The sequence below is a fragment of the Bombina bombina genome, chromosome 1 (assembly GCF_027579735.1).
Source record: "Bombina bombina isolate aBomBom1 chromosome 1, aBomBom1.pri, whole genome shotgun sequence".
In the NCBI taxonomy this organism is placed as follows: Eukaryota; Metazoa; Chordata; class Amphibia; order Anura; family Bombinatoridae; genus Bombina; species Bombina bombina.
Window position 1 is genome coordinate 917,343,179 of NC_069499.1, and position 72,089 is coordinate 917,415,267.

The 72,089-nt window shown below is 37.8% G+C and overlaps 1 long non-coding RNA gene across 1 annotated transcript; it reads left to right on the forward strand.

Annotated features, from left to right (window-relative positions):
• The first annotated feature begins 13,991 nt into the window (after positions 1 to 13,991).
• LOC128640445 (uncharacterized) lies at positions 13,992 to 32,626 on the forward strand. Its single transcript, XR_008399352.1, has 3 exons — positions 13,992 to 14,029; positions 26,770 to 26,902; positions 32,550 to 32,626. It is a non-coding gene; the product is annotated as an uncharacterized LOC128640445 (long non-coding RNA).
• The last annotated feature ends 39,463 nt before the right edge of the window (positions 32,627 to 72,089 follow it).

The following is a 72,089-nucleotide window of genomic DNA, read 5'->3' on the forward strand; positions in this document are numbered from 1 at the left end:
TTGCACAGAACTGGGTGACAATGAGCTGCTGCTAGTGAAGGGTTAATACACTGTACAGATCTGGGTGACATTGAGCTGCTGCTAGTGAATGGTTAATACACTGTACAGATCTGGGTGATATTGAGCTGCTGCTAGTGAATGATTAATAGTACACATTGCACAGAACTGGGTGACAATGAGCTGCTGCTAGTGAAGGGTTAATACACACTACAGATCTGGGTGACAATGAGCTGCTGCTAGTGAAGGGTTAATACACTGTACAGAACTGGGTGACAATGAGCTGCTGCTAGTGAAGGGTTAATACACACTACAGATCTGGGTGACAATGAGCTGCTGCTAGTGAATGGTTAATACACACTACAGATCTGGGTGACAATGAGCTGCTGCTAGTGAAGGGTTAATACACACTGTACAGATCTGGGTGATAATGAGCTGCTGCTAGTGAAGGGTTAATACACACTCTACAGATCTAAGTTACAATGAGCTGCTACTAGTGAAGGGTTAATACACACTGTACACATCTGGGTGATAATGAGCTGCTGCTAGTGAAGGGTTAATACACACTGTACAGATCTAAGTGACAATGAGCTACTGCTAGTGAAGGGTTAATACACACTGTACAGATCTGGGTGATAATGATCTGCTGCTAGTGAAGGGTTAATGCACACTGTACACATCTGGGTGATAATGATCTGCTGCTAGTGAAGGGTTAATACACACTGTACGGATCTAAGTGACAATGAGCTGCTGCTAGTGAAGGGTTAATACACACTGTACAGATCTGGGTGATAATGATCTGCTGCTAGTGAAGGGTTAATACACACTGTACAGATCTGGGTGATAATGATCTGCTGCTAGTGAAGGGTTAATACACACTGTACGGATCTAAGTGACAATGAGCTGCTGCTAGTGAAGGGTTAATACACACTGTACAGATCTGGGTGATAATGAGCTGCTGCTAGCGAGGGGTTAATACACACTGTACAGATCTAAGTGACAATGATCTGCTGCTAGTGAAGGGTTAATACACTGTACATATCTGGGTGACAATGATCTGCTGCTAGTGAAGGGTTAATACACACTGTACAGATCTGGGTGACACTGAGCTGCTGCTAGTGAAGGGTTAATACACTGTACATATCTGGGTGATAATGAGCTGCTGCTAGTGAAGGGTTAATACACACTGTACGGATCTAAGTGACAATGAGCTGCTGCTAGTGAAGGGTTAATACACACTGTACAGATTTGGGTGATAATGAGCTGCTGCTAGTGAAGGGTTAATACACTGTACAGATCTGGGTGATATTGAGCTGCTGCTAGTGAATGATTAATAGTACACATTGCACAGAACTGGGTGACAATGAGCTGCTGCTAGTGAAGGGTTAATACACTGTGCAGATCTGGGTGACAATGATCTGCTGCTAGTGAAGGGTTAATACACACTGTACAGATCTGGGTGACACTGAGCTGCTGCTAGTGAAGGGTTAATACACTGTACATATCTGGGTGATAATGAGCTGCTGCTAGTGAAGGGTTAATACACACTGTACGGATCTAAGTGACAATGAGCTGCTGCTAGTGAAGGGTTAATACACACTGTACAGATTTGGGTGATAATGAGCTGCTGCTAGTGAAGGGTTAATACACTGTACAGATCTGGGTGATATTGAGCTGCTGCTAGTGAATGATTAATAGTACACATTGCACAGAACTGGGTGACAATGAGCTGCTGCTAGTGAAGGGTTAATACACTGTACAGATCTGGGTGACATTGAGCTGCTGCTAGTGAATGGTTAATACACTGTACGGATCTGGGTGATATTGAGCTGCTGCTAGTGAATGATTAATAGTACACATTGCACAGAACTGGGTGACAATGAGCTGCTGCTAGTGAAGGGTTAATACACACTACAGATCTGGGTGACAATGAGCTGCTGCTAGTGAAGGGTTAATACACTGTACAGAACTGGGTGACAATGAGCTGCTGCTAGTGAAGGGTTAATACACACTACAGATCTGGGTGACAATGAGCTGCTGCTAGTGAATGGTTAATACACACTACAGATCTGGGTGACAATGAACTGCTGCTAGTGAAGGGGTAATACACACTGTACAGATCTGGGTGATAATGAGCTGCTGCTAGTGAAGGGTTAATACACACTCTACAGATCTAAGTTACAATGAGCTGCTACTAGTGAAGGGTTAATACACAATGTACACATCTGGGTGATAATGAGCTGCTGCTAGTGAAGGGTTAATACACACTGTACAGATCTAAGTGATAATGAGCTACTGCTAGTGAAGGGTTAATACACACTGTACAGATCTGGGTGATAATGATCTGCTGCTAGTGAAGGGTTAATGCACACTACAGATCTGGGTGATAATGATCTGCTGCTAGTGAAGGGTTAATACACACTGTACGGATCTAAGTGACAATGAGCTGCTGCTAGTGAAGGGTTAATACACACTGTACAGATCTGGGTGATAATGATCTGCTGCTAGTGAAGGGTTAATGCACACTGTACAGATCTGGGTGATAATGATCTGCTGCTAGTGAAGGGTTAATACACACTGTACGGATCTAAGTGACAATGAGCTGCTGCTAGTGAAGGGTTAATACACACTGTACAGATCTGGGTGATAATGAGCTGCTGCTAGTGAGGGGTTAATACACACTGTACAGATCTAAGTGACAATGATCTGCTGCTAGTGAAGGGTTAATACACTGTACATATCTGGGTGACAATGATCTGCTGCTAGTGATTGGTTAATACACACTGTACAGATCTGGGTGACACTGAGCTGCTGCTAGTGAAGGGTTAATACACTGTACATATCTGGGTGATAATGATCTGCTGCTAGTGAAGGGTTAATACACACTGTACGGATCTAAGTGACAATGAGCTGCTGCTAGTGAAGGGTTAATACACACTGTACAGATCTGGGTGATAATGAGCTGCTGCTAGTGAAGGGTTAATACACACTGTACAGATCTAAGTGACAATGATCTGCTGCTAGTGAAGGGTTAATACACACTATACAGATCTGGGTGACAATGAGCTGCTGCTAGTGAAGGGTTAATACACACTGTACAGATTTGGGTGATAATGATCTTTTGCAAAAGAATAAATCAGGTGTGAAGATAATGGTCAAAATGTAAGCTACTTTCTGTTAATAGAGAAATTAATCTTTTGATCAGCAACAGCTATAATAGTGATCTACTAAAAAAAGCACTAAAAATATGTCTATAGTGCATATTCCCTCATTTGTTCTATGCCTTTTAGTTTCATATATATATATATATATATATATATATATATATATATATATATATATATATATCTGCACTATAATAAATAGGCGGGGCTAAACTATGCTAATTATGTGGGTTTGGCAAAGTGGGCAGAACTTTAGGACAGGGGGTGTGGTAAAAAATTTCATACAGGTAATTAATAGCTGGAAAGTGTCCCTGGAATTTTTTTTTTCAAATGTTGGCAACTATGACATTCTCTGCAGTAGGTATATCACCTTGTTAAGGTCACAGGGGTCCAAACAAACCCTCAAATCGCTATTCTTCTTTTCTGTAACAAATAGGCTGTTCACCCAGTCAGTGGGAGTGTGTACTTTAGCAATGATCCTATCCTTTTCTAACTACATGATAGTCTATTAAGTTTTTCAGCATTGCAAATGGGATTTTCCTGCAGCCATGTAGGCCTGGAGCCAGAGGTGTAACTAGAAACCGCAGGGCCCGGTGCAAGAATCCATGAAGGGCCCCCCCCCCCTCCCCCCCCCCCCCCCCCCCCAAAAAAAAAAGTGTGATTTTGCTACATTTAATTTTTCTCTTTTTTTTTTTTTGCAACATGTAACACTGTAAAAAAATTCTGTTAATCATGTCAACTTACACTTAAAATGAGAAAAGGACAAACACACCTGCACTGATAGCCTGATAGTGATAGCTGTAGAGGGGGGGTAGGGACTGTAGTGGGGTATAGGGGCTGTAGGAGGATAGGGGCTGTAGTGATGGGATAGGGGCTGTAGTGAGGGGATAAGGGCTGTAGTGAGGGGATAAGGGCTGTAGTGAGGGGATAGGGGCTTTAGTGAGGGGATAGGGGCTGTAGTTGTGAGAATCCTCAGTGGCATATTTAGGTTTTGTGCTGCCCTAGGCACTCAAAATTCTTCTGCCCTCCCAGGTTTTATGCTTTTTTTAGTTATAATATTTTTGGTCATAGTGTAAATTTTTTTTTTTTACATTATTTATAATAAATACACACACACACACACACACACATATATATATATATATATATATATATATATATATATATATATATATATATATATATATATATATATATATATATATAAAATGTAGAAATGACTGCAGCATTCCTGATATAATTAAATAATTTTAATAACAAGCAGTGACATACAGGCGACGTTTCGGGCGTGTGCCCTTTCTCAAGCCCGAAACGTCGCCTGTATGTTCACTACTTGTTATTAAAATTATTTAATTATATCAGGAGTCATTTCTACATTTTCTATCAATATCTGTTTGAGGTGAGACAGAGACTGCTTTCACCCATTAACACAAGTGAATTGGTGCTGGACTTTCTACTATTTATATATATATATATATATATATATATATATATATATATATATATATATATACACACACAGTGTAGTAGGAGGATAGGGACTGTAGCGTATCCATGATAAAGTCAATCTACTACACATGAGTTGCAAGTACATGATGTAGTTTGTACACTTTATTTTTAGTGCTTGGGCACTAATTTATATATAATATATACACACATAATATATATATATATATATATATATATATATATCTTACTAGTTGGGGAGAAAATGTACTAGTCCACTCAGATATATACTGTATATAGGGGCATATACAGTATACTGCTGTCACTACCCCAGTCCCCTGCTCACACAGTGTCTTATTCTCCCCATTTGTTTTTATTATCTGTCACCCCCAGCTTACCCCATATAACCCGTGCCAAGCAGATTTTCTCCCAGCCAGATGAGAGCCGACACAACATGACACAGTGTCAAGTTGTGTAGACATTATTATAAATAACTGCAAACATTAAAGTCCCATCCAAAATTTAGCCCATATGACTCCACTCTTTAAATGACTAAAAGTTCTATACTTTATTCATCCATATTACAGGGATGTTCCAGATAAAATAGAAGCACTTTAGTGCATTTCAAATTTGTGTAGGAACATTTTTTTTCAGTGAGATGTTGATTGTGCACATGCACATTAAGCATATATAATCTAAATATGCTTCATATCAGCATTTTAAATAGTTTTTGTGGTCAGAGAGCTGTCAGTGACTTACATCATGCAACCCAATGCATGACTCATATAATCCACTGTGTATTAGTGTGTGCAGGCATTATATATATTATATAGCTGATTGCATGCATTATGTTGTATGATGATTGCAGGCATTGTGACTGTATTATTAGTGTGTGCAGGCATTATGTTGTATAGCTGATTGCATGCATTATGTTGTATGATGATTGCAGGCATTGTGACTGTATTATTAGTGTGTGCAGGCATTATGTTGTATAGCTGATTGCAGGCATTGTGCACATATCACTGTGTGAACGCGTTGTTGGTACAACGTGCACAATATATAAGTGTGCATATAAACTATTGAGTATTGCTCTGTGCATGTGTTGTTATACACACGTTTATTGTGTTTGAGGGATAAAAACGTGCAGAGAGAGATGAAGAAGATGCAGTACTAACTTTTTGTTGTTTCCGGGGTCTGTAGGGGATTCTGTAGGGGTCTAGGGGATACTGCTGGCTGCTCCACTGATGAGGACTGACGGGCTCCCTCCCGAGAACTCATGCCATGTAGACTGTAGTACAGTGTCTCTCAATGAATGAAAAGCAAAAGGTGGGTTCTCCCTTCCGTAAAAAGACAGTGTCCTGCTCCTTGTTACCAAATACCATGCAGCCTTTAGAACACAGTTACAATGTGCCTGCTTGCTCCATTAAATAAATAACAAGTACATTGGACTCACTTGTCACAGGTGTCCGGTGCTCGGTCCTGGGGGAGAAATGAGCCCTTCTCGCCTCCTGTAGGTCTCCGGATCCTTCCGTCCGCTCCCCTCCTCAAGCCACCGCTGCCTGTGATTCAATCCGTGTGAGCATGTCTGTGCTCCATTCCACTGAGCGTGTGACGTCACTTCCCCTGCACCGCTCGTGTCCGTCCGGCTGGCTGTCCGGCTGGCTGCAATGGGTCAAGTACAGATAGTAACTGAGTATACCGGAATCCTTTTGCTGGTTGATTTAACAATTGTAGATAAAGAAAGAAGGATCCGGAATCTTGTAAATCTTTATCCGAGTTTATTAGGTTAAAACAGCAATAACTCTTGTTACAGCATACTGAGGTACAGCACTGGGTGGTGGTCACTACTGCTGACGCGTTTCGGCTTTCCCCGCCGTAGTCATAGCATGGTAGGTGACCATCATCCTGTGTTTTAAAAAGGCTGAAGAGCCTTCCCATTGGTTAAGAAAAAACACACCCTCCAATATGTGCTGCTTTAGATCTACTAACACTATTGCTAAACTAGGTTAGTGAAACTTGTTTATTTAAAAACAATAATTCCCTTGGCTAGGTTTTTGACAGAATTTTGACAATATTATAAATATTATAAATTATAACCCTTGTTGTTTTGGCTTATGACCTGGGTTGTGTATATATCATTTTATTTGTCTTCTTATTAACCCATTCTGGTCAATCTATTTTGATAATGTTAACGTAATAATGTCAATGGTAAGCTAGTTCCTAAATATAATGACATTATTCTGTTTCATATGTTTGTTAGTATTATTGTCCCTACTTCTAACTTCAACTTATTTACAACATTGCTAGATGTAAACAAATTAATTAGAACTCTAACTTTAAAAAAGTATTTCAAACAAGATACACAAATCAGTGAAGTTAATACTACAAATAACTCAAAACACAATCTCATGTTTAGTGAAGGATGTGATGTAGTGGCGCTGGAAGAACTGCATGCTCAGGGAGCAGTGGGACCATCTGATGCTCCAACAATACCCAAGTTTAAGGGTAACTCCACATTTTACCCCATACACAGTCGGGGGAACATTTTGGAAATTTTCCAAAACAGAGTAGAGGATGATCTCACTGCACTCGAACATAAAAACAGTTCTCAAAAGAACAAAGCAAATCTGACTCTGAAAGAAAGAGAGTCCTTGACAGGGTTACAGAATAATGAAAACTTGATCATTAGAGCCGCCGATAAGGGCGGCTCTATAGTGGTAATGAATAAAAGTCAATTCATTACCGAAGCCAAAAGACAACTCCTGGATGAAAAGCAATAGATCCGTTTAAAAAAAGATCCAACAGACGAATTCAGACATGAACTTGAACATCTTTTGGATGAAGGCAGAGAGATAGGCATATTAGATGATGACACATATAATTACCTACAAGTCAAGTTTCCGATTAGACCAACATTTAATCACTTACCCAAAATACACAAACCAGGGCCAGAGATTCATGGTAGACCAATAATTAGTGGCATTGGTTCATTGAATGAGAAACTATCACAATGGCTGGACGCAGTACTCCAACCTTTTGTGGAGGAGCTACAGAGCTATCTAATAGACACCAAACACTTGCTAGGCCTATTGAAAGATGAGGGTTGGAACAAAGACAGTGCCTGGGTCACAATAGATGTCAAGTCACTTTATTCTTCAATACCGCATAAAGAAGGTTTGAAGGCTGTCAGATTTTTTCTGACCAGATCAGACAAATTTGGAGAGGAACATTGTAGCTTTATACTACAGGTCACGAACTACCTACTCACACACAACTATTTTTGCTTTGATGATGTCTTCTATCTCCAGAGATGTGGGACTGCGATGGGGGCCAAGTTTGCCCCCTCCTACGCCAACCTCTATATGGGGTAGTGGGAGCGGTCCCACATCTATGGAGATAGAAATCAATTCAGGACAAACATTGCTTTTTACAAGAGGTTTATTGATGACCTCTTGATAATATGGCAAGGAGACGAGACTAAAATCCATCAGTTTATTGATGAGCTTAATAACAACAACTTAGGCCTAGGCTTTACTTTTGAGTTTAATGCTGAGACCATCAACTATCTAGATGTAACCCTTACAGGGGTACAGGGAGGACAGAAAGGTAATATAACCACAAGTGTCTACCGAAAGCCATCAGCTAGAAATACTATCTTGCACGCAAAAAGCAATCACCCTAACAGGGTATTCAAAGCCATAGCGAAGGGACAGTTTGTTAGGACACTTAGAAACTGTTCAACCAAATCCTCATATGAAACTCAAGCTAAAGAGCTTACTGACAGGCTTGTCTCTAGAGAATACTCAAAACCTATGGTTAAAGCCATTGAAAAAGATGTAAGCAAAAGAGACAGGGACTCCCTCCTAAAACAAGGAGGGAGATCAACAAAGGAGGGAAATACACAAAAAAACACTTTTCTTACAACATACAGTGACCAATTTGGAGAAGTTTGCAATGTCATATCAAAACACTTTCCTTTACTGACGGCTGATGATGGCTTGGCAGACATAGCGAGTAAAGGTTGTTGCTTTGCATTTAGAAAGGGCAAAATGATAGGAAACAGAGTAGCCCCCACTATGATGAAAAGCTCCAAGAATACTCATGACAGGGTAATCAGCTCATGGCTGAGTACCAAGGGAGTCTATAGATGTCACTACAAAGAATGCATAGCCTGCAAACATCTTTCACAAGGAGATTAATTTGCTAGCACCGCAACAGGTGAGCGCTTCTTACATGATAGATGCTATACCTGTAGAACCAACCATGTGGTCTATATACTAACTTGCTCAGAATGCAACCTACAGTACGTAGGTATGACCACAAGAGAGGTTAGGTCAAGGATTCGGGAACATGTCAATGACATCAAGCATGGGGAACTCACCACACCACTGATTACACACTTTCGATCAATCCATGACAGAAAGAGCACTACACTGAATTGGACTATTGCAAAACATGTCCTGCCACCAGTGAGGGGGGGAGATAGATCGCTTCTCTTAGCAAGAGAAGAACTATATTGGATACTCAAATTGAGAACTAGATGGCCCTCCGGTTTAAACAGCGAATTTGACTTAATCAATTTCTGGAGGTAGTCCAACTTTTATATAGTGATAGAGAAATAATCACTCAAAAGTTAAGATTGAATAAAAGCAATGGTATCTAACGCCTAAATCAATTTATAATAGATTGAATAATATAAGGTAGGAACTACTCTAACACTCTAACACTGTCAGTATCTAATAAAACTAACTAATAAATTTACACATCACACAAAACAAACATATGAAACATAGAATAATGTCATTATATTTAGGAACTAGCTTACCATTGACATTATTACGTTAACATTATCAAAATAGATTGACCAGAATGGGTTAATAAGAAGACAAATGAAATGATATATACACAACCCAGGTCATAAGCCAAAACAACAAGGGTTATAATTTATAATATTTATAATATTGTCAAAATTCTGTCAAAAACCTAGCCAAGGGAATTATTGTTTTTAAATAAACAAGTTTCACTAACCTAGTTTAGCAATAGTGTTAGTAGATCTAAAGCAGCACATATTGGAGGGTGTGTTTTTTCTTAACCAATGGGAAGGCTCTTCAGCCTTTTTAAAACACAGGATGATGGTCACCTACCATGCTATGACTACGGCGGGGAAAGCCGAAACGCGTCAGCAGTAGTGACCACCACCCAGTGCTGTACCTCAGTATGCTGTAACAAGAGTTATTGCTGTTTTAACCTAATAAACTCGGATAAAGATTTACAAGATTCCGGATCCTTCTTTCTTTCTCTACAATTGTACAGTGTCTCTCACTCTCACAGTACTTAACAGCAACGCTGGGCAATGTGGTGACTGTTTGGTGTTCTGCAGCACTGCACTGCATCATGCATGTCTCTCCTTCTTTCCCGCTAAGCAGGAAATGATTCTGAGCGTTGCCATGGTAACCCGCGGCAACGCTCTGATTTAAAAGTGTCAGGAGCCAGGCTGAAGGAGTAGCAGTAGACAGCAGATGAAGGAGGGGGAGGCCGTGGTGGAAGGGGGGGGGCATGGTGGGGGGGGGGGCGGGGGAGCTGACAAGAAATGTAAAAAAAAAAAAAAAAGAAGTTTAAAAAAAAAAAAAAAAAGTGCTGATGCTGGGTCCCCCTTATGGGGGACCTCCCGGGGCCCGGTCGCGACCGCGACTGCTGCATCACTGATAGTTCCTCCCCTGCCTGGAGCAACACTTGGGTCCAAGTAGAAGTGGTAAGTTCCTTTAAATTGCCCAGTTCCCTGAAATGCATCAGAGTAACACTTTACAAGATCATCTTTTGTGCAGATGAACTTTGCAAAGAAAATCAATTTCCTGACATGCGGCTTTCCCCAAGAATGGAAGTGGCTGCTGTTAGATAACCCATGCCTTCTGTGCAGATCCTGGATTCCACATAAGCAACTAAAGTAGTTTTTGTATTTCTGATGCATAACTGTCCAGGAATCCTTTTTTAAAGAGTCAGGGGTAACACGTTTGCCTCAGCACCAGTATCGAATTTAAAGGATTAGAAGTCATTTTATAGAAAACTGTTGAAAACACTGTCATGATATAATCTATATTTAATAAACATATTCCACTTACCTTTTTATAAAAATGAAGCCGGTATTATATTTAAACAATAATTATTTTGTCGATATGATAAACAACAGCCCAGATTTAAGGGCTATCTGAAACTACGCATATCACTTCCACGATAAGCATCAAATTAGAATATTATGCATGCCCCCGGGCTCATGTGCAATTGTTATATACCCTTATCTATATACATAGTCATAGATCTCTTCATTTACATATAAAAAAGGAAGCAGCATATCAAATTGTATATGAAAATAAAAATTAAATATATACAATTTCATATTTAATATTCATATAAGGTATAATACAATTTTGTATTAGAACGTTTTCAGATTAAAATAACCAATGTTTTATTAGTTCACTTAAAGGGCCAGTAAACCTAAAAAATAATGTTATATAATTCTTCACATAGTGCAGAATTATATAACATTATATGAGTGCTAGCTTTATAAAACCTAATATATCCAGTAAACTTTTCTAAACAAACAGGGTTTTCCAGACCCGCCCTCTGTGCTCTACTGAGCGGGTCTGGTTTTCCCTCAGGAGCGAGTTGCATTGAGTGTAATAACGCGGTCGGGCCGGGCTGTTACTAGACAGCTGGCCAGATGTGCTCTGAGGGAAAACCAGACCTGCTCAGTAGAGCACAGAGGGCGGGTCTGGAAAACCCTGTTTGTGCAGAATTATCTAACATTATTTTTTAGGTTTACTGGCACTTTAATGTTCGTTTGTCTAGGGGAGCGAGGTCAATAGTTTTCGTACAAGTTTCCAAAATAACATATATTTAATAATTATGCTTGTTTCTCTAGGGGTGATCCAAACATACCCAAATATACAGTATCGCTTGCTCTTTTGTCTGCCTGCACTGCTACTGATGCTGATACTGCATCCCCTGCCCCAGCTCTGTCTCTGTAGAAACAGCGGTCATGTGACTGCAAGATCAGTGACGTTGACGAGGATTCCCAGTGTAGCGTTCTTTTTAAAACTTGAATGCGCGGTAGATATGGGGAATAAGGGAGCATGGGCGGCTACAAGCACGCAAGGAGCTTATGTGATAGGAGCACTCAGGTTGCCCACCGTGATTGGCTAATGCAAATTAGCCTCACAGTGGGTTTGGAAAGAAACTACATTTTCAGTCAGGATATCGGTGAAACTGGAGAAAAAAAAGACAGCGCAAGGTATTTGGACATTTAATGCTTATAGATTTGGCTACCTAATGCTTTTATAGTTAAAATTTGCCTTTACTATCCCTTTAAAATTTGCCTTTACTATCCCTTTAATGGGTGCACCATTGATCTGCCATACCATGCCGGTGTTTCGGTTCTTGCCTTTTTCCACAGTCAGAAGTCTTATCTTATGCTCCAATAAATAAAGTCTCTATTGTTTTCACTTTTTCACACTCCTGGCCCTGTGATTTACAGCATTTTGCAAAGTGATTCATTTTGTTGCTGCAAGTGTAACAGATACACCATAACGTTTTGGGTTAAGGGGTTAAGTCTCACAGGAGTATATTAGTGAGTGTACTAAATGTTAGACAACCAAAACTACAAATATTTTAAAAGATAGTCCAATTCAGTTATAAAACATAATGCCTCTGTTGGGCAGAAGTGTTGCACAGCAGGTTTCAATACTCTGTTAACCTGCTTTCATGCTCTGCTGCAAAGTGTCCCTGGAATTTATTTATTTTTTTAATGTTGGCAACTATGGATAAACTGCAGATAAAGGGGCTCATTTATCAAGCTCCGAACGGAGCTTGTGGGCCCCTGTTTCTGGCGAGTCTTCAGACTCGCCAGAAACACGAGTTATGAAGCAGCGGTTTAAAGACCGCTGCTCCATAACCCTGTCCGCCTACTCTGAGCAGACGGACAGGAATCGCTGGAAATCAACCCGATCGAGTACGATCGGGTTGATTGACACCCCCCATGCTGGCGGCTGATTGGCCGCAAGTCAGCAGGGGGCGGCGTTGCACCAGCAGCTCTTGTGAGCTGCTGGTGCAATGTTAAATGCGGAGAGTGTATTGCTCTCCGCATTTAGCGAGGTGTTGCGGACCTGAGCCGCACTGTCGGATCAGGTCCGCAACACCTTTGATAAATAGGGGCCAAAGTCCTTGTTACAATATTATTATTCAGACAAGTGACTGGTTCAGCACTTCTAACACCATGTCGTATTTTCTGTGTGTATATTTAACATGGAGAGCAGGAGCAAGCACTCTGTGTAATAAATACACAGAGCAGGTCTTTATTTTGCTCAGATGCAATCAAAACAACAGGTCGAGAAACTGAAACTAAACTTAATGGCTACTGACCATAAAGTTCCCCACACACAGTTACAGGTTGTCCTTTCTTAAAGTAACAGCATACCGCAGTGTCTCTTGTTCTATTTAGTCTGTATTTAGTTAAAGGGGCAATAACTAACATTTTCCTTTCATGATTCAGATAGAGCATGTGATTTTAAACAACTTTCCAATTCATTTCTATTATCTAATTTGTTTTGTTCTATTGCTATCCTTTGTTGAAAATGATACCTAGGTAGACTCAGGAGCTGCTTATAGGTTACTACACATAAATTCCTCATGTTATTGGCTCACCCAATGCATTAAATAGCTCCCAGTAGTGTATTGCTGCTTCTTAAACAAAATATTCTAAGAGAATGAAGTAAATATGATCGTAGTAAATTGGAAAGTTGTTTAAAATTATATTTTTTAAAGGGACAGTTAATTTCAAAATAAACTTTCCAATTTACTTTTATCACCAATTTTGCTTTGTTCTCTAGGTAGTGTCATATGCTAATTTCTTGGACTTGAAGGCCGCCTCTAATATGAATGCATTTTGACAGTTTTTCACAGCTAGACATTGCTAGTTCATGTGCCATATAGATAACATTGTGCTCACTCCTGTGCAGTTGATTATGAGTCATTACTGATTGGCTAAAATGCAAGTCTGTTAAAAGAACTAAAATAAGGGGGCAGTTTGCAGAGTCCTAGATACAAGGTAATTACAGAGGTAAAACATGTATTATTATAACTGTGTTGGTTATGCAAAACTTGGGAATGGGTAATAAAGGAATTATCTGTCTTTTTAAACAACAAAAATTCTGGTGTTGACTGTCCCTTTAACTAAAACATGAAAGAAAATGTTTTGGTTTCATGTCCCTTTAATATTATGTTCAGTTTTGTACTCCCACCACAGAGGGCACTGTGGCTTATTATTTAACTTCATTTTCACTAGTCTCTAAGTTACTGTATGCAAGGTTTTTTTTTTCTTTACGCTGAATGCTCATCTGTTATACTGAAGTTTAGCAATGTGTAATCAGGTAAGGGTAAGGTGACCAGGTTTTTTAAATGAAATCCAAGGACATTTTTTTTTATTGGCAAATGGTAAAAAACTATTTTATTAGCATATTTTTCCTCACATTATATATGCAGTGTATTTGGTATGGGTTTATGGAGTAAATGTACAAACATACATATACACACACACACACACACATACAAGCATACATATATACTGTACACACAAACACACATACATACAAACATACATATACACACACACGCATACATATATACACACAAACACACATACAAGCATACATATATACACACAAACACACATACAAGCATACATATATACACACAAACACACATACAAGCATACATATATACACACAAACACACATACAAACAAACATACATATATACACACACACACACACACATACAAGCATACATATTTACACACACACACATACAAGCATACATATATACACACACACATACAAGCATACATATATACACACACACATACAAGCATACATATATACACACACACATACATACAAGCATACATATATACACACACACATACATACAAGCATACATATATACACATACATACAAGCATACATATATACACACACATACAAGCATACATATATATACACACACACACAAGCATACATATATATACAGACACACATACAAGCATACATATATATATACACACACATACACATACAAGCATACCTATATACACATGCACACACATAAAAGCATACATATATACACATGCATACATATATACAGATACACACTACAAGCATACATATATACACATACACACACTACAAGCATACATATATACACATACACACACTACAAGCATACACATATACACATACACACACTACAAGCATACATATATATACACACACAAGCATACAAATACACACACACAAGCATACATATATACACATACTCATATACATACATACAAGCATACATATACACACACATAAAATTATACATATATGCACATACACACACACACACACAAGTATATGTGTATATATATATATATATATATATATATATATATATATATATATATATATACACAAGCATACATATATATATATATATATATATATATATATATCACATATATATACACAAGCATACATATATATATATATATATATCACATATATATACACAAGCATACATATATATATATATATATATATATATATATATATATATATATATATATATCACACACACATATTCACACATGCACAGACACAAGCATCCATACACACACACAAGCACACACATACATACATATATATATATATATACACACATACAAACATGCATATATACACATGCACACACACATAAACAGGGATAGGCATTCACCAAGACTATGGTGGACATTTTCCAAATTACAGACCTTAGTAAAGGAAACTTAAGGTATATTTCAAATGAAAAACATCTCTTTATCGAGAGGATAGTGGATGCATTGTGGAAAAGCCATCCAGCAGAAGTGATAGGGACAGTGAAGGAGTTTAAACATGCGATAGGTATAGGCAATGCTAGATCAGTCTCGCACACTCGGTATCACACACACCATCACAGTCTCACACCCGCTTACACACTATCACACACATACCTTCTAGTCTCTCTCTCTCTCTCTCTCTCTCACACACACACACGTTCGATTGCACACTATCACCCACACACACACCCTCACAGTCTCATACACACACCCACACTCTTACACATACCTTTAGTCACACACATGCACTTTTGCAGTCTCACACTGTCACACACACACTCTCACAGTCTCACACTCTGTCTCACTCTTTTGCACACTGACACAAACACACACACTGTCTCACAGCCTCAGCCTTTCACAAACACTCTTGCACACTGTCACACACACTCACAGTCTAACACTGTGTCCTCCCTCCACGCCGCAAAATGGTTGGCGGACACTGCAAGGGACAGCTTGCCTATCCCTGCACATAAATATACACACATACACAAGCATACATATACACACATACACAAGCTCTTCCCTCCTGACCTGCGTGCTGCCTGCCTTATGCTGGGACAAAGTGACATTATCAGGTCGATCACTTCCTCCTAGCACTTGGCTGCAGTACAACAGGAGCCTGGGAGAGTTCAGCAGAAGCCGGGGACATTTCTGGGGACATCATTTTTCTGGGGACAGTCTCCTCAATCCGTGGACTGTCCCCTAAAATTGGGGAAGTCTGTTCACCCTAGATAAGGGGGAGCCATGAGAAGTGTAATACCAGGGTGATTAGACTACAATGTGTGTGGAAGTAAAGCATAAAATAGCATTGCAGAATTTGGAACATGCGTAATTGCCTTCGATTAGCAGAAGCTTAAAGGGACACTGAACCCAAATTTTTTCTTTTGTGATTCAGATAGAGCATGCAATTTAAGCAACTTTCTAATTTACTCCTATTATCAATTTTTCTTTGTTCTCTTGCTATCTTTATTTGAAAAAGAAGGCATCTAAGCTTTTTTTTTTTTGGTTCAGAATTCTGGACAGCAGTTTTTTATTGGTGGATGAATTTATCCACCAATTAGCAAGGACAACCCAGGTTGTTCACCAAAAATGGGCCGGCATCTAAACTAACATTCTTGCATTTCAAATAAAGATATCAAGAGAATGAAGAAAATTTGATAATGGGAGTAAATTAGAAAGTTGCTTAAAATTTCATGCTCTATCTGAATCACAAAAGAAAAAAATTGGGTTCAGTGTCCCTTTAAAGTGAGTCAATCCTAGCGTTTTACAGACGCTAGGATTGACTATTAAAACAAATAAAGGGGACTTTCATTCATGAAGTGTAAGATACTTAAAGGGACAGTTTACTCAAAAAATTTCTCCCCTTTAATTTGTTCCCAATGATCCACTTTACCTGCTGGAGTGTATTAAATTGTTTACAAGTAGCTCCTTTACCCTTGTATTGGCATTTGAAATTGTTGATTTAGCATGTGGTATCCCCACCTATTCTGAAAGTTTGTGGCTGCGCGTTCCAGCTATAGATAAGCTTTGTAATAGAGGTAATAAAATGTTGATTTTCCATTGTTCTCTCAAAGTACTGGTGATTGTTTTAAGGACAGATATAAGATAAAGAAGCAGGTATATGTACACAATGTGATACAGTAATGAAATCTGATTATACCTACAAGCTCAACCCATTTTATTAGGTTGTGGCTTCAAAACACAAAATCAGAGCTTAAATATACACAAATAACCCTTAAAATGCTAATTTTCATACATTTTTTTGCTCTGCAGTTGGTAAAAAAAGTAATTGTAAACACATTAAGGGAAAAACTATTTTACAGTATACTGTCCCTTTAATGTAGAAAGCTCCTTTATTTGTTTTAGCTAAGAATGGAGATCGATTGAAACAAATAAAGGAGCTTGGTCCCCTTTATTTGTTTCAATAGTCAATCCTAGCGTTTGTAAGAACATTGGAATATAAAATATGCATAAAAACCTTCGGGTTTAGCGCAGTAGGTCTAATGCAGAGTTAGGTTAGTGCGTGAGCGATAAGTGTTATTTATTTTTGAACAGCATGCTCCATTGAGGTCTAAGGGGTGAAGAAGTTAACATGGTCGTGATATCTGAAGTTAACACGCATTGAGTTTTGCTTGCAAGCAAACTATTTACTTTCAAGTTGTAATATGCAAGCTATTGCACCTGCATTAAAGGGATAGTAAAGTCCAAATTAAACTTTCATGATTCCGATAGGGCATGCCATTTTAAACAACTTTCCAATTTACTTTTATAATGAAATTTGCTTTGTTCTCTTGGTATTCTTAGTTGAAAGCTAAATCTAGGTAGACTCATATGCTAATTTCTAAGCCCTTGAAGGCTGCCTCTTATCTGAATGCATTTGACAGTTTTCCACAGCTAGAGGGCGTTAGTTCATGTGTTTAATATAGATAAAACAGTGCACGTGAAGTTATTTAAGAGTCAGCACTAATTGCCTGAAATGCAAGTCTGTCAAAAATCTGAGCTAAGGAGGCAGTCTACAGAGGCTTAGATATAAGGTAATTACAGAGGTAAAAAGTATATTTTTATAACAGTGTTGGTTATGAAAAACTGAGGAATGGTAAATAAAGAGAATTTATATCTTTTTAAACAATAACATTTTTGGTGTTTACTATCCCTTTAAAATCTTGCTTCTAGCGAAGTTTGCTCACTAGTCAAAGTAGTAAATAGCGTGCCTCCTGTTATCTGGCCCTGTATTTTGCAAGTAGCAGCCATTCCTTCAGCAAATAATGAGTATTTATATTTGTAGGGTAACACAGACAACACTTTTGTTTATTGGGTCTAACCTAGGGTCGCCACTCAACCCATGTGTTCCTGGAGATTTATGAGATAAACATGCAAGGGTTGCTACCTCAGCCATGTTTTCCTGGACACCTATGAGTTACACATGCTGCAGGGTGTGCAGGAAGAAAAATGCATTGTGCCTTTGGACAGCACATAGTCCTACTGGACAACACTATTCATTATTTCCCTATGTGCACACCCTGCAGCATGTGGAACTCTGAAGTGGCAACCGAAGTCTAGCCCTAGAAAATATCTAAATGTATTTATTAAAGGGTTAGAAAACTTTACTCTTTTAAACTTATAAAAAATGCATAATCACTTAGTTTATGTTTCAAAGGGTTAAACCTACTTACTCTGACCTTTCAACAAAGCTTGAATCTTTAATACAATTTTATTTTATGCCCCCATCTAAACGGCCTCAACGACCGCCCATAAATTTAGGCTAGAGTTAGACAATGAATGCTATCCCTTCATCTAATGGGGCTGCAGCACGGACCTCTAATTAGAATATTTAAATAAAGGGTTCTCCTTATTATCCTCATGCACATTTTAATCTGTGAGCATGCGCAGTTGGCAGTGAGAGTCTGGTCATCCATTTTGCTGTATCTAAGCAAACACGTGCATCTCATTTAAGAATTGCTCATTAGACTAGGGGGATCTACGAACATTAAAATATTGCTCGTCAGTCTAGGGGTTCCAAATATACTTACTTAGCTGTTGCCACTCTTTGCACTCCTTCAGACCTTACTGTATACAGTGTGTGCCTCTATCTTCTGTGCTTTGGTGCGCCCCTCCCACTGAAACGTCACTGTTCTTATCAGAATCTGGCACAGAGTTGATGACACGCCGGCTGACAGTGAATGAAAGAGGACAGTAGAACTCTGTAATTTTCCATGTATAATGAGGTGAAAAGATGGTTTGGCAGAATAAAGATGTCGAAATGCAAATGACCCAGGTAATCTATAAAAAAAATCTCTAATGCGTGCTATTTGCTTAATTTAAGAACAGAATTTGATGTTTTGAAATGTATAAAAAAAAAATTGAGTTTACTATCCCTTTAAAGGGACAGTCTACTCCAGAATTGTTATTGTTTAAAAAGATAGATAATCCCCTTATTACTTATTCCCCAGTTTTGCATAACCAACACAGTTTTGCATAACCCCAACAGTAATAATCCCTCTATAAAAACATTTTCAAGACTGCTATGGCAGACGAGTGAGGAGAACTGTAAGACTCATATGATACACAGGTATAATTCGACGATCAAAGAAAGAAAAGCGCTCAGGGACCTGCAAAGTGACCCCAAAATTGTACTAAGAGAGGCGGACAAAGGTGGTGCCATGGTCATACAAGACTACACTGACTACAAAAAAGAGGTGATGAGACAGCTGGATGATAAAGACACCTACAATACTCTTAGGTGGGATCCCACTAAGAAGTTCAAGAGTCTATTAGATGAACTTATTCAACAACTATACAACAACAATTTAATTGATAAGGGCACAAGCGAATACATGACAACAGCATTCCCTAGGATACTGGTACTCTACATGTTACCTAAAGTACACAAGAGCCTCATGGACCCCCCAGGGAGACCAATCGTTTCTGCGATTGGATCCCTACTACAACCGATCTCAACATATATCGACTATATACTCCAACCCATGGTCCGGAACACACCTTTTTTCCTACTGGACTCAGCTGCCATGATTAGACTACTACTAGAGTTACCCCCATTGACTGATGAAGTTCTGCTGGTCACATTGGATGTGACCAGCTTATACACAGTCATACCACATCAGGAGGGAATATCAGCGACCAGGAGACAACTAGCCAGATACCCCTACCTTGGCCCTCCAGCAGAGGCTGTTTGCGAAATGTTAAGAATGTGCTTGGAACTGAACTACTTTCGTTTCAAATGCACATTCTACTTACAAATAGCTGGAACGGCAATGGGGTCAAATATGGCCCCATCGTATGCCAATTTATTCATGGCTGAATTAGAGAACGGTAGTACTGAACTATTCCTTGACCCTAGGATCCATCTATTTAAGAGGTATATAGACGACCTGTTTTTGCTATGGCAGGGCACTGAGGATGAACTACTGCAGTGTTTTGAGGAACTGAACGGAGTCCACCCCACTGTGAAATTCAAAATGACATGATCGAGAATCAGTGGATTTCCTAGATATAAGAATCATCCAACAGGGGGAAACTCTGATTACCACCCTCTTCAGTAAGCCCACGGACAAGAATTTGCTTCTATGCGCCTCTAGTTGCCACCCTCCTAGTTTGAAGAGAGCACTTCCCATCTCCCAATTTAAAAGGGTGACTAGGAATAACACCAGCATGGAACGAAGGGACATCCAAATGGCGGAAATGGAGAAAAAATTCATACAGAGGGCTTACTGCAATAGGATCTTGAAAAGTAGCAGAAAAGCAACTATGGGGGATACGCAAAGAGAACATCTTTATGATACCAAAAACAAAGAAAAAGAGAACAAGTTGACCTTTACCACAATGTATACGATAGGGAAAGAGGTCATTGCAGAGACTCTGTGTAACAACTGGAACCTCCTTACTACAGATAGGGATCTACCTTTAAGACCATGCCGCCACCCAGGGTTGGATACTGTAGGGCCTACTCACTTAGGATCCGTTTTGATGAGTTGATCTCTATTAAGTGCTACAACAGCGGAACCTGGCTGAAAACAAAACCAGGATGTTTCCGGTGTTTGGGCTGCACCACATGTGGTGGACTCACCACAGGCAACTACTTCAGTCACCCATATTCAACAAAGAGATACAAGATCAGGCACAGAGTAACTTGCACCACACAATTCATAGTTTACCTGCTCCTCTATGTTTGTGGGATGTTTTATGTGGGCAAAACTGTGGATGACCTTCGTACCAGGATGGCCAACCACCGTTCAGCCATACGGGCTGCCCTGGACAAGGGAACCTCTGACCAGCCGGTGGCCAGACATTTTGTTGAAGCAGGCCATAAAGTCACCAACCTCAAGTACATTATCATCGACCACATCCCTCCCCCCACCAGAGGTGGTGATAGGGCTAAAACCCTTTTGCAAAGGGAGATGAGGTGGATCTTTGATTTGGGAACAATGACCCCTAGGGGTCTTAATGTATACCTGGACTGGCATTGCTGCTTATAGTGTGCTCTGTATTAGCATTGTAATATAACATAATGTGCTTTGGTTACTTAGCCACTTTCTATACTAGCCATGTTCTGAGGCACTTAATTAATTATCCATGTTTTTCCTAATTTGATACTTTGTGTCTAATATTAACCCGTCTATCCTATCTTGCAATAATGTGTATGAGTCTAGACTCATCCATGCTATACTGTTTCTAGTAACTGACAATTTGAAGCTTATCTTCTTAGATCAGTAACCTTTCTCTATATTGTCTATTATAGTGACTGGTGACGCTAATATGCATATATTTTCCTAGACGTTTATTCCGATTTTGGTGTATGGCAGGTCTGTTCATTGTTACTAGATCTTTGTGTGCTTTTTTAGTTTCCTTGTAGCCCACTATTGCTGTTTTTCTAAATACAGTTACATTGCTATGTTTTTCTAAATACAGTTACATTGCTATGTATAATGTTGCATAATATGACTCTACCCCCAGCGCTATAGTACATATCTGATCCTGATGTTATTACTAACAGCTGGTATTGTTTTTAATTTCACATTGGTTCTTCGCGGCGTAGTGTCCGGTTGCCATGGTAACGCATGTGACGTTGAAGTCGTGTGACGCTGTGTAACTTTGGGTTGCGGCCGTGATTACCGATGAGTGGTGTTTTGATTAGTAGGGGTATATAGGAGGGTAAGTGCTTGTTTGTTTTGTATGCTTATTTTGAAAACGGGGACGACCCCAAAACGTCAAATACATTGGTATTTTGGATTTAAGACCCTGTGAGTGACTACCTTTTTTCAGCTATCCTGTATTTATCTTGGAGTGCACCCAGGTCACTACGGGCCAGTTTGGGCCTGACAGCTTCACCAGGAGTGCTTCAACCATTTCTCTTTATTTATTTATTTATTTATTTATTTATTTATTTATATATATATATATATATATATATATATATATATATATATATATATATATATATATATATATATATATATATTTACATAAAGTCAAAGAAGGGGGGTAAGCCCATAGCTGTCACTTAGCTGTGTTCAAAGGCTAGATACAGTTACTATTGATTAGTGCTTAACTATATAACTCCGACTACTTTAAGTATTTTATACTCAGTACCAAATGTAGTATCATTATGGTATTTATAAGTTATTAGATTGGAAGTCACTGACCCTATGTGTATTTTTGTTTCTTAAAGGTGTACTATATTTCAGGGAAATGGACCCATGTCTATGCATATTATTATGGACATCTTGTATTCTACTTGGATTAATTACGTGCCCCAGTTATTACATTTACCAAAAGTTTATAATGTCATAAATAGAGTTGTAACCCTTAGGGACCCTAGTGTCCAGGGTAAAAATCCAAAAGGCCTCCCGTTTAAGTAATTGTTTGTTCAAATCTCCCCCTCTTTTGGGTTTCTTTAATCGTTCAATGACCATCCATCTGAATGTCAAATTGGAACTCTAATGTTCATGTATGAAATATTTGGCTAATTCTGACCTGGCATCAGATCTCTTGATGTCCGACAGATGCTGTTGTATTCTCTCTCTTGCCTCCCTGGGAGTACAACCTATATATTGTTTCTTTGTGCATGTACACCATGCCATGTATATGACAAATTTGGACCTGCAGTTTACACAACTTTCTATCCTGTTCTCTTAATTGTTTACCTCTAACCTGAATTTGTCGCTTTTTTTGTATAAAACTGCAGGGGATACAAGGGCCATAGCCACATCTAAACATTCCTTTTGACGTGAACCAAGCACTGTTTGTCATAGTTTGTGGTAAATTACTAGGGGACAAGATGTTTCCTAAAGTTACCCCTTTCCTATAGGAAAACTTACAACCTTTACTAAGTGTCTCAATTAATCCCTCATCTGCAGTTAGCATCGGTAAATGTTTTTTAATTACCTTGCAGACTTCCTGATAGTCAGAAAAATATTGGGTGACAAACGTCACTCTCTCTGAGTCACTGTCAGTCCTAGATTGGGCAACTTTAGGAATGTCTTTGAGCAACTCCTTCCTATCTAGCATGTCCACCTGTTTTTTCATTTTCTTAACGGTGTGTTTGTTGTATCCTCTCTCATATAGTCGCCTAGTGAGACCATCACTGTGTATCTTATACTCCCTCTTACTTGAACAATTTTTTTTTAATCTAGCAAATTGTCCTTTAGTTATTGATTTTTGCACACTAGCTGGATGATTGCTTTTGCCATGTAAAAGTGTGTTCCTCGAAATTGGTTTCCTATAATTCGAGGTTTCAAATTTGCCAGTTATGTTGTTAGAAGAAAGTTTTAAATCAAGGTAACAAACGGTGGAGTCATTGTACTCTAACGTGAATTTGAGGCCCCAAATGTTGTGATTAAGGGAATCTACAAATTCTAATGCCTCCCTCCTGTCTCCCTTACATATGAAAATCAAATAGTCTATAAACCTGTGGTAAGTTTTGATCTTGCCTGAAAAAATATTACCTTCACCATAAATATGGGTAAGTTCCCACCAACCCATTGTGAGGTTTGCAAATGAAGGGGCAAAATTCGCCTCCATTGAGTGTACCCTTAAGCTGAAGGTAGTAATTACCATCAAATTTAAAGTAATTGTGTTTAAGGAGGAAATTCATTACCTCAAGTGTATAATTAATGAAGGCAGGCGTGTAAGTTGTATCTCTTTCCAGAAAGAATCTAACTGCTCTCAACCCCATATCATGGGGTATAGAGGAATACAGACACACCACGTCCACTGTCAAACAACTAAACCGTGGTTCCCAAGTGCATTTTTCCAAAATTTGTAGAAAATGCTTAGTATCTCTTAAATAACTGCTTAGATTCAGAACAAGTGGTTGTAATAGACTGTCTAGCCACTCTGAAAAGGGTTCACATAGTGATCCAATCCCTGATACTATAGGGTGCTCCTTAACTTCGGTTACCTCTGTGATTACCTTGTATCTAAGCCTCTGTAGACTGCCCCCTTATATCAGTTCTTTTGACAGCCTTGCATTTTAGCCAATCAGTGCCCTCTTATAAGTAACTCCAGGTGCGTGAACAAAATGCAATGTATATGGCACACATGAACTAACACCCTCTAGCTATGAAAAACTGTCAAATGCATTCAGATGAGAGGCAGCCTTCAAGGGCTTAGAAATTAGCATATGAGCCTACCTAGGTTTAGCTTTCAACAAAGAATACCAAGAGAACAAAGCAAATGTCATTATAAAAGTAAATTGGAAAGTTGTTTAAAATGACATGCCCTATCTGAATAATGGAAATGTAATTATGACTAGACTCTCCCTTTAAGGAAGATTTTTTTTGCAAAGTATTTCATATATTTTATTCAAAAAAGGAGGAAAACAATGGGAGAAAATAATTACAATCATCCTATGGTCATATTTACATGACTCAACAATAGAAGATGTTAGTTATCCTGTAAATCTTTATTATTTCACTGTATACAGGGAGTGCAGAATTATTAGGCAAGTTGTATTTTTGAGGGTTAATTTTATTATTGAACAACCATGTTCTCAATGAACCCAAAAAACTCATTAATATCAAAGCTGAATAGTTTTGGAAGTAGTTTTTAGTTTGTTTTTAGTTATAGCTATTTTAGGGGCATATCTGTGTGTGCAGGTGACTATTACTGTGCATAATTATTAGGCAACTTAACAAAAAACAAATATATACCCATTTCAATTATTTATTTTTACCAGTGAAACCAATATAACATCTCAACATTCACAAATATACATTTCTGACATACAAAAACAAATCAGTGACCAATATAGCCACCTTTCTTTGCAAGGACACTCAAAAGCCTGCCATCCATGGATTCTGTCAGTGTTTTGATCTGTTCACCATCAACATTGCGTGCAGCAGCAACCACAGCCTCCCAGACACTGTTCAGAGAGGTGTACTGTTTTCCCTCCTTGTAAATCTCATATTTGATGATGGACCACAGGTTCTCAATGGGGTTCAGATCAGGTGAACAAGGAGGCCATGTCATTAGATTTTCTTCTTTTATACCCTTTCTTGCCAGCCACGCTGTGGAGTACTTGGACGCGTGTGATGGAGCATTGTCCTGCATGAAAATCATGTTTTTCTTTAAGGATGCAGACTTCTTCCTGTACCACTGCTTGAAGAAGGTGTCTTCCAGAAACTGGCAGTAGGGCTGGGAGTTAAACTTGACTCCATCCTCAACCCGAAAAGGCCCCACAAGCTCATCTTTGATGATACCAGCCCAAACCAGTACTCCACCTCCACCTTGCTGGCGTCTGAGTCGGACTGGAGCTCTCTGCCCTTTACCAATCCAGCCACGGGCCCATCCATCTGGCCCATCAAAACTCACTCTCATTTCATCAGTCCATAAAACCTTAGAAAAATCAGTCTTGAGATATTTCTTGGCCCAGTCTTGACGTTTCAGCTTGTGTGTCTTGTTCAGTGGTGGTCGTCTATCAGCCTTTCTTACCTTGGCCATGTCTCTGAGTATTGCACACCTTGTGCTTTTGGGCACTCCAGTGATGTTGCAGCTTTGAAATATGGCCAAACTGGTGGCAAGTGGCATCTTGGCAGCTGCACGCTTGACTTTTCTCAGTTCATGGGCAGTTATTTTGCGCCTTTGTTTTTCCACACGCTTCTTGCAACCCTGTTGACTATTTTGAATGAAACGCTTGATTGTTCGATGATCACGCTTCAGAAGCTTTGCAATTTTAAGAGTGCTGCATCCCTCTGCAAGATATCTCACTATTTTTTTACTTTTCTGAGCCTGTCAAGTCCTTCTTTTGACCCATTTTGCCAAAGGAAAGGAAGTTGCCTAATAATTATGCACACCTGATATAGGGTGTTGATGTCATTAGACCACACCTCTCTTTCGAGCCTATACAGCTTGGAGTAAGACAACATGCATAAAGAGGATGATGTGGTCAAAATACTCATTTGCCTAATAATTCTGCACTCCCTGTATATCACTATAAAACAAAAGTAGTCATGTCTAAACTGGTACAACTGTGTATGGTAAACTGTTGGAAATGTACCTTAAACTACAATATGGAAAATGTCATTTCAAACTGCAAAGACTGGCCAGAAACGTATTCATGTAAAGCAGAATCAGATTTAGATCTCTCAGCAGATTACTTGTAGACTCTAGAAACTGACTCATTCACTTGGTCACTCTAAAGAATATTGTGAGTCAGTGTTCTGATGATAATATAACTGTATTATTACTTTCCCTCAGCTGTCTACAAATATAGAGATTTACTGGAACCCAAGAATTTGGAAGAATGCCGCTGCCACACTCATCTGGCAAGATCCCACCTTGGGCCGCTGTGCAAGAATTGATCTATCAAATGCCATCATTGACTCACCAGGTATTGTCTTCTAACACGTTTATAAATAATGTTGTCTTTTTATTATAAATTGTAATGTAAGCTCACTGATCCGTTAGGTGATGTGGATCTTTATTTCATGTTAAGCTGCTGGAGCACTTCATTTATTACACTTGGGTAGACCTCCTGGCTCTGACTTACAGACAGCAGAAACTTCCTGAAGCCAAACCTATTTATTCTTCTTTCCTTCCTCTGTACATACTCCCCACTTCCTTATCGACTTATGTTTTAGTTTCTTCATAGTAAGAAGCAAAGTGATTAATCTCCTCAATCTTTTAAAGATTGGAGATATTTTTTTTCCTCTCTCTATTTCGTGGAGATAAAAAAAAAAGGCAAATTCTGATTTTCCTTATTGTAATTTATAGTTAAACATAGTTACCCACCTCTAATATAAATTATCTTGTGGTCTTATTGCTCTGTTTATTTTATTAAAGTGCCTTAGCATGACAAGTTCCTTACCTGAACACAGGTGAGTCAATCATGATTGATCAACTCATTAGTGTAAAAAGGGAATTATTATATTTTATTATTGAGGATAAAAAAACACAAGAAAGTACTATTCTTGCTGAGAATATGAGTGTGTGTCAAGGAGGTTTCCAATAAATACTTTGTAAAATGAGAGGTAGAATTGAGAAAAGAGTGAATACAGCTGTAAGCTCCACTGCATACGGTTTTCTTGTGCTTATTCAATATGACATTTTCAATTATTAGGTATATTCGTTTAGCAAAGTTTATTTAATTATTTTTCAACAAAATTAATTCGTTATCTAAGCCAGCAAAGTTAAAACCTGGTTCAAGTAACTTGTGACCCTATTGGGTCAGAGTTACTGAGAATTTCCCACCCTCATTTGTCTTAAGTGAATTCTTAAATGGCAAATTTCCTATCACTAAAACCTACTTAAAGGGACATGAAACCCAAACATTTGCTTTCATGATTTAGGTAGAACATTCAATTTTAAACAACTTTCCAGTTTACTTCTATTATCAAATTTGATTTATTCTCTTGGTATCATTTGTTGAAGGAGCAGCAATGCACTACTGGTTTCTAACTGAACACGTGGGTGAGCCAATGACAATCGGTATATATATGCAGCCACCAATTAGCAGCTAGAACCTAGGTTATTTGATGCTCCTGAGCTTACTTAGATAAACCTTTGGTCAAAGGATAACAAGAAAAAGTAGTAAATTAAATAATAGAAATAAATTAAAAATAAATTATATTATAGCTATGTGAACTTTGATAACCCCACTCACTCTGGGGAGAATGGGTTCGACCAGGTGGAAGGGAAAACGGAAGGTGGAGGTGACCTGTCCAGACAAGCTGGTCAGGAAAGGGAAAGGTGAGAGTGCTAGCAGTACCTAAAAATAACCTTGCTCTCAGTAGAAATTGCCAAAAACCTGTCAAAATTTCAGAATACAGTCTACTACAGGTGCTATAGTCTGAAACACAATATAAGTGATAGTACTAATGTACAGGTATAAGCAGTGATTATAATACAAATGTATTTAAAATTTGTCACCCCCTCTCACCTCAGGAAACAGGGGATACAACCCAATGGAAGGGAAAAAGGGGAGAGGAAGATGACCTGCCCAGACTAGCTGGACAGCAAAGGAGGTGAGGGGGCTATCAAATAGTAAAATTAATCTTGCAGTATATATCCAAGATGCACCTATTTGTGTGCAGCGACTAAATTCAAAGGGTGCAGATAAAGTAAAGGGAAACATCTGTATTAGATAGGAGCAGTGGTGTCCAGTTCAAACAGTCTCAGTAGTTAGATACACAGTCTCTGTTATCCAGCAGTAAGTCCCCTCAATGTTTAAGGCTATCTAAGTGGGGGATGTGTATCTTCCTTGTATATGGGGTATGGTTATTAGAATGTTTAGATCTAACCAAAGTTAGGTCCAAGTTGCTGCCAGAGGAGTTATATTGTGTACAGCTGTTGGTGACCAATCCAGGCTGGCTCACCACTGCAGAGTGAGAGCTTCCAATTGCCGGGAGAGTGGGTCGTAGTAATCCTCTACTGTATGACTGGCTACACTTTTGTCGGTGAGTCAACTAGTAAAGGTCGGGCTGGGCCTGTGTCGGGCCTCAGGATGTACCTTGATGGCGGGAAGATGGTGACTTTTTGCGCCGAATGGGCCTCCTTGCGGCCCTCTGCTTCGTCAGTGGGTTTTCTGTAAGTGGTTCATAGGGGGTTGTAGTTGTGCGAGAAAAGGTTCGGAGTCTGTTGCTCCCTTACGTGTCTCAGTCGAGTCGGCAGATGTTTTTTGTGGTAGCACATGGTGGGTGCGAGGCGGTACTTTCGCCGGTCTGTGGCCCACTCGGCTTTTCCTGTCTGAATCTGTGTGTGTACAACTCCGGGGCGGAGCTCCGACCCTCCGGAGTGAAAGCAGTGAAGTTCTAGGGTGGCACTTAGTAGATCCTGCAGATGCATCTGATGGTTCACCCTAGCACGCCACACTGGGACCTCATACATATACCGGATGGGTAATATAGTTGTGTCTCGACTCCCCTGATTAGATGTTGGTCTTCTCCACTGATTGCTCGGTATAGTGGGCAATTTTGGACTAAGAAGTGCTTAAATAAAAAATTTTTTTTAGCAATGTGGTGCCCGGAGCTCCTGAAAGTTCTGTATTTCACTCTCTAGAAAGATATCTTCATGTTTGCTAGGATTCTTTTACTCCTTTAAGACTTGAATTGCACTTTAAATGTTACATAACATATATTTTCGAATTTCAGCATTTGTATAATTTTCAAGACTATTCTTCAGCTAGACTTACCAACATTTAGAAGATCTTCAGAATTCTAAAGCTTACTTTGTGTCCATAATTTTCATATACATCATAATAAAACTGTGTTGAGAAATTATTCTTCCTTCTCAGAGGTTAGTTTTCCTACTTTCATTGTTTTTTTTTTTAATTCTAAATTTGAATCTTTTCCTCATCTACTGGATGAAGCAAGTATGTTTCTTCACTAGCTGGAAGCCAAATGTCTATTTTGAATCTCAGCTTTACAGAAATGCTAAAGCCCTTTTTGAAGTTAGTTGGATTCTTGTTTCCCTTCTTACAGTTTAGGTCATAAACTTTTTAAGACATAACCCATTCCACAAGATATATGGCTTCATTCTGGACTTGATAAATTAAGCTTAAATTTAACATTTATATGAAGAAGCTTCAAAAAGGTCTCCTTTACATATACAAGTTCTATCAGCTTTAAGGCAGCTCACTTCCTCAGAATTAAGAACTTTTTTCCCCACCCCTTACTTTATGTTCAAAGCAGTGGAGGCCCCTCCATTTGTGCACAGCCGCACGTGATCTCCCTGGAAAAAAAGAAAGAAAATACATTATTTGGCTGAATAAATATTATTCTCTCCAATAGCCCCCCTATTGGAATAAATTATATTTATTCAGCCAAAAATGTTCCTGTCTACTGCACAGTTTAATAAAATAAAATAAAAAATCCCTTTTTTATACCTCTCTACCGCACGTGCGGTAGAGAGGTATAGCCTGCCATAGCCCTTTGCATATTTTTTCTATGTTCCTGCTGCTCCGCCCATAACAGAGCCTATACCTTTCTTAATCGCACAATTTTCAGTGTGCGATTTGGGCTATTTCTATGGGCGGGCAGCAGGGGAAGCACTTCTTTTTTTAGTTTCCTTTTTTTATGCTGCGTTAGTGATGCTCAGATTTACTGGGCTGGGACTATCTGGGACCATGCAGGTTGTGGGGTAAGTACCGGTACTATGCAGGGGCGGACTGACAAGAGGCAGCTGCATTATGCAGCACTACCATTATTTCATTTTTTTTATTTAATTTTTTTTTTTTTACTGGGGGGCGGGGTTTGCGGCGGGCATTTGGCGGGAGCCAGAGGAACCTCAGAGTCAGCTCTTATGGCAACCGTTGCATCTGTCTTAACAGGTAAATCAAAGCCTGTTTACACAGACAGTTTACAAGTCAACACTGAAAATAATGAAGCATCTTCTTTAAAGAAACGTTACTGATGCATTTAAAAACGATTCAGAAAGTGCATCACAGAAAATAGATCAGACAGTGAAGTAAAAGCCTTCGTAGTTCACTGAGCTATTTTCCATGGTGTATTTTCTGAACCGTTTTTAAATGCATCAATAAAGAATTTCTTTTTGAAAATATATAAGGTTTTATGGACTGATGAAATGAGAGTGAGTCTTGATGGGCCAGATGGATGGGCCCGTGGCTGGATTGGTAAAGGGCAGAGAGCTCCAGTCCGACTCAGACGCCAGCAAGGTGGAGGTGGAGTACTGGTTTGGGCTGGTATCATCAAAGATGAGCTTGTGCGGCCTTTTCGGGTTGAGGATGGAGTCAAGCTCAACTCCCAGTCCTACTGCCAGTTTCTGGAAGACACCTTCTTCAAGCAGTGGTACAGGAAGAAGTCTGCATCCTTCAAGAAAAACATGATTTTCATGTAGGACAATGCTCCATCACACGTGTCCAAGTACTCCACAGCGTGGCTGGCAAGAAAGGGTATAAAAGAAAAAAATCTAATGACATGGCCTCCTTGTTCACCTGATCTGAACCCCATTGAGAACCTGTGGTCCATCATCAAATGTGAGATTTACAAGGAGGGAAAACAGTACACCTCTCTGAACAGTGTCTGGGAGGCTGTGGTTGCTGCTTATTTGTTTCTGTTTTCTATGAATTGTGGGTTCCCTTTTCCTTTAAGTGTCCATGTGCTATTGGGGAAGTATAAACGGAGCTAAATCAATCTACTTAACTGTTACTGCACTGCTCTCCTTAAGTCACTCTTGGGTCTGTGCACACTATATAGCTCCATGACTTTTAAAATCTTTTAACCCCTTGCTTGCTAGAGCTGGTTACTGTGTAGTGCAAGATTTTATGGTATCTGTGAGCTTTATAAACTGTTTTGCAGCCTTTTGTTGATATGCATTTTATTTCCATTCTGGTGAATCATGCTTGTCCACTAATGCGCTGCTAGACCAGATATCTTAAGCAACTTGACTGTTTAAAAGAGCCATGTTGTAACATCTCTGCATTAATTAACTCGCCTCATCTGCCATGCTAATGCAGAGATGTTACTCTATTCTTGGACAGAACGCTCCTCCTCACAGAGCAGCAGCCGGCTGGAGACTTTACAACGGTCTGCTGGCATCTGCAAAGACAGCTCTGAGCTCCGGTGAAAGATACAGCTGTCTACTGGAGGGAGGAGGTTGCACTATCCTCGGGAGAGCAGTAAACCTGTCACTGGTGCATCTCTGGAAATTTGTGTGCGATTTTCTTTTTAGGTTTCTTTTTAGATTCAGATCATACAATTTACTTATCAAATTTGCTTAATTCTCTTGGTATCCTTTATTGAAGAAGCAAAAATACACTACTGGGAGCTAACTAAATGCATTGTATGAGCCAATCAGACATATATGTGCTGTCACCAATAAGCAGTTAACCCCTAGTACAATATAGAGAGTGGTGTACACAAAAGCACACCACACCCTTTAGTGTGCGCCTCCCAATTAAAAATATAACAAATGTAATCTATAGACTATTGTGTCAAATCCAACTACAATTAGACTATTAGATAATTGCAATATAACCCAACAGTAGCAAATGGTAACAACAGTCACAATATACTTTACAGTTTATAATCATATGTGAATGTCCATCAAAGAAAAAAGTCCAAACAGAAGGAGGCAGCACTCTGTCAAAGGATGGTCGTCCTGATGGTCAGAATCTGAGCTGGAGAATCTGAGCTGGACTACTGTGAAGCTCCAGCCTGCCTCAATAGCACCATCTGGGTGCTGCATGTTTGTGAGTATATATATTGCCATTCGTCTCTACATCTATCTGTTTTGGTGGTACTGGGCCGTGTTGGCGCCTCTGTTTTTCTCCTTTCTCAGATTCTAACCCCTAGTAGTGTGTTTCAGGTGGTGTAATAATGACAGTACAAGGCAAAACATAACACCAATAACGGTGAAATAACAGTGACACAAAAGGGAGGGGTACATTTTGTTATATATATATATATATATATATATATATATATATATATATATATATATTATACAGTGTGTGTGTGTGTATATATATATATATATGTATATATGTGTGTTTATACACGAGCCGCCACTGGTTCAAAGGATCACTCAGACCATCATGTAGCATTCTGTTCATGTCCTCGGAGACAAGGTGGGGATAACTCATGTTCTTAAGAATAAGTTGGTGGATATATCAAGTCCTCAGAAATAAGTTTATGGATAACTCATATCCTTAGGGATAAATTGATGCATAACTCATGTCCCCATGGATAAGTTTGCGGATAACTCGTATCCTTAGGGATAAGTTGGTGGATTACTCATGTCCTCAGGGATAAGTTGGTGGATAATACATGGTCCTTAGGGATAATTTTGGGGATAATTCATGTCCTCAGGGATAGGTTGCTAGACAGTGACTCTCCTGTATGCTAACATAATTGCTGCATGTTGAAATTGTAACCATGATGCTTGTAAGCATGTCTTTTTAAATTGGTAAATTCAACTATACTTTAGTTAACATTTTGGAAGTATTACTCAATATAGCACAGTGATGCTTGTGGTTTTTTTTTTTTTCAAATAAACTTTTTTTCATACAAAATTTTAATTTATAAATCAGCTCCGTTACCTGCCCTGGCTGCCCCATGTGAGAATTTCAATAATCTCTATTTAATTGATAGGTCTATAATTAAATCAGGACTGCAACATATGCCCTATGTAAGTAAATCTAGTATAAGCACGCTCCTGCGTGTCGTTTCACCACTGTTTACAGCAGTGGTGAAACGACACGTGTAATTTGTTGTCTGGGAGGATACCCTTATTGTAATTTAAAATGATTACCCTTTCTTAATAACTTTCTTAATAACTATAAAGTAAAAATACTTTTTTTATGCTTATACTCAAAGATTATAAGCACAAGGGTGTGTGTGTGTGTTTCTAGAGGTGGGGGTGGGGTGTGGCAGCACACACACACACATATATATATATATATTTGTGTATTTTTACATGCAAATACATAAATGTGTGTATGTGTGCAGACATCCCAACCTGCAAAAACTCAATTCAGGGAGGTGTCTTCTCCGGCTACTGGGCTGCGTGCCCCCCTTGGTTATATACTGGACACATAGAAACCCTAAATAAGATAGAGACTTTTTGTGTGTGTGTGTATGTATATGTATGTATTTAAATATGCATGTATGTGTGTGTATATATGGCCGGGTTATAATACAATAATAATTTAATAATTATTCTTTAAAACAAACCCTCAATAAAATGCATATACGAAACAATTAAAATTAATATAAATTCCTAAATTCTTTATATTTGTTAAAGTTCTAAACACATTGAATTATATTTATAGAAAACCAGATTATGAATCAAATGATCCACACTTATGCTGTTATAATATTCTATATAAAGATCATAAAAATATACCTTTACAAATTACCTTATTCACAATAATCTCCCAAACCAGAGTTGCATTAAAATATCACAATGAGATACCAAGGTATGGTTTGTTAATCTTCCAGACCAATATAATTAAGCTACTTAACCCACAAATGATTCTAATTAAAATACCAGAAGCTATATATATTATTAATGCAAACAGCCAGCTTATATGTCAATTTATCTGAGATGAAATAAGTTCTTATTTCTCTACAATAAAGTAAATCCTAAAATATATCTATATAGCTGTAAATATGAATTACTTAGCAGTTTCTTATACTTTACCCAAATAAACAAATCAATATGTCAGCTTCCATAACTTCTTGTTTCACCTCATATGAATAAAGGTATTGCAGTATGGATAATAAAAGGTAGCCCAGTTTTGCTTATAGTGACTGTGTTCCAAGGCAGTGTTCCAAGGCAGCAAAGTTATCAGTAAAACATTTTAGCAAACAGACAGCCCTCTTCTATTCTCTTGCATGAGGTTATATCACGTGATAATCCCCACACTTTATTATTCTAATAATTGGTGAAACGGTAGGATAGGCCCTCGGAGCTTGTCTTTGGATTGGCCCTAACGGAGCTTGTCTCTAATTCACCCTTGGATCTGAACATCTCATAGGTTATTTTGGGAAATGCCTCCCTGAGCAGCCAAATGCCTTTTAGCTGCAATACCATTTTTGAACCATAGGCGGCAGCATATACACAGAAATGCAGTTTTACCATCAATGCTGCTACAGTTTAATATGGATTCATATTTATATTTTTACAATGTATTATATTTTCTAGTATTAATAAGTCACATGTTACATGTGTATTGGACCACGTCATACCACTCATCCTGAGCATTTCAAGACCAGATATGATATATTTCTCATAATACAAAGTAATTCTTATACATTTAATATATATGGGTATTTCAAAGGACTTTAATACTTTTAGCATGGATCCAATTAATATATCAGCCATCATCTTAACATCACATACATACCTTGAGATCAGCAATCATATGTGGTTTCATATTTATTACTATCCCATTATAAATATTTCATATCTGCATATTTCATGCTGAGTGTATAAAACACATGACACTATTTAAAACGCAAACCATATATGTACTTATTAGATGCCTGAAAAATATAAGAATATGTTATCCATTAAATTTATTACAAACCTGAAATGCATTTCTCAGATCCATGGGATTATACATTTTTATACAGTACTGAAAATTATCCCAGTTGTATTTTAAAATGAATTTAACAGCTACAATGCAACATGTATTTCTACTTGGTCAGCATAGATGTTTATTTGAGGTTTAGGGGTAATTAACAGGTTTGTGCTAATTACTGTATTCTCAGAATTTCTGTTTGTTTATCTGACTTTATGCACAGAATGTCGTCTCCAAATATCCCAGGATACATCCAAGCTTGGTTAATTATCAGGTCCCTGTTATGACCTCATGTGGAGTGATGAGCTTCAAAGCTAAATCAATTTAGAGATTCTTTTTAGAAATCCTGTCTATTTCTTTTGTTCTACAAGTCTGTGTTTCAGAGCAAGAGAGGGGTTGTTTTACAAACAGTTTCACAAATAAAAATGAATTCTTGGTCTTATCATATATCTAGGTGTAGATAAAATATACATACATATATATTATTTAATAACACTCACAGACATCCTGACTATATATATATATAATCTTACCACAATTGCGAAGAAATAAGCATTCACAGACCGAGCTAAATCAACACTGTGTATTTATTACATCGAAAAAACAAAGGTTCCACCACTCCACACACATAAGCTACATCCAACGCGTTTCCTGCTGCTAAACAGCACTTCGTCAGGGATACTCACAGCTGTCTGATTGCACCTTTTATTACACTCACTATTCATTCTCAGGATTTAAAGGTATACTACCGCTTATATATTTAGCGGCATGTTTGTGATCTATACGTCATTCAATTTGGTGCATCATTATCACATTACAATATTTAAAATAACAATCTTAAATTTACAAGCACATTGTATCTAAAAATATATAGTTAGAAACATTAACACAAATGGTGGGAAAAATATCTAATGCTATATAAACAAATACTTTTGCTGTCTCGGAATTTTATATACCGCTGAGCTATTACATAGTACACAAATAAAAGGGCATATATTAGATATAAGTATAGCCGTATATTAAGGACTAAGCACAATAAATTAATAATAATCCATTGCAATATAATCTAAAGCCTCTAGTAATAGCTATATTTTGAAAAACTTTTCACCTTATCTATTAATAGTTATATCTAAATATTTATCATCCTATGGAGAAAATTTCGAATACTATTAACTATCGATTTTAACTTAGTTACCTATATAAAGTTTTACATCTGAGTTTTCGTTTATGCCTAAAGGACTCCCTGTCTTTAAAGTATAAATCCAGTACACTTCTCTCCTATTAAGCGTCTGTGATCTATTGCCACCTGTATTCAGCTTGGGCACATGATCAATACCTTGAAATGAAAATAAAGTATTGATATATTTTAATTCACTTATATCAAAGTTATCATTCCTTCTATGTTGGGCAAAATGTTTCGCCACTGGTGTCTTTGGCACCTCACTCTCAAGGGACAGTAGGTGCTCTCTCACTCTATCTTTGAGCATGCGTGTCGTTCTACCAGTGTATTGAAAAAAACAAAGTTTGCAAGTGATAAGATACACTATATATCTGGAATTACAATTAAGGTGATGGTTCACCATGTACACATTACCTGTTACTGTAGAGTTAAAAGTATCACTCCTAACCAGGTATTTACATGATTTACATGGTGTGCCACCACACCTATAGTTCCCATTTTTCTTTTTAAGCCACATTCTATCCTCTTTTTTCTCCTTGTTAGAAAAATTTCTTTTAAGATTGTTCTCTATGGTTTCTGCTCTCCTTGATACACACCTGATTCCTTTGTCTATGACTGTTTTCAATTTTGGATCATTTCTTAGTAGTGGGCTAAATTTCTGAATAATTTTACAAATTTCTGAATATTGTCTACTATATTTAGTGGAAAAAGTTAACTTATCCATATTTCCTAAAACTTTATCCTGTTTGTTTTTATCCTGCAATAAAGATTTCCTGTCCATGGCCTTAACCTCTTCCATAGTTATTTCTAGATCTCTTTTCTTATAGCCCCTATCCATCAGTCTATTTTTTAATATATTTGCTTGTATAGAGTAATTCTCTTCACTACTACAATTACGTTTTAAGCGCATAAACTGGCCTTTTGGGATCCCCTTTTTCACACTATAGGGATGGCCAGAATCTGCCCTAAGTATGGTATTGCCTGATGTTTTTTTTCTAAATATTTCTGTTGTAATGCATCCTTTATCTATATCTCCTTTTATCGTTAGGTCTAGATAATCTACACTATTCTCAGAGCAAAAGAATGTAAACCTCAAATTGTTATTATTGTCATTTAAATATCCCATAAACTGTTCTATAGTTGAATCACCATTCTTCCAGACTATTAGCAAATCATCTATAAATCTAGTATAAAATAAAATACGGTTTTGAAAAGGATTATTAGTAGTGAATATTTTCTTCAATTCAAAATATCCAAGATATAAGTTAGCATACGAGGGGGCGAATTTCGCCCCCATCGCCGTGCCCTGACATTGTACATAAAAACAGCCTTCAAATAGAAAATAGTTATGGGTTAAAAGAAATTGGACTATATCCACAATATATTCAATAAAGCATGTCTCAAATTTAGTATACGTATGTAGCATTTCGTTAAGGGCAGTTAATCCCTCCCTATGCGGTATACAGGAGTATAACGATTCTACGTCTATGGTTAAGAACAGTGATTCACTATCCCATCCTAGATCTTCCACCTTACGTAGTAGGTGTTTCGTATCCCTAAGATAACCTGGTAAGCTTTTTACTATGGGTTGTAGAAATTCGTCAATCCATCTCCCTAGGTTTTCTCCTATGGTTCCTATTGTGGAGATAATGGGCCTCCCCGGCGGTCTTGATGCGCATTTATGAACTTTAGGGAGATGTTTAAATACAGTTACTGTAGGGCTCTCATTTACTAAGCATTCTGCCTGTGCTTGTGTCAAAAAACCCTGGTGAACGCCTTCATCTAACAAAATTTTTAACTCATTATTAAACCGCTCTGTGGGGTTATATGTTAATTTGTGGTATGTATTTTCATCTGATAGTTGCCTTTCAGCTTCCAATACATATGCTTCCCTATCTTGTACCACGATAGTGCCACCCTTATCAGATTTAGAAATTACTATGTTGGTATTATCCCTAATTTCTTTTAGTGCTTTTCTCTCCTGGTGTGACAAATTATCCCTTTTATTCTTTTTTGTGTGTGTATCTTTTACTTTTGTGTTGTACAATTGTGTCAATTCTTCTTCCACCACTGCGTGAAATACCTCAATTAGATCCCCTCTTGCATGTATAGGATAAAAACTACTTGTGTGTCCTATTTTTTGTGTAGAGCTAGGAATACTTAAATTACTGGGATCATATCTCAAGCTTTCACTATTTAAGATCCTTAAACTGTTGGTATCACACAATTCATTAAAAGTTAGTGAATCTATATCAGTAATTAATACACAGTGTTGATTTAGCTCGGTCTGTGAATGCTTATTTCTTCGCAATTGTGGTAAGATTGGATCCTTTTTGGTGTGTGAGATACACCGCGGAGATCTTTTAAGCTACTAGTTCTATACTGGATAACGGCTGTCTGGTGAGAAGGAGGAGTGCCTGGACACTTTCTAACTACCCGCAGAGTGGGGCCGGATAACCGTGAGTAACCTGGGTTGATGTTTTCACCGCTGCATAAAGTTAGCTCAAGACCACCAATATACATGCTCATGTCATTTACCTATGATACAATATAATATACTGGAACACTGAAAGCTTTTGGAGGTTATTTGAAAGTATATTTACCTACAAAGGAGAAAATATAATACCCAAATATGTATGTGTAAAACTCACTCAGCCGAAAAAACATACACAGTTAACACTCTACTTGTACCCTGATATTAGAGTGTTACCGGTAAGAACTTTGCAACAATTTGATTCCTGTAGAAAACTAGGTTGTGGCAACGATACATATGAGACTACAAACCAATTTGCAAAAATATAACAGTTTGTTTTGGTTGCACACAGCTGGAAGTTGTTACATGTCTTATGGCTCAAAAGCACAGTTTTTGCAACAGTGTGTCTTTGTATATATATACACACACGCATACACATGTATATGTGTATATATATATATATGTGTATGTGTGTGTATATATATATGTATGTATGTATGTATGTGTGTATATGTATGTATGTATGTATATATATATATATATATATATATATATATATATATATATATATTGATATTGTGTATGTTTATATACACATATATTCTCGCGGACAACAAATTACATGTGGCTTTGCACTGCTGCTGTAAACAGTGAATTGCTACTGACAGGAAGATTCACTATATACTATACGCAGCAGCGAGATTGCAGCTACAACTTCACTTGCGCACTTGAAGTTGTGTTGATGTGACTTCAAAACTCCAAGCAAGGGGTTGTGCTTATAGTAGATTTACATAGGGAGTATGGTGCAGTCCCGATTGGATGATACACCTATTAATCAAATAGATTTCTGAAATTCTCACACAGATTCAGCCGGGGCACAGGTAGCAGAGCCGATTTATACATTAAGATTTTTTTTTTTCGATCATCTTTGGTGCAATTTTATCAGATTTATTCCAAATCTGAATAGTATTAGTTATAAAGACAAACATTCTTTAATTTTTATTTTAACCATGTGAGTGCATTTTTTTAACTGTGCTGCGCTATAGAAGGCTTCAATGTTTTGTGACAGATTTTCTGAAGCAAGGTTTGTACCTAGAGTGAGCTCTACCTTTGGGAAATATCAATACCAAACATTGCAGAGCTAATAAATCACAGTGCATCTCTATGCAAGAATCTTTTTTTCAGTGAAGGTGTTGGTATGGATACTCCTTGTCTTATTGCAGAGAGAGGACTGCTAATCTCAGCTATTTACATAGAATTTTTAGACCTGGCAACTTTTGGTTCCATCATTAACTATGGAATCAAGATTACACTCCTTTACAGTTTTAAAAATAACATCCTAGTTTTCACTACCCAAAAAAGTAGGCTGAGCTTCTACTTGATATACAGTATCTTAAAAAAGTGAGTACACCCCTCACATTTTTGTAAATATTTTATTATATCTTTTAATGTGACAACACTGAAGAAATTACACTTTGCTACAATGTAAAGTAATGAGTGTATAGCCTGTATAACAGTGTAAATTTTCTTACCCCTCAAAATAACTCAACACACAGACATTAATGTCTAAACCGTTGGCAACAAAAGTAAGTACACCCCTAAGTGAAAATGTCCAAATTGGGCCCAAAGTGTCACTATTTTGTGTGGCCACCATTATTTTCCAGCACTGCCTTAACCCTCTTGGGCATGGAGTTCACCAGAGCTTCAGAGGTTGCCACTGGAGTACTCTTCCACTCCTCCATGACGACATCACAGAACTGGTGGATGTTAGAGACCTTGCGCTCCCCCACCTTCCGTTTGAGGATGCCCCACAGATGCCAAATAAGGTTTGGGTCTGGAGACATGCTTGGTCAGTCCATCAGCTTTACCCTCAGCTTCTTTAGCAAGGCAGTGGTCATCTTGAAGGTGTGTTTGGGGTTGTTATGTTGGAATACTGCCATGCGGCCCAGTCTCCGAAGGGAGGGGATCATGCTCTTCTTTAGTATGTCACAGTACATGTTGGCATTCATGGTTCCCTCAATGAACTGTAGCTCCCCAGTGCCGGCAGCACTTATGCAGGCCCAGACCATGAAACTCCCACTACCATGCTTGACTGTAGGCAAGACACACTTGTCTTTGTACTCCTCCCTGGTTGCCGCCACACACGTTTGACACCATTGAACCAAATAAGTTTATCTTGGTCTTCTGGGACCACAGGACATGGCTCCAGTAATCCATGTCCTTAGTCTGCTTGACTTCAGCAAACTGTTAGCGGGCCTTCTTGTGCATAATCTTTAGAAGAGGCTTCCTACTGGGATGACACCTATGCAGACCAATTTGATGCAGTGTACGGCATATGCTCTGAGCACTGACAGGCTGACCCCCCACCCCTTCAACCTCTGCCACAATGCTGGCAGCACTCATACGTCTATTTCCCAAAGACAACTTCTTTGGTCAACCATGGCGAGGCCTGTTCTGAGTGGAGCCTGTCCTGTGAAACCACTGTATGGTCTTGACCACCATGCTGCAGCTCAGTTTCAGGGTCTTGGAAATCTTCTTATAGCCTAGGTCATCTTTATGTAGAGCAACAATTCTTTTTTTCAGATCCTCAGAGAGTTCTTTGCCATGAGGTGCCATGTTGAACTTCCAGTGACCAGTATGAGAGAGTGTGAGAGCGATAACATCAAATTTAACATACCTGCTCCCCATTCAAACCTGAGACCTTGTAACACTAACGAGTCACATGACACTGGGGAGGGAAAATGGCTAATTGGGCCCAATTTGGACATTTCCACTTTGGGGTGTACTCACTTTCGTTGCCAACGGTTTAGACATTAATGTCTGTGTGTTGAGTTATTGTGAGGGGACAGCAAAGTTACACTGTTATAAAGGCTGTACACTCACTACTTTACATTGTAGCAAAGTGTCATTTCTTCAGTGTTGTCACATGAAAAGATATAATAAAATATTTACAAAAATGTGAGGGGTGTACTCACTTTTGTGAGATACTGTATATTGTTCTCTTATGTTATGCAAAATTAATTAAAGGAGAAACCGCCCTGATAATACTATTAGGATCAACAAATTGTATCAATCACAATTTTCAGTTAGGATGCACCACCTATAGTGGTTAGTGTAGTTCAGCCTCTCAACATAAAAAGTATTTTTGCTGCAGGAGGGCTCAGGAACAGGTTTAATTTATTTTTACACAAAAAGGTTTTATGTTGTGCCATATTCCTATGTACAATCTTGGTCAATTTGAAACGCATGCTCTTATTCTAAATTGTCTTTTATATATAACAAGAGAACTGTTGAGTTTGCAATAGTGGGGGCAACAAATTTTGTTATTTAACTTAAAAAGCATTCTATTATCGGTGGTGTCATGGTGGGCTTTTTCAGACATAGGGCATAAAACATTGAAATGAAATCCTTATTATTGTGATGCCTCAACCAAAAGGAGTCATGATTCAAATAAAATTCCTCTGCTTACTCAGTTCAGCATGTGTGTGTGTGTGTGTGTGTGTGTGTGTGTGTATGGTGTGTGTGTCAATCAGCTAAAACATATTCTGTGGATGGAGAAGGCTTTTTAGTGAGGGCCACCAGTTATTTATGTGTGGAGCTGCAAATGATTAAGTCATCACCTTCTCATCTGAAAGCTACTCCATTCACAGTTGGTAGTCGTTCATGACCTGCTATCATGTGTTACAGCTAACATTATGGTCAGCAATGCTATCTGACATAGATGATGGTGCATACAGCAGCTGCACAGAGAGTGAATATGCTCAAACAGATGCACATTACAACCTCATGGACTCGCAAGTAGCCCCTGGACCATTGAGCATCCTGTGGTTATGATAGTAAGTCTCAGGACAAATGAGAAGCTGCTATTGGTTGTAGTTATACTGTAGTGCTATACTAAAAGTAAACATCTTCTGTACTAGTGATCTATGTAGTCAAGTGATCACACTCACTCTCTGGGCTTTATATGCACTCTCAGACTGGACATGGATACACATCTAATGACCCTGCAACATGCACAGCCCTGGGTGCTCAATAGCACTCTCAGGCAGCTGCACTGTCCCAGAGTCCCAGGCAGCTACCCCCAGACAGGTCTGGGTGCAAGGCCCATAGGGAAAATTATAAAACAAATTAATACAACACACAAAGTCCAGCACTCACTTGCACGCTCTCAGCTAAGATTAAAAGCAAAACTGGAAGAGTTAGTTACAGCATCTGGCCAAATGGGACAAGCCCAGGTACTACGTCAAGGTCTCTCTCAAAACCTACCTGAGAGTGCTATTGAGCACCCAGGGCTGTGCATGTTGCAGGGGCATAGGATGTGTACCCAGTCCAGTCTGAGAGTGCAGTCCTCTTTCGTGTTTTGTATGTGTCTAGGGTGATTACATAAGTCTGTGCACCCTTCACTTGTTCCCAGTTTGCTTGAATGAGAGCTTGCATGTGTATGGCTATATTAGGGAGAGACATTGAGGTGGTGCCTGGGCTTGTCCCATTTGGCCGGATGCAGTAGCTAACACTTCCAGTTTTGCTTTTAATCTTAGCTGAGAGCTTGCAAGTGAGTGCTGGACTTCCTCTGTGTGATCTGTTAAGTAATTTACTGTAAGTCAGACTTCTCAAAATACTATGAAATAGATTAACTATATAAACACTGTTCAATTAATAAAAAAATACTATGCTCTTCTTTAGTATACTAAATATATAAACCCTATAAATGTAATATGTGAGGCAGTCTTCCATCTATTTATGTGTGCTGAGCAGTTACGACCTCTGCACCCCCTGTAGTTCCGCACCTGTATGTTGGTGTTTTGTTTACCTCAGCACTGCTCTGAACACATAGAGGAGTAACACAAGAGAGGATGATTGGTTCATTTAAACTTCTAGCGATGGTGTTGTTGTGTTCCTGTACATTGATCTAGAAGCCTGACTGATCTCATTGGTGCCTGCTTCACTGAATTGAAAACATATACATAACTTAATGCATATAAATAATAGATATTTATTGTACTTGATGTAACATATGGCTAAAGTTTAGGATATGTGTTTAGATTTAAAGGTGATATAAATATTCTGTTGTAATTCTGAGCATTTTGTCAGTTATATTCATATGCAAATGTTTTTATTTGTTTTCAGAAAGGTTGAGAGATACTCTGATCCATGAACTATGCCACGCTGCTGTATGGTTCATAAAAGGAAACCGCACAGAAGATCATGGACCACTATGGCTGTCATATGCTAAAAAAGTTGGAAGAGTTCATCCAGAGCTGTCCCCTGTCTTCATGTGCTCTAGTTATAATCAGAGATGAATTTCAAATATTTTCATCCTTGATGTGATAAACTTTGTAGGTGATGTGCATTTATGTCAATTCAACCTTTTCTCTCTGAGTTTTTTATATTTATGAAGAAAACAATAAATGGACATTCTATAGATATTGAAAAACCACTAAGGGACGCTCAACTTCCTATTGCTCCCTCACCACTTTACTCAATGACAATTTTTATAGTTTACCTATTTATAAGAATCTACTTATAGATGATGGGAAAGGACTAATGTGCCAATTTCAAAACTGTGTCAGATATTCGAGAACTGATATGCCCACATTTGATATTTCATCACCAGTAACCAAAAAAAGTAAAAAAATAATTAGACCTTATTTCTTAAATACTTTTAATAATAGCCTTATTAATTATTGTAAGGTCAGACTCCGCCCATTCTGCCATCTTATACCTCTCACTAGGGCCCCAATATTCAAAAGATTGTCAGACCCATAAGAAACTGGTTTTCTGGTCTAGCAGTCCGTGGGTCTGGCGATATATTAAAAAAAGTGGGCTGAACCTCGCTTTGCTGATGAGTGGTGATGTGTCTCCCATAGGATATAATGGGGATTGCAACTTCAGCAAAAGTCCGCCAACATCACCACTTAGTTGCGATGTAGGCAGTGCATGGGGGGTGATGGTGGCTGTCTTTATAGTGTGTTTACATTTAAATTGACTGTGCATTTGTGAAAATTAAAACAGTTTTCTGTGTAGTATCACTTCAAATCATACAAATGTATATTCAGTTTCACTGTACTTTCACTAAAGTTGTCACACTGGAAAATATCGCCACTGAAAAACAGGTGAGACTGATATGGCTGTAAAGGTATAGCTAATATGGAGGACAGTGTTTTGAATATCAGAAACTCACATCAATGTTTTCCCATTAAAATACAGACTACTCCCATGGAACGTGCTTGAAACTCCCCCGGAAAGCCTATATATTCATCAAGTCTGCAATCTACTTTGTTAATAAAAACAAATAAAAACAAACCTTCCTAATAAAACTATAGGAGCTGGTGATGTGGTGTATGAGATATGTTTATACAGTGTTTAATATATATGTGTTGTATAGTATAATATACAGGGAGTGCAGAATTATTAGGCAAGTTGTATTTTTGAGGATTCATTTTATTATTGAACAACAACCATGTTCTCAATGAACCCAAAAAACTAATTAATATCAAAGCTGAATATTTTTGGAAGTAGTTTTTAGTTTGTTTTTAGTTTTAGCTATTTTAGGGGGATATCTGTGTGTGCAGGTGTGGTATTCTGAGCTTTGTATTTCAGTAAACAAGTATTTGCACATTTGTTTTAAAGGTTAGCCCTAAAATTAGAGCTTGTTGCTCTTTTTTGTAGTAATCAGAAAACAACTTCTATGTAGCCTGATTAAACAATATGAGACATTTAATATATGATGAATTTATATATTAACTACTGACTTAGGTGTTAATAAACATAAGGATTTATTAATATAATATATATCTTATGTTCGATATATATATATATGTAAACGGAGGCCACAGATGAAAAAGAAATACTGACACGCTCAGAATCAGAAATGGTAGAAACAATTGATCCTTTTTACTTCACGCAATCACACACAGCCTAAAATATTTACAAGTCCAGACATTCCACAGACACACAATGTTTGTTTATATTGGATGTTGCAGGTAATAGGATATGCCCAATAATTCAGAATGGTGACAAAAAACAAGCAGGTATGAAGTTTAAAGGCTTTAGCTTTGTTCGTGTACGTTACCACCTTGAGGACCGTGGTTATTCTGTTACCGCATTGGAAGATCCGTGTCTGGGACAGGCAGCGTGTGTGAATGCGGCTTACTTCCGGGTAGCGGTGAAAAAGTAGATCCGGCCGTTGAATGATCCAGACTCGGTAATGACAAAGTAACGATAAGATCGTAAGAGTTTCAAGATGAAGCAAAAGTAAACATAGTAAACCACTTTGCACAGGATACAAGCAATAGGAGACCTGAAATAAGGAAAGCTACAACAGAGTAGCTATGACTTCAATAATCAGGCAGTAAATGAGTGTTACAGGTAGTCCTTAAATAGGGTGGAGACCAAATAGGAGGGGTTAGAGTTAAAGGTATACCACATCTCCCCCCCTTCAAGGAAGCACCCCAGGGGTTTCCAAACTAGGTTTCTCAGGATAGCGGCGATGAAAATTTCGTAGAAGACGGGGAGTGCGAAGATCAGAATGAAGCTGCCAAGAGTTATCCTCCGAACCATAACCTTTCCATTTCACAAGGTACTCCAACCTCCGCCTATGGATCCTAGAATCCAACACAGCTTCAACTTCATACTCCTCTCGATCATCAATGAGTATTGGAGGTGGTCGAGTCAAGGAGAGGGACTGAGGTGAAGGAAGATATGGCTTTAACAAAGAGACATGAAAAGAGGGGTGAATCTTAAAATCCTGGGGAAGCTCTAATCTCACAGCATTGAGGTTGATTATTTTAGAAATCTTAAAAGGACCCAAGTATTGATTTGCTTACTTTTTGCTAGGAACTGAAAGTTTGAGATTCTTTGTCGAGAGTAGTACTAAATCTCCAATCTGATAAGCCGGGCTAGCAGTGTGATGGGTATCATATAACCTTTTTTGATAATCTTTAGCTTCCGAAAGATGTTTTTTCAGGATGTTAAGTCTTTCTTGTAGAGTAGTTGCGAAATCCAATGCTGAGGGAGAGTTCACTTGTTGAGAGGACAAGGAAATGGTAGTAGGATGATATCCATAAGTAACGAAGAATGGGGATAGTTTAGTTGATGAAGAAGTAGTATTGTTATAACAGAATTCTGCCAAAGGTAAATAAGATGACCAGTCATCCTGCAGATGAGATATATAACAACGAAGATATTGTTCAAGGGTTTGGTTGAGTCGTTCTGTAAGGCCATTTGTCTGAGGGTGAAAAGCAGTTGAGTATCTTGAATCAATCTTGATTAGCTTACATAAGGATCTCCAAAAATTAGAGGTAAACTGTGTACCACGATCAGTTATAATAACTTTAGGCAGTCCATGTAAGCGAACTATGTTGTCTAGGAAAACGTGAGCTGTAGTGAAATATTCTTTCAATTTATTAAAGGCAAGACTAGCGGATTCTGTCCACTTAAATCTTTGTTTTTCACTAGTAAGTGTTGTTAATGGTTTAACGATTGAAGAGAAATTTTTTATAAACTTCCTATAAAAATTCGCAAAACCAATGAATCGTTGTACAGATTTTGTGGAAGTAGGAGTAGGCCAATTTAGAATTGCTGATACCTTCTCCGGATCCATTTGTATTTTGTTGGGACTGATGATATAACCCAAGAATTTTATTTCTGTGACATGAAAGGAACATTTTTCCAGTTTAGCATATAGTTTGTGTTCTTTTAAACGAGTTAATACCCAGCGTACATGTTTTTCATGTTCTTGTGGTGTTCTAGAATAAATTAAGATGTCGTCAAGGTATATTATGACACAAACGTCTATCAGGTCACGAAAGATCTCATTTATAAAAAACTGAAAAGTTGCCGGAGCATTACTCAGACCGAAAGGCATTACATTATATTGGAAAAGGCCATATCTGGTCCTGAATGCCGTTTTCCATTCGTGACCTTCTTTGATTCTAATCAAATTATAAGCTCCCTTTAAATCTAATTTGGTGTAAATAGTTGCACCAGTTAGACGTTCCAAAAGTTCAGGTATTAAAGGTAAAGGGTATCTGTTTTTTATTGTGATGTTATTTAATGCTCTATAATCAATAATAGGTCTTATGGTACCATCCTTGTTTCTTACTAGAAACATTCCTGCAGCTGCAGGGGATGTGGAGTGTGAAATAAATCCCTTACGTAAATTTTCGTCTAGGTAATTTCTTATATACTGGAGTTCCTCTTGAGAGAGAGGATAGATCTTACCATGAGGGATTTTGGAACCAGGTATTATATCGATAGGACAGTCAAAATCCCTATGGGGTGGAAGGTTTTCTGCCTCTTTTAAATTAAATACTTCTGCCAAATCCTGATAACACGAGGGTAAACCAATATCAAGTGACGCTATGGTTTGATGTGGGTAACAAGTGTTTAAACAAAAAGCAGAATCTAATGTTACCTTATTTGAAACCCAATTTATGTGTGGGTTGTGTTTCTTCAACCAAGGATAGCCTAGGATGAGAGTATGCTGATGTATGGATATGAGATCAAAAGATAAATATTCAGTGTGTCCCTGCAATGATGTTACAAGCAGGGGAACAGTATGATGTGTAATAGGTCCTTGTTCTATTAATGAACCATCTATCAACTTAATAGACACAGGATTTTGTTTACAAATAATAGGTATTCGATTTTTATTTACATAAGTGGAATCAATGTAATTTCCGGATGCTCCTGAATCAATTAATGCCTTGGTTTGGATATTTTTCTGGTCCCACTGTAAAGAAATGGACAAAGTCATGTGTGTATCATTAACTATGCTGTAAATAAAGTCACTGGTTATTGTCTTACCATTCTTTTGTTTTTTCAACAAAGGACAAGTAGATACTACATGTTCTTTTTGAGCACAGTATAAACAGAGATTTTCCAACCTCCTTCTAATTTTTTCCTCTGGTGGCAGAGGTCCTCTAAGAACACCAATCTCCATAGGGGTAGCACTGCCATGAGCTCTGTCATGACTTGTTGTGACTTGGTAAGGTTTTCTGGATGGGGTATCATAAGAGGCCCTCTCTGCCCTCCTTTCTCTCAAACGACGATCTAAAGATGTACTTAATTTAATAAGACCCTCAAGGGTATCTGGGATCTCAAGACGGGAAAGTTCATCTTTGAGTGTTTCAGATAAACCTAAACGATATTGATTCTTCAAACTGATTTCATTCCACTGAGAGTCCTCTGCCCACATCTGAAACTCAGTGGTATAATCTTCCACATTTCTCTTACCCTGTTTTAAAGACCTCAATCTCGTTTCAGCATTTATTTGAGAATTTGAGTCTTGATATAGACTAGTTAAAGCAGAAAAAAAATCTTGTAATGAATCCAGGATAGGGTTATTGTTTTCAAAAAACCTATTAGCCCAAGTCCTGGGTTCACCTTGTAGGAAAGATATTGTGGTACATACTTTAATCCGCTCAGTATGATAAGTCTTAGGTCTAAGAGAAAATAATAAATTACAGGCATTCTTAAATTCCCTGAACTCAGAACGTTTCCCTGAAAAAGGTTGTGGATAATTAATATGAGGTTCAGGTGGGTCATGAGGCTTTTGTGTAACAAAATCTTTAACTATAGTTTTAAGTGCAGCATTTTCAGTCTGCACTTCAGTCACAGCTCTTGCTAAATAATCAAGTTTAAGATAGACATTATTAAACTCCTTTTTTATTTCATTAGGATCCATAATGATAATTATTTCAAAATTCGGTTTTAGGCCTGATTATTATGTGGTATTCTGAGCTTTGTATTTCAGTAAACAAGCATTTGCACATTTGTTTTAAAGGTTAGCCCTAAAATTAGAGCTTGTTGCTCTTTTTTGTAGTAATCAGAAAACAACTTCTATGTAGCCTGATTAAACAATATGAGACATTTAATATATGATGAATTTATATATTAACTACTGACTTAGGTGTTAATAAACATAAGGATTTATTAATATAATATATATCTTATGTTCGATATATATATATATGTAAACGGAGGCCACAGATGAAAAAGAAATACTGACACGCTCAGAATCAGAAATGGTAGAAACAATTGATCCTTTTTACTTCACGCAATCACACACAGCCTAAAATATTTACAAGTCCAGACATTCCACAGACACACAATGTTTGTTTATATTGGATGTTGCAGGTAATAGGATATGCCCAATAATTCAGAATGGTGACAAAAAACAAGCAGGTATGAAGTTTAAAGGCTTTAGCTTTGTTCGTGTACGTTACCACCTTGAGGACCGTGGTTATTCTGTTACCGCATTGGAAGATCCGTGTCTGGGACAGGCAGCGTGTGTGAATGCGGCTTACTTCCGGGTAGCGGTGAAAAAGTAGATCCGGCCGTTGAATGATCCAGACTCGGTAATGACAAAGTAACGATAAGATCGTAAGAGTTTCAAGATGAAGCAAAAGTAAACATAGTAAACCACTTTGCACAGGATACAAGCAATAGGAGACCTGAAATAAGGAAAGCTACAACAGAGTAGCTATGACTTCAATAATCAGGCAGTAAATGAGTGTTACAGGTAGTCCTTAAATAGGGTGGAGACCAAATAGGAGGGGTTAGAGTTAAAGGTATACCACAGCAGGTGACTATTACTGTGCATAATTATTAGGCAACTTAACAAAAAACAAATATATACCCATTTCAATTATTTATTTTTACTAGTGAAACCAATATAACATCTCAACATTCACAAATATACATTTCTGACATTCAAAAACAAAACAAAAACAAATCAGTGACCAATATAGCCACCTTTCTTTGCAAGGACACTCAAAAGCCTGCCATCCATGGATTCTGTCAGTGTTTTGATCTGTTCACCATCAACATTGCGTGCAGCAGCAACCACAGCCTCCCAGACACTGTTCAGAGAGGTGTACTGTTTTCCCTCCTTGTAAATCTCACATTTGATGATGGACCACAGGTTCTCAATGGGGTTCAGATCAGGTGAACAAGGAGGCCATGTCATTAGATTTTCTTCTTTTATACCCTTCCTTGACAGCCACGCTGTGGAGTACTTGGACGCGTGTGATGGAGCATTGTCCTGCATGAAAATCATGTTTTTCTTGAAGGATGCAGACTTCTTCCCGTACCACTGCTTGAAGAAGGTGTCTTCCAGAAACTGGCAGTAGGACTGGGAGTTGAGCTTGACTCCATCCTCAACCCGAAAAGGTCCCACAAGCTCATCTTTGATGATACCAGCCCAAACCAGTACTCCACCTCCACCTTGCTGGCGTCTGAGTCGGACTGGAGCTCTCTGCCCTTTACAAATCCAGCCACGGGCCCATCCATCTGGCCCATCAAGACTCACTCTCATTTCATCAGTCCATAAAACCTTAGAAAAATCAGTCTTGAGATATTTCTTGGCCCAGTCTTGACGTTTCAGCTTGTGTGTCTTGTTCAGTGGTGGTCGTCTTTCAGCCTTTCTTACCTTGGCCATGTCTCGGAGTATTGCACACCTTGTGCTTTTGGGCACTCCAGTGATGTTGCAGCTCTGAAATATGGCCAAACTGGTGGCAAGTGGCATCTTGGCAGCTGCACGCTTGACTTTTCTCAGTTCATGGGCAGTTATTTTGCACCTTGGTTTTTTCACACGCTTCTTGCGACAATGCTGACTATTTTGAATGAAACGCTTGATTGTTCGATGATCACGCTTCAGAAGCTTTGCAATTTTAAGAGTGCTGCATCCCTCTGCAAGATATCTCACTATTTTTGACTTTTCTGAGCCTGTCAAGTCCTTCTTTTGACCCATTTTGCCAAAGGAAAGGAAGTTGCCTAATAATTATGCACACCTGATATAGGGTGTGGATGTCATTAGGCCACACCCCTTCTCATTACAGAGATGCACATCACCTAATATGCTTAATTGGTAGTAGGCTTTCGAGCCTATACAGCTTGGAGTAAGACAACATGCATAAAGAGGATGATGTGGTCAAAATACTCATTTGCCTAATAATTCTGCACTCCCTGTAGTAACACAGTAACATAGTAGATGAGGTTGAAAAAGATAGAAGTCCATCAAGTTCAACCTATACAAATCTTAATATACTTACAAAATAGCTCCATCTTAAATGAATCCCATTAAAAAAGGTGACCAATTCAACACAAGCAATCATATATCCGATTTCTCTTTCTAGCCTGAATTGTATCTAAACCATTTTTACATGTATCTATGGTATTGGCATTTACTACTTCCTCATGTAATCAGTTCCACAATTTGATTTCTCTTACAGTAGAAAAAAACATTTACATTGCAGGAGATTAACTCTCCTTTCCTCCAGCCTTAAATTTTGACCTCTTGTCACAAACAATTTTCTTGGAATAAACAGAGCTTCTGCCATCTCTGTAGATGGCCTTGAATATATTTATATAAAGTAATCATGTCGCTTCTCAAGGGTCTTTTTCTAGAGAAAACAGACTCAGCTTGGCTAATCTCTCCTCATAGCTTAAATTCTCCATTCCCCTTATTAGTTTGGTGACCCTTCTCTGAACTTTATCTAAGTCTGCAATGTCTTTTTTTGAGATCGGTCCCCAAAACTGAACTCCATTCTCAGGGTGAAGTCTTACCAGGGATTTATATAGTGACCGAATTATGCTTTACTCCCTTGCATCAATCCCTCTCTTAATACATGCTAGTATCTTATTAGCTGCTGCCCTGCATTGTGCGTCCATCTTTAGCTTGTTATCTATTACTACTCCCAAATCCCTTTCCAACTCTGTTTGGCTAAGTCTTGTCCTATTTAAATAATACGTTGCCTGCTTATTTTTACTTCCAAAATGTAGAACCTTGCATTTTTCCAGTATTAAATCTCATTTTCCATTTACCTGCCTATTCTTCTCAATTTTGTAGATCCCCTTGTAAAGCAATTTTATCTTGCCCTAACATAATGACCTTAGACAGCTTTGTATCATCTGCAAAAATATAGATGTTGCTATTTAATACTTGCTCCAAGTTATTAATAAAAATATTAAAAAGAACAGATTAGTTTACTACTACTCATTGCTCCCTGTCTTTTATCCAGTTATTTATCCATGAGCTAACATTTTCAGATATTCCCAGTCCCTTAATTTTGTACATTAATCTCTCATCTGGAACTGTATCAAATGTCTTTGCAAAATCTAAGTATATCACATCAACTGATTCCCCTTTATCTATATTTGTACTTCCTCGTAGAATCTAATTATATTAGTTTGACATGATATATTTCTTATAAAACCATGCTGATTTGAACTCATAATCTTGTTTACACAAATATACTCATCAATATAATCCCTTCAAGTATCTTCCCAACTATTGATGTAAGACTAACTGGTCTATAGCTTCCTGTATCAGCCCTGCTTCCCTTTTAAAAGAGTGGCACCACATCAGCTTTACTCCAGTCCTAGGGTACTATGACTGAGGATAATGATTCTTGAAAAATTAAGAGTAGAGGTTTGTCAATAATAGTGCTAAGTTCCCGTAAAAGCCTACAGTGTATTCCATCTGGGCCTGGAGTTTTATTTACCTTAATATTATTCTTTTTTTCCCCTGATATCCTCTAGAGAGAACCCAGTTAATGGTATATGCTTGTAAGATCTAGTTTGTTTCAAAGTATCTCCCATTGGTTCCTCTCTTGTGTACTGAAGAAAAGATCACTGTTACCCAAATGTTCTTTGACTTATATGGTTGATATTATATCTGTAATGTTTGATAGTACTAAATCCAATATAGCTTTATTCCTAGTTGACTCCTCTATTAATTGTGACAAGACTATCTCCCCTAGCTGTATTACATTGGCCACTTTATGTTGGGGTAGTTAATATCTCCCATAATTGCAGCACTGGTATTATTAAAGGGACATTAAACCCTAAATTTTTCTTTCATAATTTAGACAGAAAATACAATTTTAAACAACATTCCAATTTACTTCTATTATCTAATTTGCTTCATTCTTTAGATATCCTTTGTTAAATTAATAGCAATGCACACGGGAGAGCCAATCACAGGAGGCATCTATGTGCAGTCACCAATCAGAAGCTACTGAGCCTATCTAGATATGCTTTTCAGGAAATAATATCAAGAGAATGAAGCAAATTAGATAATAGAAGTAAATTAGAAAGTTGTTTAAAATGGTATTTTCTATCTGAATCATGAAAGAAAAAAATTGGGTTTAATGTCCCTTTAACAGCCTTTCCTATTTGAATTAGTAGTTGAGTTTCTTCCATGTCACTAATGTTGGGGGGCTTGTAGTATGTTCCTAGTAATATTCTTTTAGGATTTTCCCCCCACTCAACCCATAGGGTCTCAACATTATCACCTGTATCATCATAAATATCTTCCCTTATTGTAGGTTTAAGTCCAGATTTAATATACAGTACATTCCCCCCCACTTTTTATTACTCCTGTTTCTCCTAAATAAATTATAACGCTCATGTCATGTGAATCATCCTACCATGTTTCATACTGATAATATCATATTACAATATGTATGCAAACATTAGTCGTTATTGTAAACATCTTGTTTTGTGACTTTAGGCATGTTTTTTTTTACTTATTTTAAGAACATGATCGCGCATCATGTTTTACTTTAAATTTTGAGAAAGCAAATGCAGGTTCGTAATATTCATATTTCATGACATTGCAAACACAGGGCAAAAATTTATATAGAACACGTTTGCTACAATTTGATCATTATATTATCATTAAAACACAATCATGTTTGCAATATTATGAAATATGAATATTGGGAACGCACATTTGCATTCTCAATATTCTGAGAAATGGATATTGCAAATGCCCAATCGTTTTCTTCAAATGAGTAAAAAAAAAACACGCCTAAGGACAAAACCCAAGGGTTCTAAAATTACGCCTATGTATATACATATGCTAACGCTATACAATACATATACTATAAACATTGTGGGCTAGATTACAAGTGGCGCGGTATATTGCATTTTTGCAATCGCGAAGATTCTGCTATAGTTAAGCTTTTTGCAGTAGTTGGGTTGCGCTCATATTACAAGTTAAAAAAAACAACTTATTTTGGGCAAGCAGTAACTCGATTAGCAGAAAAATCTGAACATTGAATGTCGCATGCACGTTCACATATTCCCCCATAGAAGTCAATGGAGAAAAAAAAAGTGGGAAAACAAAACTAACAACCTACTCTCACACAAATAAGATTGCATTTTCGCAATTGCACTAACCCTACATGAAAATATGAATATTTCATATTCCAATGTTATAAACATAATAGAATATGTTCTATTTATTCATAATGAAATATTTCTACATATATCTGATGTTTTGTTAAACAAATATATATGTATATATATATATATATATATATATATTTATATATTTATATATATATATATATATATATAGATAATTATATATAGGTTTATATACAGTTGCAAGAAAAAGGGGAATGATATGTATTTCTGCACAAATTGGTCATAAAATGTGATCTGATCATCATCATCTAAGTCACAACAATAGACAATCACAGTCTGCTTAAACTAATAACACACAAAGAATGAAATGTTGCCATGTTTTTATTGAAGACGCCATGTAAACATTCACAGTGCAGGTGGAAAAAGTATGTGAACCCCTAGACTAATGACATCTCCAAGAGCTAATTGGAGTGAGATGTCAGCCAACTGGAGTCCAATCAATGAGATGAGATTGGAGGTGTTGGTTACAGCTGCCCTGCCCTATAAAAAAACACACATCAGTTCTGGGTTTGCTTTTCACAAGAAGCATTGCCTGATGTGAATGATGCCTCACACAAAAGAGCTCTCAGAAGACCTATGATTAAGAATTGTTGACTTGCATAAAGCTGGAAAGGGTTATAAAAGTATCTCCAAAAGCCTTGCTGTTCATCAGTCCACGGTAAGACAAATTGTCTATAAATGGAGAAAGTTCAGCACTGCTGCTACTCTCCCTAGAAGTGGACATCCTGTAAAGATGACTGCAAGAGCACAGCGCAGACTGCTCAATGAGGTGAAGAAGAATCCTAGAGTGTCAGCTAAAGACTTACAAAAGTCACTGGCAAATGCTAACATCCCTGTTAGAGAATCTACAATACGTAAAACACTAAACAAGAATGGATTTCATGGGAGGATACCACAGAGGAAGCCACTGCTGTCCAAACAAAACATTGCTGCACGTTTACAGTTTGCACAAGAGCACCTGGATGTTCCACAGCAGTACTGGCAAAATATTCTGTGGACAGATGAAACCAAAGTTGAGTTGTTTGGAAGAAACACACAACACTATGTGTGGTGAAAAAGAGGCACAGCACACCAACATCAAAACCTCATCCCAACTGTGAAGTATGATGGTGGGGGCATCATGGTTTGGGGCTGCTTTGCTGCGTCAGGGCCTGGACAGATTGCTATAATCGAAGGAAAAATGAATTCCAAAGTTTATCAAGACATTTTGCAGGAGAACTTAAGGCCATCTGTCTACCAGCTGAAGCTCAACAGAAGATGAGTGTTGCAACAGGACAATGACCCAAAGCATAGAAGTAAATCAACAACAGAATAGCTTAAACAGAAGAAAATACGCCTTCTGAAGTGGCGCAGTCAGAGTCCTGACCTCAACCCGATTGAGATGCTGTGGCATGACCTCTAGAAAGCGATTCACACAAGACATCCCAAGAATATTGCTGAACTGAAACAGTTCTGTAAAGAGGAATGGTCAAGAATTACTCCTGACCGTTGTGCATGTCTGATCTGCAACTACAGGAAACGTTTGGTTGAAGTTATTGCTGCCAAAGGAAGTTCAACCAGTTATTAAATCCAAGGGTTCACATACTTTTCCCACCTGCACTGTGAATGTTTACATGGTGTGTTCAATAAAAACATGGCAACATTTCATTCTTTGTGTGTTATTAGTTTAAGCAGACTGTGATTGTCTATTATTGTGACTTAGATGATGATCAGATCACATTTTATGACCAATTTGTGCAGAAATACATATCATTCCCCTTTTTCTTGCAACTGTATATAAACCTATATATAATTATCTATATACAATTTGTGCAGAAATCCATATCATTCCAAAGGGTTCACATACTTTTTCTTGCAACTGTATATATATAGAAAACTTCAAATGCCAGGTTGCTAAGAAAAGTAGATAGAGCTGGTGGACAAAGCACTCTCTGGTCTTATCAAGTGTGTAACACAATTTTATTTAAAGTGACTTTTCGGGGTTTTCATCCCTTCATCTGATTATATACAAAACATGTTCTGAACCTCCTTTCTGATATGGTCTGGCAGAGAGATTTTAAATGGCTCACAGTGGCTGTGAGATCTTTATACTCCACCATACCCCATGAGATACTTTCTGGAAAGGAAGTATAATACAAATGACAAATTTGTAGAGTTTGTTACAAGGGTAACTCGTTTTCTACTTACCCACAACTATTTCGAATTTGAGGGAGAGTTCTTTCTCCCGAGACATGGTACGGCTATGGGGGCCAAGTTTGCCCCCTCCTATGCCAACCTATTCATGGGTTGGTGAAAGCTCTTCCACGTCTTTGGAGACAGGAATCCCTTCAGACAAGAAATAGTGTGGTACAGACAATTTATTGATGACCTCCTATTCATTTGGAGAGGTCCAATGAGCGATCTGGAGGCTTTTGTGGAAGGTCTCAATCAAAATTCTGTGGGCATTAGTTTCACTTAAGAAATTCAAGAGTCTGCTATCACATTGATAGGTAGTGTATAATGCTCGTGGGATATTCCTCTATCAGACCAAACTCGGCAAGTACTTTTGTTATCCCGGCATCGAGCCAGAAAGATAAGGAATATCCCAGAGCAGAGAAAGTTAGTAAGATGAGGAAGGCGGCACTCACCACAGGCAGGGCAGTCACCAGTGGCAATGGCAGAGTGGTCCAAGGACAAACCACTAGAATGGTCAGACAGGCAGGGTTTGGCAACAGCAAAACAGTCCAAGCGCACTCCACTAGAATGGTCAGGCAGGCAGGATTTGGCAACAGTAAAGCAGTCCAAGGGCACACCACTAGAATGGAAAGGCCGGCAGTGTTCGGCAATAAAAAGGCAATCCAGAACAACAGGAGTTAATAAGCAGAGCAGACAGGCAGGGTTCAGCAGCAGTATATCAATCCAGAAGTTAGGGGATATAGCAGACAGAGTAGGCAGAGTTCAGCAGCAGTAATCAATCCAGCAATTTAGGGATTAACGGGTGAGTAAACCTAGAAAATAGTGCAGAATTATATAACATTATATTAGTGCTAGCTTTATATAACATAATATTGCCTGTGAATTTTTATTAAAAAAAAGAGGGTTGTTCAGACCCGCCCTCTGTGCTCTACTGAGCGGGTCTGGTTTTCCCTCTGAGCGCATCTGGGCAGCTGTCTAGTCACAGCCTGGCCCGACCGCACCATTACATTCAATGTAGCTCGCTCCTGCTCTGTAAATAAAATAGCGTATGGGTCAGGTCCACTACACAAGCAGATCAGCTCATTGGAAGCACAGATCTCAACTCACACTTTGACTACGGGCAGTCCAAATATAGCACAATTATAAGCAGTTTGTATAAGCTATTGCAAGTAGTAGTGCCCAGAAATGATACGTGTAAGGTCCTTATTGGATAGCGCAGGGTAGATGGGGTGTGCATTGTCAGACTTTTGATACCGGTAAAACAAAGCGAATATAGTCAGCGAAGGAATTTCCTTTTTGATTTGATATCCTCTGGTACAGTAATTCATGCTTGAATTTCAAAGAATGTGGTTTACTCAAACAGTTGAGAATACTTATGTTATTGAAATGATTGATATAGCAGAATATCAGCTGTTCGTTAGCATAGGACTGTAATGTGCAATAAGAAGCCCGATTGGTTCAGGAGAGGAAGGTGTATGTATCCCATAGTCCAATGGGCAATCAGATGAAGGGTTTTAAATTAGCAAGTCAAAACATTGTTTTAAGCAGCTTTAGGAGTAAGGCAGCAGCCGAAACGCACAGCCTATTTGTTTGTCTGATATTGCACTGTATTTTACCCTCTGGGTGAGGACACCCTGCAAAAGTACTAATAAAGTAAAATTTAAATTAAATAATTTTAACCCATTTACTCTCTACCATAGTGGGAATAAACTTAAGTGTCATGTTTCAGCATATACTAAGCAACTAGAACATTATCACCTATCAGAACAGTACTCTCATATCTAGGTCATCTAGTTTAAATGATCTGCTTCCTGAAAAAGAAGAAAATATATTTTTATAAACATATAAACTTTGGTGTAAAGATGTTGAATGAGAGGGAGGTGCATGCGTTTTAGAACAAGTGAACAGGAGGACTCATTCATCTAATATTACTATATGTTTAAACATAATTACAGGACATATCACAACAAACTAATATATTATAACAAATCTGTTATGTCCCTGTAATAAAGTACTGCAAAATACTTGCTAGGAATAATAAGACACCAAAGAGTCACCATGTAAAACATGTATGTCAAAAGTGTCACCATTACAGAGTCTGCATGTAACTATGAAAAAGCTACTCCTACTCTAGTCTAATGTTGAATGTCACCTCCACAATTCGGAATATGAGGCTGTTTATCACCAGTGAGAGACTGCATCTCGATAAATATGGAACCTCAATGCTGTCTCACTCTGCTCATAGTAAACTTAGCCCACTACATTTCTCAGAAGGGTGCTGAAGATTCTGTGCTTTCCAGCACATTGGCAAATCTTTGCAGAGCAATGAAGGTAAGAAGCTGGAAACAAGGCAGCCATCATCATAAGCTGTTATAACAAATCTGGTCCTCTTTATGTCTTCCGTGCCATCTTCTCACTTAATTGCAGGGGGATGCCGCACACTAAGCTAGGTTTGAGATCAAGAGCTGCGGTAACTGGTAGTCCAGCAATCATTAAAGGGACAGTCTATTCAAAAATAAACTTTCATGACTCAGATAGGGCATGAAATTTTTTTTTTACATCTTTTATTTATTATCAGCAGGGATAACATTAGATTTCATAGTAACAAAGAGTTCATAACATAATATTTTTCTAAAAGGATAACATATGATAAGATATTAATTTCATATCAAATACATCAATTCGATAAATCAATAAGAAAGACAAAAAATTTTTTTTTCTAATCTTGAACCGTTGATATGAGTTACTACTTAGTTCAATCTGACTAGATATAAGTCTGCTGGATTTTCCTTTTAAAATAACAAAAATAAACCAGAGAGATAATATTCCTGGAATGGATTAACTTAACTATTTCTTGTGTTAGATTGTTTGCTTTCCTTTTTCTTTTTCTCTTTTTCTCCTTTTACTTTTGAATGTATCAAATTATGTCCAGAGCTGAGGGGGAGAGGGAAGGGAAGGGGGAAACAAAAAAAAAAAAAAAAAAAAAAAAAAAGAGCTGTTTGTTGTTCAGATAAGATAAGTTAAGTTACCATATGTCTAATAACACAATTTCGGTATTCCGAAATGGATAGATTAGAGTATCAATCTCGCTAGGGGGGAATATCCTAATAAATCTTGACCACTTTCGAAAAAAGCTAGTTATCTCTTGCTCCGAATTCAAGTTCGTTGCTAGTTGTTCAACTATACATTGTTTCCTAAGATAGTTTTTAATCTCTGTTATTGATGGTATAATATTGTGCTTCCAGTCCTTAAATAACAAATTTCTAGCTGCTAAAATGATTAGATTTATTATTCTTACTTCTTTTAAAGTTGGACTCTTATCTTTCAAGAAAATTATATCTATGCCTGTAAGCTTTAGAGGAGTTATTTTTAAGACTTTTTCTATCCAAAATTCTATTTTGAGCCAGAGTTGTTGCAGTTTAGGGCAAGACCATAATACATGAATTATGTCGGCCGCTGGTAATCTACATTTGGGGCAGCTATTAAAGTTTGTATTATGCCATTTATAACCTTTATCTGGGGAATAGTATGTTAAGTGTATGAGTTTCACATGGGACTCCCTCCAAGTCTCAGCTATTGTGGTCTCAAAAAGTAAGACTATAGAACGTAAAACCTGCTTCTTATGATCAATATTAATCATAAAGAGGTTTGTCCATTTTTGAGCTATTTGTTTGACGCACTCTTCACCCTTAAACCCTACCATATATGTGTACCATGAAGAGATAGAGGTAAGTCCGGCTTTAATCAGAACTGGCCAATTCCCTAACCTACCCCATGTCCAGTTCCACGGGAACTTATGAATTAATTGCGTTACGTAGTGTCTAACTTGCAGATATGTAAAAAAGTCACGATTATCCAAGCTATATTCTTGTTTTAAGTCTTCAAAGGATTTAATGTTCCCCGTCTCAAAATTAACCACTTGTCATGCATAGTATATTCCCTGCCTCTTCCATTTCATCAGAATGGGTGAAGAAGTTCCTTCTTGGAATTCTGGATTACCAATAAGGGTTTGATGTTTAGGTATATCTGTGTTAATTCCAACTTTTGCTCCAATCTTTTTCCACGCCTTAATGATTATAAAGATTGTTTTAAACTTCTTTACTTGTTTAGGAATAGAGTTATAAGACAAGTGCAGCAAAGATAGTGGAATTAGAGGGAATATTATGTTTGCCTCAAGATCATTGTCTGTGAAATAATCTGCTTCTGCTATCCAGTCAGAAGCTATACGACCTAGAAAAACAAGATTATAGGAATGCAGATCAGAGAGTGCCAGTCCGGCATATTGTTTAGGGAAGGCTAGTTTTTGAAGTGAAATTCTAGGTTTTTTTGAATACCATATAAAACTTCTAAGAGTAGAATTAAATTTCTTTATATCATATATTTTAATCAGAACAGGAAGGTTCTGCAAGATATAGAGAATCTTAGGAAGGATAGTCATTTTGTAAAGAGCTATTCGCCCTGAGATGGAGAGTGGCAGATGTTGCCAATTCTTCATATAGCTCAGAGCTTGTTTTAATATAGGAGATATATTTAGAGAGTACCAATCTTTAGGATTATCTGATATTATGATTCCTAGATACCTAAAGGAACTTGTAACTAGTTTGTAAGGATGTTTTGTGCAGGAATCTTTCATTTTCCTCAGCCACAATAGTTCAGACTTTGTGTTGTTTATTTTATATCCTGAGCATCGACCGTATAAATCTACTATTTTATTAAATTTGGGAATATTTGACGATGTGTTTGAGATATATAGTAGCAGGTCATCGGCATATAGGGAGACCTTCACCTCTTTTTTATGAATTTTTATTCCCTCAATCTGATGTCTAACTTTCAGTGCAAGTGGTTCAATTGCTAGGTTGAATAATAGAGGTGAAAGAGGACATCCTTGACGGGTTCCTCTTTCCATTCTAATTGTATCTGATACATGCCCATTAATAACTAGACTCGTGGATGAATATAAACATATATTTTCCACCAGTTTATAAAATTTGTTATCAATTCCAAAGCGTTGTACGGCATCTAATAAGAACTCATGATTAACACGATCAAATGCCTTTTCGGCGTCTACCGCTAATATTGCGGCATCAGACTGTTCTTTCAATGTACTCTCTTTGACATTCTTAAAGTAGTCAATAATTAGAAGTAATTGCCTAATTTTTGCTGCTGAACTGCGGTTGCGAATAAAGCCCACTTGGTCTTTATGAATGACATCTGCTATCCCCTCTTGTAATCTTGCTGCTAAAATTGATGTGAATATCTTATAATCTGAGTTTAACAGTGCTATTGGTCTATATGAGTCCCTGTTCGCTGGATCTTTCCCAGGTTTAAGTAGAAAGATAGTATTAGATTCTAAAAATGTATTTGGTATTTGGACCTCGCCTGAGAAATATTGGTTAAAGAGTTTAGTTAAGTGGGGAATTAAGGTAGGTGCCATGATTTTATAAAAATCGTTAGGCATTGCGTCCGGACCTGGAGCTTTCTCAAGTTTTAATGATTGGATAGCTTTTGAGACTTCGAGCTCAGAAATGGGCCCATTTAATTTCTGGCTGAACTCAGATTTGAATTTCGTGATCTTTAAGTCTTTCCAGAACACATCCCTAGCCGACTTATCCATAGGTGTAGATGAATAAATTATTTTATAATGTTGGTAAAAAGATTCCAATATGTCTTCTGGGGCATTCAAATGACTATCCTTGATCTGTATTGATTCTATTGTTGGTGATTGTTTAAAGTTTTTTACTAGTTTAGATAGCAGCTTACCTGATTTATTTCCATATTTATATAGGTTCGCTTGATATTTTAGTTCTGATCGAATTGTTGAGGCTGTTAAGAAGGAATCCCGTTCTTTTTTCAATTTGGCATATCTAGTCCAGTTTTCTTCTGATTGAAAATTTAAAAATCTGTTATAAGCATTACTTACTGCTGCTGTTAGTTGCTTTTCCTTTAATCGAGAATTACGCTTGCCCCTCGCCATATAGGCGATGATTTCTCCCCTTAATACCGCTTTCGCTGTCTCCCAGACAACTGAGAAGTTAGATACTGATCCAATATTAAACTGAAAAAATTCTTCTAGTTTATTTTTTAGCCAATTACTGAATTTCGGATCGTTATTTAAATATTTTGGATAGAAAAAACGCGCTCTTCTTGTAGATAGATTATTTACTGGGATATCTAGCATCACAGGGGCGTGATCTGAGATAAAATTTCTGAAATGGTAGCTCTGGCTCCTCTTTGATATAAGCTATCATTTACTAGAATAAGATCAATTCTGGATAATGATTTAAATGCCTTTGAATAACATGTATAATTTTTTAAATCCGGGTTTTGGACCCGCCAGATATATTTGACGGCTAGATTTTGAAAGATAGTGTTAAAAATTTTTGCTTCCAAGTTATCTTTTTTAGTTTTTTTTTGCGCAGTACCTCTTCTCAGTCTATCGAGGGGACATCGGGGTGCCATATTAAAATCACCTGCAACTATTACATAACCTTCTGCTACTTGAAGTAGTTGAGATTGGAGGGAGTCCCAGAATTCTGGTTTAATTGTGTTGGGGGCATATAAGTTGCATATTGTATATATAGATCCTGCTATTTTCAATTTTAGTATTAAATATCTGCTTTCTAAGTCTACTATTGTGAGTAGTTTGTCATATACTAATTTTTTTCCTAGTAAAATAGCTACCCCGTTTTTTCTATTGGAGGTCGGAGCGCAAATTACTTCTGACACCCATGTCGATTTAAGTTTCATGGATTCCTCTAGATTTAAATGTGTCTCTTGAATTAATGCTATTGATGTATTAATCCTTTGTAGGTGTGATAAAATCATTTTTCATTTAATAGGGGATGTAATTCCCCCTATGTTCCATGTTGTGAGTCTAAGATTTTTACCCATCTAGTATATATTTATTGGTGTAAGTAGCAGATATGCAACAACAAAAAAATAAAAGAAAAAAAAATAAATAAATAAATAAATAAAAAAAAATAAAAGAAAAAATAAATAAATAAATAAGGAGAAAAAAGGAAAGAAACAAAGGTCTCCCTCAGCTCTGGAATTACAAAAAGTTTATCTATTATTAATATCATGGTGTAGATATGCAAGAATTTATTAATGGTATGGGAGAAAAAGAAACATAGAAAAAATTTATCTAAGCGATGGTTAAAACCCATGCTCTGCTAATTTTCTCTCTGCCTCGGCTACTGTTTGAAAAAAAAAAGTTTGACCTTCTACAGTTACCTTGAGCCTAGCAGGATAGATAACTGTGGCTTGCCAGCCGACCTTTAGCATTTTTCCACAGACTGGGGAGAGCTCCTTTCTCTTAGAAGATATCTCCATAGAGAAATCTTGAAATAACAATATCTTTGAGCCCTCATAGACCAAGAGCTGCTTTTTTCTGTAATATTGCATAAACAGCAATTTATCCTGATAATTTAAAAATTTTGCGATAATTGGTCTTGGTTTAGAGACATTTGGAGATCTCCCCAATCTGTGAACTCTCTCTATCAGAAAAGGCGTAGGTGGTGGGGGAATGTTCAGCAATTGAGGGAGTGTGAGTGTCATGAATTTCATTAAATCTTCTTGCTGTACAGATTCTGGGTATCCTATAATTCTTAAATTATTCCTCCTTGCCCTATTCTCAAGATCATCTATTTTAGCTTGGAGTTTATTTATTAACTTTTGGTTTCCCTCAATTTTTGGGGTCTGAATATTTGTCTTATCCTCAAGATCAGAAATTCTCTGTTCTATTTCTTGTAGTCTACCAGCGAACTGTTTCACTTCTATTGCTAGTGATGCGATGTCCTGCTTTATTTCATTTTTTAGGGAATCAAATTTAGGTGATATGGCCTCTAGGATACTAGAGACTAAAGATTGTGTGTTTTGAGATTCTATGGAGCTTATGCTCTGTGATTGAGCAATAGAGTCGTGTGGTGCTACAGGGCTCTCTATGTTTTTTGTTCTGCGCTCCTTTGATTTTGCTGCCATACCTGGATTAGTCTTGGGAGTGCAAGTGGGGGAAGTGATATATTTGTCCATATACTCAGAAAGAGAGAGAAAAGCAAAAGGGTTCAATCAATGTGTGTGCGTGTGAGAGAAAAAAAAAAAAAAAAAAAAAAAAAAAAAGGGAGGTGCTGAGAGTGAAAAAAAAAAGAGGTGCTGAGAGTGGAAAAAAAAAAAAAAAAAAAAAAAAAAAAGTGCTGGGAGTGAGTGTGGGGATAAAAAAAGAAAAGGGGTGATTAATATGTTCTTATGTGAGTTTGGACCAGAATTGGCAGGGAATGTAAATAGAGACTACTGTGCTAAAGAAAAGAAAGATTCTCATTAAACCATGAGCTATTAATTAACACAGCCAGTTCACTAGCTCCAAAGAAAGAGGCAGAGATCTCATGTAGAAGCCTTTTCTAATTGCTTATACGATTTTGGAATACTACATTTCAACTTTGTATGCTTAATATAGATCTGTTCTTTAAGAGATATTACAGCCTCTGCAGCAAGATCTTAATTTTTTGAGTAACTATTGTATCAGTATTCTTACAGGTGCTATGGTTTATAATGTGACAGATTTCTGGCCCTTTAGGCTCTCAATTAGTTAAAATACAGACTATTTGTAAATTATATATCACCCCTATAAATCTCACTTCTATAGTTTTTCCTTTAAATATCTAGTAAAGAAATTTAGTGACTACAATAACAGGGATAAGCCATTCAATTATACAATTATTATAAGTTGTAACAAATTCTGGTATTTTTTCTAAAGAGTAATACAAATTCCCTTTTTAGTGAGGTTAACAGGCTCACTGGAAAGAATGGGTTCTCTGTTTGCCAATAAGTAGAAAATATATCATGTTATAAAGATAGAAAAAAAAGGCTGCACAGATACTTAATTTTTAGATATTAAAGTAATACCCAGTTCCTGATTTAAAAAAACAATCTGAGTTCCTATAGGCCAAAAAGCCTTGCTGCAGTTCTTACTGAGATTAATAAATACAAAGGTAGTTCTTAAGCCAGTTACATATGAATCTAGCTTTTAAGCATACTTTAGTCCGTTATCAAGGCAAAGATATAAAAGAGTTCTTATAGTTTTTGTAGATAATTTTACTTCCTTGCTATGCCTTTTATTCATTAAAGGGGAGGTTATTCTCAAAGTAGCTTGATTTTAACTTCTTAAGCAGGTTTTTTTTTTTTTTTTTTCCTTTTTTTTTTTTTAAGCAGCAAAACTTGTAGGATAGAAAAGTCAATTTCAGTTAAATGCCTTCAATATTTCAACTTTAGCATAAGCCAGAGAGCAGAGTTTTGCCAAGTATGGATCAGGTAAAAAGACACAGATTATTCCCCCTTACCCCAATATGTTCCTTGTGCTTCAAGTTGAAGTTGGGTATGGAGCAAAAAAGAAAGTTTGTTCTGAATCCCAACCTTTCAAACTCTTTGCAATCTTTAGACGCTTACCGGGCTTAGCGGGGTGTCCTTCCAGCTGGTCTCAGCAGGTCCCGGTATGCTGAGTGCCTCCGTCTCCGAATCCCTCCGCGCAGTTCCGGGGGAGGAGAGGAGGAAATAAAACCAGGTTCACTATCCTCCGCGCTGAGCTCAATGATCCATCCGCTCACCACACGCAGCACCGGTGGGTGGGAGCGGGCTTGATTGCCCCCGAGGCAGGTCAGGTGCCGGTAAGTTGCTGTGAGGGTCCGCGCTTCAGTTTAGCAAGGGGGAATAATTCAAGGCAGGCTGCTTCTTGGTGCTGTTATGCTGCGGATTGCTAAGTCTGGTTAGCCCGGCATTTCCTCCATCAAGAAAAAAAGTCAGCGCTTCACTTGTGCTGCTAGCCAGGGTATTATTCTTTCATTATGGTAAGTTTACCCAGTAAAATGCTCAAATGGGTTATTAGTCTCTCCAGAGAAAGGTCTTTTATCTTAAGCGTATGATATCAGTTTACGCTGTGGAGGGTAGCTGGTGTGTTGGCTTTAACCAGCTGCAGAATTTCCTTCTAACATGAAGGATCCAAGCGCTACAAACCGCCAAGGTGTAACTGCAGGGGAGTGATGTCTGTACAGGTGCTCAGGTGCACTAATGCACAGGTGCAGCCTATGCACAGTCTCCTCCTCTTCCTCCCAGGGCATGAAATTTTAAACAACTTTCCAATTGACTTTTATCATTAAATTTGCTTTGTTCCCTTGGTGGTATTTTTGAAAAGCTAAACCTAGCTAGGCTCAAACTGATTTCTAAACGGTTGAAAACCGCCTCTTAGATCAGAGCATTTTGAAAAATTTTCACAGTTAGACAGTACTAGTTCATGTGTGTCATATAGATAACATTCTGCTCACTCCCGTGGAGTTATTTAGGAGTCTGCACTGATTGACTAAACAGCATGTCTGTCAAAAGCACTGAGTTAAGGATGCAGTCTTCAGAGACTTAGTTTATAAAGGTAATCACAGAGGTAAAACATATATTAATATAACTGTGTTGGTTATGCAAAACTGGGGAATGGGTAATAAAGGGATTATCTATCTTTTAAAACAATGACATTTCGGGTGTAGACTGTCCCTTTAAGGGTGGCTCCATAAGTCTCAATTTTCTTTTGCTCCATTTGTTTTATTTTATCTGCGCCACTGGATGCACCATTGCTTTAGTTGGGGGGCAGACATATTGAGCTCCAGGAAGCCGGACGCACTTTCCCGGGGCTACAAGGCATGGTATGTCCACTTCCCACCTCTCTCTGGATTCAGGCTAGGACCACTTGGAGTCACCCAGAGTCGACACCCATAAGGAGGTCACCGCACCAACATCTTTTATGCTCATTACCCGGTCCATTAATTTTGTCTGAAGCAAAGTAGGCAAAACTAGGTTCGACCCAGCAGACCCGAATTCCTCTGACAAGTCTTTGATCAGTGATAGATGTAGGTTAGCTTGCTCCTTGGCTGAATAAGAGCTGAGATGTTGTCAAATTTCTCTTCCATTTTTTTCTCAAAGTTTTCCAGGAGGGCCTGTAATGTCTGCTGAAACTCCTCAGGATTCATTATCACTATGTGATATATGTAGCTAAATTAGCCCCAAAGTTCCTCTGTTGTGGCTTTCAGTAATATAATACATCTTGCTTAGACGCTTAGCACAGGTTGTGATCTGGATCGTCAATGTTTTCTGCAGCAGTCCATAAAAGATAATATCTTTGAAATCACCAACTAAGTTGCAATTTATATGCCATGGGCCAATTTATCAATGTCTGTCAGACAGACATCGCTGAATGCTGACAGCATACGCTGTCGGCATTTAACATTGCACAAGCAGTTCTGGAGAACTGCTTGTGCAAGGCTGGCCCCTGCAGATTAAGCAGGTGGTGTCAATCAACCCGATCGTATAGGATCGGGCAGATTGATGTCCGCAGCCTCAGAGGCAGCGGACCAGTTGAGGAGCAGCGATCTTAAGACCGCTGCTTCATAACTGCTGTTTCCGTCAAGCTTGAAGGCTAGTGCAGAAACAGGGGGATTAGGGTCCATTGGGCCCTTGATAAATCGGCCCTCATGTGTCACTGGAAAGTCCCTCCCGCCTTTAAACATAGTTTTTATCAGATGGTGTTATTATGAATGTAACTGTACTATGTAATGTATTTTTGAAGTGTTTTGTGCAACTTTTTAGTTTCACAAAACAGTTAACCACAACTCTGAGATTGTGGTTAGAATTGCAGCGATTTCACTCAACTTGTAATATAAGAGCAATTAAAACAAATTTTAAAAACACGATGGGCATATATTTCACCCGTCGCCCGCAGTTTTTACTCCCATAAACTAACATAGAACTGGCGTCACAAGTCGGTACCACATATTCAGCACAAGGATTTATGCAGTGAAAATTGAGAAATTTTCACCTCGCCACACATAGGCAGGCGCAGCAAGCCTTGCGCTGAATATATAAGCACCGTAACCTCCTGGAAGTCTTAACAAACACCTAAAGCATTTGCAATATGTACCTCTCTAACAGGTAGATTACGAGTTGTGCATTCGTCTTTTAACGCTGAAAAAAATTGGCCATTTTAGCGTTAAAACAGCACCGCAGCCATTAGAAGTCTTGTTGGTATAGCTGTACCGCAAGCCTTTTAGCCTGTAACGCTAAAGTCAGTCCCGCACAGTAAAAATTATGTTTTTTCATGGGACTTCCATAGCGCAGCCATTACGATTTTTGCGGTGAGGCTAAAAAGCTTGCGTTACACCCTATAACGAAAAGATCCATACCGCCATCTGAGAACAGTAGTTATGAGTTTTACGCAACAAAACTGTTACATAAAACTCAAAACTAAAGTGTTACAAAGTGCACTGACACTCATAAACTACCTATTAACCCCTAAACTGAGGCCCTCCCGCATTGCAAACACTATATTAAAGTTATTAACCCCTAATCTGCCGCTCCCGACATCGCCGCGACTAATAAAATGTATTAACCACTATTCCGCCGCTCCCCGACATCGTCACCACTATAATAAAGTTATTAACCCCTAAACCGCCGCCCTCCTGCATCGCAAACACTATTTAAATATAATTAACCCCTAATCTGCTGCCTCCCACATCGCCCCCACTATACTAAAACACTATAATAAACCTATTAATCCCTAAACTGCAAGTCCCCCACAACGAAATATACTAAATTAAACTATTAACCCTAAACCGAAAGCCCCCACATCACAATAAACTAATTAAAACTAGTTACCACTAAACCTAACGCCCCCTAACTTTATATTAAAATTACAATTTCCCTATCTTAAATTAAATTAAAACTTACCTGTCAAATTAAAAAAACTAAGTTTAAACTAACAATTAAACTAATATAATTATTAAACTAAAATTAAACTAACTACCAAATAAATAAACTAAAATACACATAAAAAAATCCTAACACTACTATAAAAATTACAAACTATCTAATTACAAAAAATAAAAAATACTAAATTACAAAAAATAAACAAAATTATCAAAAATAAAAAAGAATTGCACCTAATCTAATAGCCCTATAAAAATAAAAAAGCCCACCCAAAATAAAAAAAAACCCTAGCCTACAATAAACTACCAGTAGTCCTTAAAAGGGCCCTTTGTAGGGCATTGCTCTAAGTTAAACAGCTCTTTTAGCTGTAAAAAAAATACAAAGACCCCCTAACAGTAAAATGATAGAAAAATTTGTAAATGCGCATAAACAGCACGGGGTGATTACAAATATATTAACATACTATGTATGGATATAGGTTGAAATCTCCCTATATAGCTATGAATGGTATCTCTAAACAATATATATAGTGTGTCTAATGTGCAACAGTCTATATTTGACATATTTAACTTTTCATATGCCCCCAACAATTACCTAAAGCATTCTCAGATTATCATATTTAATGGTAAATAGAAATACAAAAGCCAGCGATATAGAAACTCTATGTTGTGATACTCCATATACCTATGTTCTATACACCTTATGGAAACACATAATGTTACATAATCATTGTGTGTAATAGTGGCAGAAACTGACAATTTTATTATTAGTGTATTGCTATCTTGGATGTAAGATTTAGTTAACATATTTAAAGGATCAAAAATTATACAACTAAGTTGTTAAATTGTTATTGGTCCTAAATCTTGTTTTATAACATAATCTTACTAATAATTTCGACTTTAAAAAACCAGGAGATTTTAATCTAAGATAAACGGACCTAGGTCTAGCTCCGAATTCAGACCTTTCGGGTATAACGCCTGCATCTCATATATGTATTCAGCTTCTTTTCTTAGTAGTAGGCGTTCGTAGTCGCCACCTCACCATGGTTTTTTAATTTTACACATTAGACACACTAAGGTTTTATATTTTACACTTTATGTTTTTTAACTTTGATTTTTAATTTTTAACTTTCAATTTTTAATTTCATAGTCATAATTTAGATGCATTAAATTTCATGTTATCTTTGAAGATGTAAACTATTGGGAAAATGTATGGCAATGATAATTCCACCTTAAGAGTTACCTATAAATTCCACCTTAAATACAGAGAAGTTGAAAATGAGGCTTTTTTCACTAACCAATGAAAATGTATCAATGCATTTATAAAGAAGGAATTCATCATGACTAAACCATCTTGATAAAGCCACCAAGAGTGGCGAAACGCGTTGATGGTGATACCTAAGAAAGAATAACAGATATTCCCAGTTTTCAATACCAACGGGTACGGAGGATTGCGAAGGATACAAGTGGGACTATTTCCACAAGCTGAGCACTCTGCGCAGAGTTAAGAAGCAAGAAGCAAGGATATCGGACGGATCTACTTCATCTATCCTCAGACGTAGCGTGTGACGTCACCAACTAGCTGCAAGCTGTAGAGACACTAGTGCTACCACAGTAAGTTACCATCCAGGAACAGGTAAGCACTTCAGAGTGTAACAACCCGGCAGTGTGGTTAGACTAACACGGTCTGAAAATCAGACTTTTTATTTAATTCAGGAAATCTAACGCTCATCACGATATTGAAAGGACTGG